General features: G+C 36.2%; 1 protein-coding gene across 2 annotated transcripts; it reads left to right on the forward strand.

Annotated features, from left to right (window-relative positions):
- The first annotated feature begins 631 nt into the window (after positions 1-631).
- On the forward strand, positions 632-49,661 carry AGTPBP1 (ATP/GTP binding protein 1). 2 transcript variants are annotated; one of them, XM_005420843.2, is made up of 24 exons: positions 632-788; positions 1,306-1,373; positions 1,793-1,856; positions 2,216-2,362; positions 2,619-2,750; positions 4,600-4,693; positions 6,318-6,355; positions 7,881-8,089; positions 8,501-8,678; positions 10,098-10,195; positions 11,206-11,322; positions 11,918-12,630; positions 16,073-16,156; positions 16,415-16,501; positions 16,589-16,737; positions 18,169-18,256; positions 18,973-19,117; positions 21,830-21,983; positions 22,736-22,916; positions 24,273-24,402; positions 24,763-24,894; positions 26,535-26,711; positions 31,813-31,973; positions 46,134-49,661. In XM_005420843.2, exons 1-24 carry the CDS (start codon positions 632-634, stop codon positions 46,306-46,308), a joined length of 3,678 nt encoding a protein of 1,225 aa, XP_005420900.1. In that variant the 3' UTR covers positions 46,309-49,661. The 2 variants fall into 2 exon arrangements, 1 of the variants encoding a protein (XP_005420900.1); XR_004081700.1 differs by lacking the exon at positions 46,134-49,661 and adding an exon at positions 30,232-30,373 and having other exon boundaries at positions 662-788; positions 31,813-31,939.
- Positions 49,662-54,394: the final 4,733 nt, after the last annotated feature.

Here is a 54,394-nt window from a genome sequence, read left to right on the forward strand (position 1 = left end):
CCATGACCCTTCATTAAATTTTCTCTCTTCAGCTGCAGAGGGGAGTAAGTGGCTTTGCTGGATGCCTGGCTTATGGCCAGCATAAACCCACAATAGCAGGCCAAAATGCCCTTGTAGTCAAAATTAACCCAAACTTGGATGATAATTTTAGAAACCTTCCTAAGTTTTTTTTCTTCAAAACGGTATTCTTGTTATTCAGCTGGTGTGTGCTAATTTGCTTACTTCACAAATGAGATTATTTTCTTCCTGTTCTGAAATGCCATCCTGTGAGACAAGCTGTCTTTTGGTCTGTTTGTAGCCAGTTTTCCTTGAATGGCAGGTTTGATAGGATATCCTGTCACTTAACATAAATTACTAAATATAAGTCACTCTAGATGGCATAGATGAAGAACATTTGTACCTATAGCTGCATTTTTCTTGCTGCAATTGATTTCCCTGTTCACAGTTTCTCTTGGAGATGCTGTTACATAAAATTAGTCTGTTACAGTGCAGGCTTTGCAAAATCTGTAAATTTGCCAGAATTGAGAATCAAGACTGTTTTCCAATCCAGATAAAATATGGAAGTGAATCAGCCACAGCCTTTACTCTAGCATCAAGTTTCTGTTGTTAGGAGCTTTTTTCTCTGATTTAGATGGAAAAATCATATCTTTTTTGTAGTGTTTCAGCCAATTCTCGGACTATATCCCTGCTGTCACAGCTGGAGAAGATAAATTCAGACTCTGTGTTAGGAGAATCAGACAGTGCCAGACATGTTACCTCCAAGATCCTTCATCTGGTCCAGAGTCAAGGTAATTATCTAAGCTCTGTGGTTTTAGTAGTTTCTCTTTTGCTTCTTGTATCTCCCTTGCTGGACTTAAGTTTTGACTTAGTGAACTTGATTATACATGTGCTTTTGTCACTGATTGTTGAAAACGTCTGTTTAAGATCATGTTTAATATATCTACTATAGTATTGGTAGTGCCGAGTCCATTTTGTGTTGTCAAATAGCTGTAATTTAAGTAATAATTTGCTTCATATGTATATATGTCTGTGTGTTATATATGTGTAAAGAGTAGAAGTATCTGGAAGGCAGCTTTCTTACTAATGTTTTTCTTCACTTTTTTACTAGGCCATCACAAGATTGTTGAACAATTGAAAACAAAAATTAGTTTTAAAATTGATTAAGTCTTTTACTTAGTTCTTAGTAGATACATATATGCATTTTTTAATAAGTTTTATTATTTGCAGTGTAAAGATTCTTGTCAATTTGTAGATGATAACATATATTTTTTACTACAAGCCAGTATTGGTCTTTTTCTCTGACAGAAAAAACCAGGAAGGAGATGACTTCTAAGGGCTCCACTGGAATAGAAATTATTCTGTCAACCCTAGAGGTAAAATGTTTTCATTTTTTTGGTTATGCGTTCATAGCAGTTTTGCATTTTATCATCATGAAATGTATGTATTTCTTATATTTGTGTTATGAAATATGTTGTTATCCTATGGAGTCTTCAAACTTGTGTTGGTTTGTTATGAATAGATATTGCCTTTAAGTAACCGACTTGTGACTTTCTCTCTCTTATATTTAGATATTTTAAGAAATTGCTTGTCACCTATCAGTTCTAATTGATGTATCACATTACAAAGTGTGTTTTAATTGGTTTTGTGGTTAATTTGGGCTGCATAGTGGGACGGTTGCTACGTGGGTACATCCAAAGTTCTATTTAATTTTGTGCTGGCAATTCCTCCTATCTTTAAGTATCCAAACCATTATTAGACTGCATGCTAAACATGGATCTTTTTTTTATTGCAGAATACAAGAGATCCGCAAACTATTCTAAATATATTGAATATTCTCATTGAGATAGTCTCAGTTGGTAAGTTTTCATTAAGGACTAATATATGATTATATTTATGCTTGCTTTTTCAGATAGCTTTTGTTTTTTTTCTCTGGTTACTTTTTATTGCTGTTGGGTTTTTTCATAAAGTATTATTATTTTGGTTTTTGTTGTTGATTGCTGAAGCATATGCAGAATTAAAAGAATGTAAAGACTGAAGTTACTTTTCAAATAATCCTACACAATAGTTTGTTGCTGTAAGTCTAGCATGTTCTTGCATAGTGCAGTCATATATAAAAAAAATACTGCTGTTCTAAAGACTAACTTCATTATATCTGTATCTTAGATATTTAATTGTTCTTTGGCTTTAGATGCATCAGTTCAGTTTTAATTTCTAGGTGGTGGTCGGAGAGCAAGTGTCTTAGTCACCAAAGGAGGGACACAGATCTTGTTACAGCTGCTTTTGACTGCCAGCAAAGACTTTCCACCAAATGAAGAACTAATGGTGCTTCTTCATACTCTCCTTGCAAAAATTGGTCCAAAAGGTGATATTATGGCTTAATAATTACAGTTTTATAATTGAAACCTAATTTTTTTTTTCTGTAATTGTGTAAGCATCCACATACTCAGAACTGGTAGAGAAGAAAAAAATTAAAGTGAAGTAAATTAGAGGGGAGGAAAGAATGGTGGAAAGTAGATAAGCAGAGTTGACATCGGTAGAAAGAGTTCAGTAATTTAACTTCTATTTTTTTTAACAATTTCAAAATCAGTGTGATTGGTCTTGTATTTCTCTGATGTCAGACAAGAAGATTGGAGTGAAAGCAAGAATAAATGGTGTCCTAAACATATCATTGAATTTAGTGAAGCATAATTTGCAGAACTACAGGCTAGTATTGCCATGTCTTCAAGTATTAAGAGTTTATTCAACCAACTGTAAGTATTGCAGAAAGTTATTTTCATTCCTATATGAATAAAGCTTTTTATCTAGATAAGGTTAAAATATCAACTCTGAGTGCTTGTTTAATGTTTGTTATTTAAACTGTTTTTTTTTCTGAGAATTTTCTCCTTATATCCTCAAAATGCTTAAATTCTAGAAAGAAATATTTTTTTGATCAGTGCTATTGGGTGTGTGGAATTTTGAGCCATCTAATTTGCATAAATGCTGATGTTTAAAGCTCTAAACCAGAAATGCTAACAGTTTGCTGGCAGAAGCACTTAGAGATAAATAATTACTCTCTTTATTATTCATTCTCATGTTTTTTATTTCTGATGTTATATTTATTTCTTTATTACCAATTTAAAACTTGGTTAACACAGAAAATATTTCAATTTAACCTAATTATTTCTTAATTTAACCTTTTCTTACTCCTTTTGTTCAAGAGCTTCACTCTCCACTATTGGACTAATATTCTTCCACAAGAGCCTAGTTGTTTTGGCAGGCTGTAGGAAATTGATGAAAATAGTGAGGTTCTTTCTGTATCTCTACTGTCAGTTAGATGCTCTTAATTTTTTTCATTTAAGCTTGAAATGGTTGTTAATCTTTTTATTTATGTGCAAGAAATTTAAAACATGGCCATGTTCCCCCACAGAGAACTGATTTAATAATCTGTAAGATTATCAAATCAGGTCATTCACATGAGCAGCAATAATTCATAAAGCCTTAGTATTTTCAAAACATGGAAGCTTTATTTCTGTTGAGATGTCTGATAATGAGGTGAAACACTCCTAAAATGAAAAGTCTAATACAGATAGTTACATTAGTTACATTGCTTATTTGAAAACTTGCTTCATCCTGAAAATGGGAGTGAGTCTCTAATTTGAATTCTAAGATCAGTTCTGTTTTTCTGTATTTCTCACCCTTTATGAAAAGAAAAAACTACTGTAGCTTTTTGTAATTTGTAATTTTCTGGTGAGTAGTGATTCTTCAAGTTACTATCAGAGAAAGTCCTAACTTGACTTAGGTTCTGGTATGATGTTGCTGCTAATGATGATAAAATTGCCACTTGGGTTCACATAGTAAGTTCTACAGTGATAACAGGGTTTATTATATTGAAGTAAATTCTTAGCTGCTCTCTTCTAGTTTGTTAGGAGAACATATTGCTAAACTCAGTCAGGAATGGAGTGTCTGTGTCAGCAGTTTGTATTTTTAGTTGGCTGTTGTACTTCAGACATATACTTTAAGCACATATTTCTCTAACATGGGTTTTAGCATTATTTCTTTTCATTTGTTCCCATTCAAATAGATTACTTTTATATTTTTTTTCTGAGAACATGTATTCAGAGCATGTAGTTCAGGAAAGCTATACTAATTGGCATTTTAAAATTTTGCAGCAGACTCTTGGATTTCAAATCCTGGTGAATATACCTGTTTATCCAAATACTAAAGGGTCATAGTCATGTCTTATGACAGCAAATCATAGAACCTGAAATTTTAGAATACCTGCTGTTTCAGTAAACTGTGAATTTCTATAAAGAAAATTGCTTTTGTGTTGTATCTTAGTAACAAAGAAAGCAGAAGCCTGCATTGGAAGTAGTATGTGGTTTTATTTGTAAAGTAATAATTAAGTTTTCTTCTTTTCCGAGTTTTATCAGGATTGCGTCTTCATGCTAATTATGTGTAGAGTACCATCTGCTTGTCACTGTATGTCTTAAAGGACTAAAATGTCTAGCATTTTTTGTACTTCAAAATTAACTTTTGTGAATTTTAGTTTTGAGTATATGGATCTTTTTCTTTTGCCTTTCTTACTACATGATGTTAAAATGGATTGTTTTTAACTTCCAGCTGTAAATGCAGTATCTCTGGGAAAGAATGGAGTAGTAGAACTGATGTTTAAGATTATTGGCCCTTTTAGTAAAAGGAACACTAGCCTTATGAAGTAAGTAAGATTTCTTTAATATACTATATGATAAAACCTTGTGTGTTTTTTCAAAACTTACTTGTAAATGGAAAACAATATTGCAGAAATCAAATGCAATTAATATTTGAAGATTAAAGATTTGAAGGGTGATGGGAAGGACTATCACAAATATGAGAAATTTTAATTTTTCCCAGTAGAGTAACACAAAATACTTGAATGTCTAGTTGCAGTACTGGTAAAATAATATACATTATTTTTTATCTCTAATATTCCTGCATGGAAACTGTACAGTGGTTAACCCTAATTTATAACAAGTAGATCAAGACAATCCCATCATTTTTTAGTTTGTTTCTACAGCACTAAGCCTAACAGAGTTCAAGAGCATTTAGACAATGCTCTCAGGCACAGGATGTGACTCTTGGGAGTGGTGCTGTGCAGGGCCAGGAGTTGGACTTGATGATCCTTGTGTCCCTCTTTCAATTCAGCTTATTCTATCATCTGCTTTGTGATTTTAGTGTGACACTGTCCCTTTTGTTTGATAATAGATTTTTTTTTAAATTTTTCTGCAAAGCAAATAGACATCTGGAGCAACAAGATAAAACATAGATTAGGAAGCCCCACCAATTACTGTCTTGTGGGCTGTTATGTTAAAAATTTGAAATTCACTGTGTAGGTGAAAGTGGTGACTTCAGATTCTCACTCAGGTGGTGGTTGTAGATTTTGGGCTTTTTTGCTTTGTTGGGTTTTTTTAATTTGGATTGTTTTTTTGGGTGAACATAGGGTTAAAAAGTAGCCAAGTGCATGTGACTGAAGATAATCCTTTCTTTATATACCTCCACATTTTCAAAGTACATACCAGTGGAAAACGAAATTTTTCATCTGATTAGCAAAGTATTAATCTCATATTGTGCATATTCTAATTTTGTTACAAAAAGAAATAGAGTTATGGGATCAAAATCTGGTGTTTGTGTCACAGGAGTAGGGTTCAAAAAACATGTCCTGTTCCTTTAAGGCTCAGCTAAAATTCCTTATATGAACGTACTATTTTATGATCTGACTAATCATGATATCCTTGTTTGTGGTCTAAGATCAGATGCATCAAGTCTATCTTCACAAAGAGGAGAAAAATAATTATATATGTTTTGTAGTTCCATGGTTGATTTGAGGGAACATTTTTGGGTACAAGAAAAATCTCATGCTGACCATCTTGTGTTGTAGTACAGGTTGATGGGCATTGCTTCGCAGTATATTCATATACTGCCTGCGGGTATTGACCTACAGTTTTCCAAAATAATGTCCAATATTTGTGGAAGCACTTGTTCTTCTGCTAACAAAGACATGAATTTCAGAGTATCACAGCCAGTGAGTGTTGGTCATAAACATTACGTTTTCACAATGTTTTTGCAAAAGCTGGAAGTTTGTATAGCTGTTGCATTGATATTTTTAAGTTTCATCATCAGACTTCAAATACATGATCTTGTAGTAATATAAAAGTGAAGTCTGTGCTACAGTGCAACCAGGAAAACATGAAGTTAGACTCTTTATAAGTCTGTAAGCAGTAAATATTTTATATAGTTTTACAGTGTTATAGATTAAGCTTACTGGTTGGTTGCTGTTTTGACTTTTCTTGTTATGTTGACAGGGTTGCTTTAGACACACTTGCTGCATTGCTAAAATCAAGTAAGTGTTTGACTACAAGAAAATGTCTACTTGAGCTATAATGTGTGTGTGTGTGTACATGGACACAGTAAAACTAAGCATTAAGTTGGTAGCCAAAACAAGAATAAGGCTAAGAAACCTATAAATAAGTTTCATCTGCAGTTTCTGATGCTTTATTTATGTTGTATATACATGAATGTTTAATACTTGGTTAGTGTTTTGTCAGTTATGCAGCAGAAAGGCTGCACTGCTTCTGCAGAACTGATCTAGGTCCAAGGTGGACAGATATCTTTTTACATTCACTCCCCTCAGCCATTCGGTAATAGATGTCTATAGCTTAACTCCTGTGCCTCTTTTTTACACATACATCTGAAAATATCTGTTGGATGCCTAGGGAAAATACAGGTATTCTTCAGTACCTTCCTGAATAATTAGGACTTGGGTCCCAATAACAAATCTGTCAGTGATGCTTATGAAGTGGAATTAAAGGTAACAAAACCAATGGTGTGTTTCCAGACATGGACTGTCTCAGCCAGCAGCAACTGATCCTCACAATGTCATCTTTGCAGATTTTGAACCAGCATTGTAACTAGCAAGGAATTAAAACCTCATTTTCTCCAAATAGTTGTGTTAAAGAGACAGCATTCATAGTAGTTTTAGTGGAGTTGAATAATAATTGAGATGTGATGAGATTTGCAGAAAAACATTTCACACAAATGGTGAGAAGTTTCTGTACTGACTATCACAGAGTTTATTAATGTTTATTCAGTGTGATACCTTTGTCTTACAGGTTTGTGTATTTATGAATTTTGCAATTTCTCCTTGGGAAACTTAGGAAAAGAAATATTTCCAAATTGTTGTCAGTATTCCATTCTGTAAATTGGCAGTTAAACTTTAATATTGAGGAGGAAAATGAGGTGTTCAAAAGGTGTGTCTTTAAAACAGGAGGTCTTGTTAATTTATTTAGGGGTATCTTTTCCTTAGTGGTTGTAACTTGTAACTTCATATACTTTATATAATTAAATATTTTCATAACAACATTAGTCTACTATACACATATATTCCAGCTGTCATACTGATTAGCCAGTATTTGGGGTAGAATTATTTTCAGCTTATGAAATTTGAGTGATATATGTAAAACTATATGGATTGCAAGCAAAAAAAGGTTTGTTTCAGATCTTATATCTGGACAGTGTCTGTAGATAGTGATAGATATGCTTTGTAGAAATATTTTTGGTTTTTAATTTACTGGGTGATAGCACCTTACAATTGTCTTTTAAGTGTAATGCATGCTGTTCTTCTAGTGAGCCATGAAAATTATGTGAAATGTTCCAAGAATGAGTTTTGGGCTACTGGTCTTATTTTTCCAGTCATTTCTGTTTAGGTTGATGTAAAACTCTGCTAAGGGTGGCTAAAATACTACTCAAACTGAAACAATTCAGTTACTTGCATAAAAAGAATAACTTAAACATTGAAAGTAAAATTTGAAAGTAATATCAAAGTCACTGGGCAATTTTAATTTTCTTTCCTAACTTTTTGTGCAAAGAAACAAATGCCAGGAGAGCAGTAGACAGAGGATATGTGCAGGCGCTTATAACGATTTATGTTGATTGGCACCGTCACGACAGTCGACACAGATACATGCTGATACGTAAAGGAGTGTTACAGTGCATTAAAAGCGTTACAAACATCAAACTGGGAAGAAAAGCATTTCTTGATGCCAATGGGATGAAAATTCTTTACAACACTTCACAGGTAAGTTTATCCTGATAGGGATATTTTTTGTTGTTGTTTTTTTGCCTTCTTGGCTATGACCTCAAGTTTGTCATATCTCTTTTATGGGATTGATGGTCATTCCTGATCATGGGAATAAGGATTATATTCTGTATGGCACTGAAACATTGAAAGAGTATAGAATTAAATTTGTATTTGCTGTCATTTTGCTGTGGCTACCTCTGGGAGGGGTGGTAGAACTTAGTTTTAAAAAAACAGGAGTGAAAATGCCTTTCTGTGGCGAAGTTTAGATTTTTAAAGAAGGTGAATTTGAGTTGTTAGAAGTTTTTCTGTCCTTTGAAGAAGACATGAACCAATCTTTTTGTAAATAGTATATAAATGCAGTTTGACTTTCAATTTGACAAATACTTTTCTTTATTGTCCTGTTAACAGGAGTGCCTTGCCGTAAGAACTCTTGATCCTCTCGTCAATACATCCAGCCTAATAATGAGAAAATGTTTTCCCAAAAATCGTCTTCCTTTACCAACTATTAAAAGTGCTTTCCATTTCCAACTCCCAGTTATTCCTGCCAGTGGTCCTGTGGCTCAGCTGTACAATTTGCCTCCTGATGGTATGGTGATTTTGTAGTACTTTGTCTTTGGGTATGTCTAATTTTCTCTGTGGAAAATGGAATCAATTGCACTTATTTGTGTTCTCTGCTAAAAGGACTTTGAGACACTTCTCAACGAGCAAAGGGTTTGTGACTGTTGGTGTGGAACACCAATTTCTAATGTTAAGTTTAAAGTGGTAGAAATTTTGTCCAGACGCATGTGGTTATAAAATAAAAGAGGAAACAAGGACTAAAAGGTGTTCACCAAACTCTGAAGTGTAAAGAACAGGCTGTATTCAAACTTAAATGGTCTTTTCTTTCAACTCATGCAGCGTATACATTCTTCTATGTGTAATGTGTTGTAGTGTACATCCTGTCTAACAGGAGCTTGTATCCCATCCTTTCTTTTTGTTACTTTGATAAGTTAGGATGTGATGAATTTAGATTAACGTTTGCTATTTGAAGCACTGGCTTTTATATGTTATTGTTTATTCCTTCAATTGTGTGATAAGAAAGTAGAGCTGCTTTCTTGGACTGTTGCAGTCTCTTGGAAAACACTATACTGCAAAGCGTTTATACAGTTCTTTGTAGAAAATCGATTCATCCCATTGTGAACACCTTTCATTATTTTCAGGTAATTAATACATATTCCAATAAGGTATAGCATCCGACTCAGTAAGCAACTAATGAAGTTGCTGTCAGAAAGTTAATCTGAAACAAAGGGTCAAAGTCAGCTTATTAATATATTTTATTCATGATATCTCCTGAAACAAAATGTAATCATAGTCTGAAAGTAAGCTATCCTATTGGGGTTCATGTGGATCAGACTCCAGTAGTTCAAAGATTGTTTATGTTTTGTCTTCGAAGTAGAAAATAGATTTAGAAGTGTGTTTCAAAACCCACAGAAATTAAATCTCTGCTTAATACAGTAGATTGGTACTGTATAATACCTGTTTAGAAATGTCCTAGTTTACTAAAGTGAGGTAATGATATGATTTTTAATAGGTTTTTTACCTTTTATAAAAAGAAGTGAAAAACCTAAAGGAAATAAGATACATAGTGCTTTAAAAGGAAGAAGTTCTATATTAAAAGGCATGTGGAATGTTGCAGGGTGGGTAGAGGTCTGGGTTTGTTAAAAGTATAATCTTATATAGCCAGTATTGTAAAAGAAGTACATGCAGTCATTCTGAGTACACTAAAAAATCAGCATAATTTGTAAACCTATGAACGAGCTTTTTAATGATAACCAGCAAATTTTCTACATGGAAAACACTATGTGAAAACTTAACCGCCCCAGCACTAGTTTACTGGTTGGTTTTCACATTTTTTTCAAGGAGTATATTAAAAAGAAAATAAACCCGGAACATCAAAAATCTTCTTTGAGCATGTATAGTTGGATTAAATGTATAATCTGCCTTTCACAACCTTTTTGTATTGTAGTGGATGATGTAGTAGATGAAAGTGATGATAACGATGATGCTGAAACAGAATCAGAAATTGAAACTGAAATTGATGATGACAAGGACCAACATTTTAAGGTTGGTAGAGACAAAATTAATAGGCAAAAGTCAGGTATAGCGATTTTTTATTTATGTTGCTTGAATCTGATGAATAAGTGCATTTTAAGTGTTAGAAGCAGTTTGAGGAGGTTTTCAGGGCAATTTCTAAAATTAAAAAAGCTTCAGAAACTTAAAGAAGGTGGGTGCTGATTAAAAATATCAACCATTCTTGTTCAGCTTGCTTCAGGATTTTTGTCAAAATTTGTTTGCTTCACCCTTGATGTATCTGGAGTGCAGTGGAACAGAACCACAGACTCCTTTGGCAGTGTTCTCTTCCCAACTTAAACTTCTCTCAGCCTGCTTTTCTCACATAAGCTGGTCCACATGTCGGAGCTGCTTTAACCTTTTCCAGAATTCTGGACTGGGATTGACTGGATCAGTGTTTCAGCAAGGTAGCTGAAGTTCAACCAGCTGTAGAGGTAGACATCATACCTCTAACTGTTGTACCACTTAGGGAAGATATTCTCGTGGTCTCTAGCTGCCATCTGGGACATGGATGAGTATTTAGTCTGAACTGCCTTATTCTGTATTTTATGTTATGAGTAGTTAGGAGTTATTAGAATTGTCAGTCCATGAACTGGAAAAATATATATTCAAGGATCTCATGAGCCCTGATGGAGGGAGTATCTTCCATAGAAGCAGTATTGTTTTGTCGCTGCAATCAGATGAAATCTTCACATTCCAAGTTCTGTACTGGGAATATACACAGATTTCATATAAAATCTGGTATCTGTGTATAATAAGTTTGGATGAAAGCAAGAAAATTGAGATGTTTGTAATATTGCTGTTGAAATGGAGGCTTAGGCATACTAATAATACTGAGCAGTCTAAATCTTCATGGTGAAGGCTGCAGTTCAGCTGCTTTTAAAATAGTGGTATTTTATCTTTTAAAGCATGGCTGTCAAGAGTAAAGGTGAATGTTTCAGATTAATGTTGTAGAACATTATTAATTTTGAATGCAAGATTAATTTGTTCTGGTGATCTTTCAGAATGATGATATTGAGACGGATATTAATAAACTGAAACCCAGACAGGAACTGGGAAGATCCATAGAAGAATTGAAAATGTATGAGCAATTTTTCCCAGAACTTTCAGAAAACTTTCAGGTAAAGTATATTTTTCCCAGGACATTTCTGGCCATGTCAGGTTGACTCTGGAATATGCTTTGATGTTCTTTTTTGGGTGGATAGTTCCTCTAGCCAAGAATCAGGGGTCTGCAGTTCTGGACCTACATATGGGAGTACTTTATCATAGGTTATTTAGTTAGGTGTTATGGTTGCTTCAGTCTTACTGAGAAGGAGGTACTGTGGGTAGCTGTAAAGGAAACCTGTTTTCTTTCTGATGTCTGATTATTGTATACCGCAGAAAGTAAAATAGAGAAGAAGGATGTGAGATTTCTGAGAGCGCTTAATTGTATTAGACATCTCCTCAAATGCTGTACACCTACTTAAAATAAGTAGTTAAAATATCCAGGCAATTGCATTGACTTTATATTTTGTTTTTAATGAACTGCTTGTTATTGCTTTAAGGCCTTTTTGTGAAAGACAAACTTCATTACTCTGATGCCTTATAACAGCTGTCACCTTTTAATTACATTTAAAACAAGGAAAGACAAGTGTTTCTAATATACATGAAACTTGGGAACTGTTTACTTTTTTGTTAATAATTTTTAAAATTATTTTTTTACCTTTATTTTTTAAGGAATGGGACTTAGTTTCCAAGGAACCAAAGCCTTTTGTACTTGATGCAAATTTGAGTGGACCTATTGTTGTTCCTACAGCCAGTGAGGAGCACTCTGCCGAAGCAAACCAATCAACAAAAGGAGTTGCTTTAAAGGAATGCAGTCCTTTATTGACAGAGGAATACAATAGAAGGCCAGGGTCTCTGGAACTACCAAAGAAAGATAACATGAAAGGTGGTAGTTTACATCAGCAAAATGATCAAAGAAACATGCTTCCATCATGCCAGTGTCTAAGCCAAGAAATTGTGAAAGGCTTGGACAGAATCAGTCTCCAGAACAGTGCAAAAAATGATCAACATTATGGTACAGGGTGTGTAGTAGAGAAGGAAAGCAAAGCTGGCATTACCACACTTGCTTCTAGTAAACCCTGTGAGCATGTTTCACCCTGTGGAGGTAGTATCTTTGAAGGATCGTCTGTCCAGCTGGGAAAACTCTGCTGCACTGGAGTGGATTCAGAGGAGGAGGAGGATTCCAGATCTAGTTCATCAGGAGAACATGCCACACTTCAAGTTTGTGACGTATCACCAGTTCATGACTGTGATCTTTATCTTGAAATGGTGAAGAACACAAAATCTATTCCTGAATACTCAGAAGTGGCCTATCCAGATTATTTTGGCCATATTCCACCCCCATTTAAGGAGCCTATTCTGGAAAGGCGATATGGAGTGCAGAGGTGAGTTACCATACTCCTTTTTTTGTTGTTGTTTTCATTCCTTTGAGAAAACAGTGTTTAGGATGAGATTAACTGGATGATCTCCAGAGGTCCCACCTAGCCCTAGCTATGGCTGTGATTAACAATCAATATTACACTGTTTACTTGGGCGTCTAAGACTGTTTCCAGTGAAAAGCAGTTTCAAGGTAGGTGAGTATGCGTTGATCAGCGCAGAGCCATAAAGAGGAACAGAGTCTGGTTCTGTAATTGCTAATTCTAGAATTCAATTTCTAGATATGAAATTCAGTTCATATTTTCCCTTTCTGCCTTCCCCTCATTTCCCATGTGAATCTTGTAGTTTGCAAAATAACAAACCAACCTACAAAACCCACCAGAAACCAAACTAAAAAATCCTCACCTGAGTGATCCTTTCAGGTCTTAGCAAAGATAAGGCAGTTAATAACTAAAAAGATTCTTCACCTCTTTTCTCTGCTGAACTAAAAATCTGTCTTTCAGGGAAACATAGTGGAAATAGTTAAAAAATTAATACATCAAAGTGTTTTGCTTTAGTGTTCACAGTATAAGATAGTTTAGACTTAACAAATGCAGAAGATCCACTTTGTGTTAGGTCCTGCAGAATGACATACAACAAAAACATATCACCACACCCTTTTATTTCTTCACTGAGAGATAATAGAAGATGATGAAGAGTGATGAAATTTTTCAGAATGATTTGCAAAACTGCTATGAAAAGCTGGCTAATATTACATAGTGAGTTACTGTAAAGACGTGAGTACACTAGCAGAACACATAGCACTATGAGACCTTGCCACTTGCCTAAAAAATTATGGGACTGAGTGCCTTCACCTTTATACTCATAACTATAACCAACTTAATGAGTTTCTTTGTATTTATATTTAGATATTAAAATGATTAAGAGATTAAGTGTCTTTAGCTGGTGGAATGAAAATCCTTCAGCTGTTTCACACAAGTAATGAAAAAGTGATCTTTGTTGTGAAATGACAAGTGCTGGAACACTAATGACAAAATGAACATATTATTCAGTGTTGAAGGAGGAGAATCTTCCCTAGCAAGTTATTAGCTAGATTCAGCTGATTTAGAAGGGAGATAGTCTTGAGTCAGGAATCACCTAAGAACTACATTGAAGCAAGTCTTGCAAATCCTTATGTATGTTTTTGTAGTAATTAATAATTCTGAATTTCCCTGAATAAAAAAATTGAGTGAAGTCAGATACAATTTGTCTCATTGTTAGATATATAACTCTAGAAAAATAAGCCTTGTACGATTATACACAAGGGTGATTTCTAGATCATTAAGATAATTTGAGGGTATATTTTAAATTGAAATGTTATATTTTTGTTGTACTTTTTATGTTGAAAGTAACTTTTTGAGTTCTTGTGGGAACAAGAATTAAATACCAGGTAATATGGCTAAACTTGAATCAAAAATCATGCAACACATTTTTAAGGAAAACTGTTTTAAGAATTCCATTTTCTACAAACAACTCAATGTTGTTACTGCAACATAAAAATCTTCTGATAACTTGTTTAAAAAGTGCATAATCTTTTCATGCTTTCATAGTTTATAGCAGATTGTAAAAATTGCTTGGTAAGACACATGGAAAAGCTTTAAAGTCTTTTACAAAGCTGTGTCCTAACTCTTGATATTGTGTGATTTATGTTCTCTGTCATGTAAGTACTTAGTTACTGCTCATTGGGTATGTCTTATGTAGAAAATAAATAGTTGTTTTAATCCATCCATGTAGTTTGAGAAAATATTGTATGGGGTCTAAGGTGTGACCTAATGGATTTTCTTCTTATTTTTATTAGAACAATGTAAGATTTAGGTTTTTTTTTTAGTCTTGCAATGTGCCAAGAGATTAAATGTTTTTTGAATTTCTGCTTTGGAGTGCTTTTTCTTTCTCTTTTAAATTTAGTAGCATGTAATTATCACCAAATATCTCACCAATGTATTACTGTTAGGATAAATGATATTGATTATAGTTGAAGTGTTTTATACTACTCTATCTTTTTAGGAAGAAAATTATTATATAGTAAAATATCCTATAAATTTGGGTATTTCTATTCTTTAAAAATTTAGTTGGATTGGGGTTTTTTCCATACACTTTAGTGTTTTCTAGTCATCAGGATCCACAAAGGAGTAGTCTCTAAGCACAGGGCTTGCATCAACAATGTTGGTTCTAGATTTCTTTTTCCTTGAATTTTCTTTAAATAGTTTATCTTCATCTTTTGGAATGTAAAATGTCTGCTACTACTTCTCATTCCCATGAGCATCTTGAATACTATTTCTTCTTTGCTTTCATCTACACTGGTAATTATAATGGTATTTAAATGATGTTATTATTTATAAAATAGTTACAATGGATTTTCATTGATGAATTTTGTCTTGGTAAAACTCCTGTGATATTAGGAGGTGTTAGGGCATTTTAGAGCTGAGGCATGCCGAGATCTAAACTCTGAGAATGAGTTTTCTAAGATCAAGTGTAAGGTCAAAAATCTGTAATTCTGTCCTGAGCTGAACCTATTCAGATGGATTCTGGTGAGTCAGCCTTGTCACAATGTTGTCAGTTGAACTTGAACTTGTGACTTCTTTTCTTTTTCAGTTAATTTCAATTTAATACAATGTGCTAGAGTTGTGCACTTACCTTCTGTTTCTCATTTGTTAAGAGCATTTATTTTAATTAAATTGAGAATTTCCAGCCTGAATGTACTTTAGCATTCTGTTTCTGTATTCTTCATTGTTAATCTACCTCCTTTTCTTCTTATTGCAGGTGCTGTGCAAGCTTTTCCACACAGCTCTGCCACTATTTTTCATGCTTGAACTGCAGCACATTCTTACTTTTCCAAGCCAGGACCTAGATACTGCCAGTTGTGCAATGGTTTTATGATCTGGATAAGCACACACCTGACATTTGGCTGGCATCACCAAATTCTTTCTTATTTGTTACGTAGTCGATAAATGAACCTAGATCTCCAGAGGTGAAAAGCTAGTTGACTAACACACTCACTGTACGAGCTACTCCCTAAAACTCTTAATTTTGGTTATGGTAGGATTCATTTAAGTTACTAATGTTATCAAGTGTTGTCATGTGTTAAAGCATTAACATAAGTAATGTTTGAGTAATTTCTGCTTCTATTATAAAGTATGGAACTGCAATTTTTCCTTCAGATAAAACCCAGTGAGTTGTGTGAATGAAAATTCAGGTCCCTCAGATACAAATACTGGATTCAGGCAGCTCTGAATGCAGGTGTTTAACCTGCCTTGACTATGCACACATAAGTGGGGGTGAAGCTGAGGTCTGTCTGAACTGTACCCTGTCTTCATGTCAATTCCATTAGTTTTCCTGTATGAGGCAATTCCTCTTTTGTGATTGGAAACAGTAAATGACAGTTTAAGTGAGAACTCTGCTTTTCTTTTTTAGGACAAAAATCTGTCAAGATATTGAAAGGCTGATTTATCAAAATGACATTATAGATAGAGTTGTGTATGACCTTGATAATTCGAGGTAAGTTTTTACCTTTCTGTAATCAATATTCAAGTAATACTCTAATACTCCAGTTCTACTTTCTCTGTGATGTGACTCATAACATTTACAGCAGATTTCATACACAGTGTGATCTGACATAACAGTGCTTTTGCTAACTGGGCTGTATTTGGAGGAAGGATCAAAATAATTTCTGAATTGACAAGTAAGGACTAAAATAAAGCTTTTTGGTTTAGCTAAGTTTGTTTTATTCATTTTGGTCCCTTTTTCTACTCATAGTTTTTCTGTACCAGAGGAGGCAGATGTTCTGAAGTTTAATTCCAAATTTGAATCTGGAAACCTGCGCAAAGTTATTCAGATCAGAAAGTAAGATCTTTCAACTCTACTTTTGATGGTTTAGGCCTTTTATTTCTTCTTTTTATGATCATTGATCTGTTTTCTGCTAATTTTCAGAAATGAGTATGATCTAATTCTGAACTCAGATATAAATAGCAATCATTATCATCAGTGGTTCTACTTTGAAGTCAGTGGAATGAAAACTGGCATTGGTTACCGGTTTAACATCATCAACTGTGAAAAGTCAAACAGTCAGTTCAACTATGGTAAGATGTTTCCCATTCTTTGAGAAGAAGTATCCAAAAAAATACCTGTGGCAGCTACCTCAGCTGTTTCCTTCCCTCCTCCACAGGATTAGCAGTATTCATGTTGTCAGTTTAAATTCTTTATTTTAATAGTATTGCTAGAAAATGTTTTGATAGCTGTGGTTAAAAAGAAGAAATGTATCTTAAGCCAGGGGCTGTCAGTTTTTTAAATGAAGTTTTGTTATAAGTGAGGCAAAAGCAGAAGAAATCTACTGGTAGCTGCAACTACAATTGTCTTAGGGCCATTGGGCAGTGGAGGACAGCAACAAAGCCTGTTGATTCACTCAGATCAAGAATGACGGTTGTCATCATTAATCCATTTCTGCATAGGGGTAGATGTGAATGTAAGTGGAGACATTCCAAAATAGTTTTGTCTTATTGATGGTAAGGAAAAATAAGTCTACATTGAAATACTAGGGTTCTTATGTGAACATCACTGTCTCTAGTAAGTAGTGTTAGCAGTGTGTGCCTCATTCAAACGTTTACAAATGGCTGAAAATACTTTTTTTCCTCTTGTCTGGGAGTGTGTATGTCACTGCTCAGCTTAAAACTGTTTGTTTTTTTCCTGATATATGTTCTGAAATTTGTCTTTTAAGAAGGAAGAAATTCCTCCTCCCACCTTGAGCTTCAAAATTTTGTTACCGAGTAATATTGTATTCTCCTTTATTGTACACTTTCCTCCACACTGATAAGTCACAGAATACCAGGTAGTTTGACCAGTAATATGATGCTTTTAAGGTACTTACTAATCCTTATCAGTCAGTTTAGGTTTTTTTTTTTATGTTGTGCATACTTAATAATTTCTTTTGATTTTTTGATACACTGATAGATTCAGTCAGTGTGGTTGGCTAACAATCCAGATTATAAATAAATTATACTCAATTAGTATGTATTTTTTCTCCTCTAACTTCATATTAAGTATTCAATGTAAGTATACTATCAAAAAATAGACTTTAAAGAGTTACTTGTTAAGAAAATTGTCCTGAAATATCAGTTATTTTTCAGTTATTTACATGAATGGATGATAGCATCAATTTTTTGTGTGCTCTGTGAAGCCTTTTCATAGTGTGAGTTGGATGGAGTGGAACTGAGCACTGCTTGTAATCTACCATTCATGCAAACCTCAGCTTTCATTTAAACATTCCATTTTGGTCTTCCACAAGTCTTGCTCTTTTCTTTAGTTGTTATTTTCTGAAAATCAGCAATCTTTTGTCATCTGGTTTAAAAAGCACACAGTACAATACCCAGACATTAATGAAAATACACTCAGATAGTGAGTGAATAAGTAGAGGTAATTTGTAGACTTGTGTGTAAGTGGTGATGTGGTCCATTACTGCTAATAAGTTTCTGTTTAATGGAAAGGATTAAAGTGAGATGCATTTCTTCTTTCAGGTATGCAGCCCCTCATGTATTCTGTTCAGGAAGCACTACGTTGTCGACCATGTTGGACTCGTGTTGGGACAGATATTTGTTACTACAAGTAAGTACACACACAGACCAAACATACAGCAAGTCTTCCACTGAAGATTAACATGAGGTATAGTTTTTGAGCAGAAGTTCTTTTTTCTGCATTTGATAGTTCTGATCCTCTGTTGTGAAAAGGGTTTTTTTTTCCTGAAGCACTACAGAGAGTAATATATGTGATAGAAATATACAAGGACTCATTTTGTAAGCACACCACTTATATTTAAGCTGTTAATATTTTATACTTTTCTTAGAAATTGGACACTGTTTCTGGGAAGCTTTTAAGGGAATGTATATATGTATGCTTACTTGAAATCCTATTAGTAACTTCCAGTAATGCTGGTCTCATGGTCCTTATGATAAGCTTTCTGTAATCTGTGGTGGAATTATTGTAGAGGAGTTCTAAAACACAGGATCAGATGGTGCAGCATATCAATATGTAATGCTTCTTGGTTGGTAGCTCTTTACTTGCTTACTTTTTCTGGTTTTTTTGTTTTGTTTTGTTGCTTGTTTTTGTTTGCTCATCTTTTATCAATGTAAATGGATGTGTGTATCACTGTTATAATAAAGTATCTTGAAAGCTGGTGGGAACCTGTATTTAACCTGTATGTACATAGGAGAGAAATACAGTCACTAAAAGTCCTTCTGATTCTTAGAATGTGTGTTCAGAAATAATAAATAGTATGAAAAAAATTGCTCTAATGTGTATATTACCTTCATTTTTTGATTCAGGAATCACTTTTCAAGAAGTTCAATTGCTGCTGGGGGCCAGAAAGGAAAATCCTATTACACAATTACATTCACAGTGACTTTCCAACACAAAGAAGATGTGTGCTACTTTGCTTACCATTATCCATATACATACTCAACTTTAAAGGTGAGAAGCTGTATCTGTTACATAAATGAATACTTGTAATATTAGTATAATATATCACATTAGTGACTGAATTAATTTTGTTGCTTTTTTTTTTGAAATTCAAAATGCTCCTTTCAAGGGAGAATTTTCATAATATTAGTATGTAGATTGACAAAATATATAGGTTGTTCTAATGAACAGTTCCAGGAAAAATAAAATTGATGTTTACAGGCTTAATGGGTTTCCTGGGTATCACAAAGATGATTATGTGACTGGAGCATCTCTCTTATGAGGAAAGACCTTGAGCAGAGATGACTGAGAGGGGACCTCATCAATGTCTGGAAGTATCTGAAGCGGGGTGGTCAAGAGGATGGAGCCAGGCTCTCCTTGGTGGTGCTAAGAACTGGGACCAGAGGGAACTGGCACACACTGATGCACAGGAAGTTCCACCTGAACATGGGAAGGAATTTCACTACTGTGCAAGTGACCAAGCCCTGGAACAGATTGCAAGAAGAGTTTGGGGAATCTCCATCCCTGGGGAGTTCGAGGGATTGTCTGGACACAATCCTGTGCAATGTGCTATAAGATAGCCCTGCTTGAAACAGGGAGGTTAGACCAGATGGCCCACTCTCATCTCTTTCAACCTTATGCATTCTTTGATTCTGTAATAATTGACTGGAAGCCATGCTAATTTGATGGCATATTTGTGTTAAATGACTTATATCCTGCTGTTCTACATATACTTTTTGATAACTAAAGCTGCTGTAACTAAGATAATTAGAGGTCTTTTTAGATTTATGAATTGCCTAAATAAGTCTTCTGAGCTTTTTAATACTAAGCAAAATTCATTTGGCTAGAATGTCTCTTGTTTTCCTCTGTCACAGCAATAAAAGCAAAGCAGAGGATTCAGTGGGCAGTATGTAGCAACTTTAAATGCAGCTTTAAATGCAGCTTTTCGCTTTTCACTTTTAAACTATGCCAGCTTTTGAAAGAGGTACCTGTTAAGAGCTGTTATAAGCAACTGCTGCTTCCAGCAGCTCCTGGTCCTGGAGGTTCCTCCTGCCCAGCTAGTGGAGGCCAACCAAGGTACCTGGGGCTCTCTGTCCCAGGCTGATGGACATGGCTCCTGCTTTCCTGTTTGCTTATATATTCACTAGGAAGTCTGAGTATGTATCCCAGGGGGAGAAAGAGACTTATCCACACATGCTTGTGCATGCCTACTCCTGCTGGGCAGGGCGGCTGCATGGACTGGCATGGACAAGGCACACGCCTGTGTAACATTGCTGTGACTTGCACAGCAGGTACAGACACCCCATCCTTCTCTGCAATTGGTGTGGATTGCTGTTCACTAGAAAAAGTACAAGCTGGCCTACTCTGTAGAATTAGAAATATGTTTGTGGAGCACTGGCATGGCCCATCTGTACCATAGCTCTGCCTCAGTGCCAGGTGTCTCTTACCTGCTCTGCAGGCCTCAGACAGCCTGATGCTTACTAGCAAACAGATGCTTGCACTTGCACACTCATGTCAGAGGCATTCTGCATTTGTGGCCCTGCCCAGATGCCAGCATGGACTGTCTGCCTGCTAGATACCCCTCCCTTGACCTGGGGCCCATACTGTCTGGGTAGTTTACCCTGAAGTTTACTAGCAAGTTTCATGTGGGCTGCCACACACACCGGCTACAGGGAAAATGTATATGCTTCCCCCCACCCAATCGCTAGCAGCTGTTGCCAGGCACATGGTCGTGTAACCCATGTTCCTGCTTCAGGTGTTGTCACTGAGAAACTCAACCCTTATTGTCCCACGAAATGTATTTTGATGGACATACTGTCCTTGCCTCAGTGGTTGGATACCAACACTTTTACCCATTGCAGTCACTGGTAGTGAGACATCCCCTTGCTTCTTTGCTGACACCACTGAGTGAAGAGTGCTTATAGCTCCAGCTGCTGGAGTCTGCTTTGATTCCAGCAGTAACGGGGACCTGGGACACATAGCCTGTGGTACCCACAGAGATGCTCCCAAGAGGTTGGCCTCTCCAGCTACTGCTGCTGAGACCCTTGTGCATTCCAGCTGTTGACCCCAAACTGACTTACACCTGTCCTTTTAGTTGCACTAGTCCACACAGCACTTGGATGCACAGGGTAGAGAGTAAGGCTGCGCAGAGATGGCTGTGGGCATACTGTAGGAATCAGGTGTTTGAGTTTTCTATGGGACCACACCCCCCTCTTGAATGTCCCAAATTATCCTATTCCACTTGTTTATCAGGCAACTCTCTCCAAGTCTTTGTCTGTAGGTTCTTGATGACCTGTTCAAAGAGAGACTGGTGACTTTGGTCTTTGCTATGGTTTCCATTACATCTCAGCTCTTTGTTCCCATGTATTGATTCTTCCTTTACTGATTATCTCTTTTTGCAGCGAAAAGGTCCCTGATCAGATAACCTTAATGAAGCAGAGGTTCTTACCTTCCATATACCCTTATAGTACCATCTGTGTACAATAATTTACCCTCTTTTCCTTCCTCTTTCTCAAAGCAGTTGGAAAACCAGACTCTGTAAAGAGAAGTATTCAATCAGTCAGAGATGTAGAAAATGGTATTTCATGGTCAAAATTATCCTGGAAACTTGAATATTGTTTAGAACATCTAAAAGAAAGATCTGTTAAATAGTACCTTTGAAATACGCTGTCATATGTGACTGCAAAGAATTTGAAGTATTTTTTCATTATTTTTGGTATGAAGATGCATCTTAGGAAGCTGGAATCTATGCACAACCCTCAACAGATATATTTTCGGCATGATGTTCTCTGTAAGACCCTGGCTGGCAACAGCTGTCCATTAGTCACTATTACAGCCATGCCAGAGTCCAATTACTATGAACATATCTATCAGTTCAGTAAGTATAACTCTTCTTTCTTATCAACTGAAAATAATGTAAAAGTAGGTATTTGTAGAAAAAAATTTAGTCTTAACCACTATGCAGTGTAAAAATAGCAATGTAAAATAAGGTTAATGAATTTCGTGAAGCTGAAAGGCATCAGTATTCAGGATTTGTTTTGTATTTAATAATACTTATTTGTGGTAGTGAAACAAAGATATAAATATCTGTAAGAGTATATATAGTATATATATATGTAAGAGTATATATTAATGTATTTTGAATTTTTGCTGCTAGATTTGTACATTACATTTTGCAGACAGCACTTCTTGGAAAAGAATACTGGACAAGTAACTTTTTTCTTAAAATGCTGAGGTTATTAGCTTGTCAAAAAATCTTTCATAAAGCTAATATCTAGCTACTGTGATTTGAAGTGAGCTTTTGCCATTTCCTGATTTGTTTGTCCACCTCAGTATTTTTCTTGGCTATTGGGAAAAAAGTAATGAAAGTTGAATCATAGCTGCCAGCTCAAATTAGTTGTGTAATTGTCTCATCAAACTTAAAGCTCCATTATGATAGTTTTGTAATTAGCAGTCCTTTCAAAAATGTTGTGGCAAGCTCTATCAATAATACCCATACTCAGTAACACTCAACTTACAAATTTTTTTTTATTGTTATAAATGCAGTGGGCTATTGGCTCTTTTTCTAATCAATGAACTGTTTACTTAGCTTAAATCATATTTTGCAATTTCTGTGGATATCTCTTTTAGGGAATCGTCCTTATATATTCCTGTCTGCTCGTGTGCATCCTGGAGAGACTAATGCAAGCTGGGTTATGAAGGGAACACTGGAATACCTTATGAGCAATAGTCCAAATGCACAGTCTTTACGGGAATCTTATATTTTCAAAATTATTCCCATGCTCAATCCAGATGGTGTCATCAATGGAAAGTAAGCATATATTTAATCACAAATATTTAACCTGTACTCTAATTCTTTGCATCAATATTTAAAAATAAATAAACTAATGCTGCAAAGCTGCAATTGCAATATGTAATGTGATAAAAAAGCAACAGACACTTGCAATATTGCTAGCATTTTTTGGCTTCTTAAAAGGCAGTTACATTCCTTCACAAATTTCAGTTTTACAAAAATATTTCCAGTTGTTCATGGATGATAATCCTTCCTATGTGATTTGACATGAAATTTTAATTGTCTCTCTGTTTTGGATTTGTGTAAGAGTGTTATATGAGACCACACCTGCATTTAGAAAAAGCTAAACAAGTTCATGGTGTACATGAAAAGAGAAAGTGCCTTATATTTAAGAAAGCCTTTCACATAATTTTTTAAAAGCTGGGAAGTTAATAGGTGTGCAAGAGGAAGGGTAATAGAGTATCCTGGTTTGATTGAAGTTATTAATAGTAGTTATTTCAGCACTTTTCTCAATAAATTTAAGGGATATTTCAAAACTTGTTGAAACTGCTATGAGTAAACATAGCAGTTTACATTTACTTGGTTGCAGGGAATTCATGTGAAATGGAAATTTTGCTATGGTGAAGCAGTTTCTATTCATCTACTATAGGTACTATTTTAAAAGGTTTTGTGAACAAAATAATAAAAGTAAAACTAATTATAGATTTCAGTAGAACCTTGTCTTTATTTATGTAAAAAGAATGCATATACTAGAATACCTGTAATTAAATAATTCAGGATACAGGGACAATTAAGAAGGCTGTCCCAGCAGACACAGTCTAAAGGCAAATATAGTGAAGATGACTGCATGATCATGAAATCCTGCAAGTTTAAAAGTTGTTGCAGATAGCTGACTGAATACAGAGATGATCTTTTTGTTTCCTGGGTTGTTTCAGGTTTTTTTGTCCTTGTTTTTCTCACAGTTCCTTGCCTCCTAACAACTTCACATTTCAAGTATTAGATTTCTAGTTGACATTAGTCTCTAAATTACGAAAGACACCAAAATTGTAAAGATACCATATGTATGAAATTATTGATTTTGAACTAGAATTTGGATAGAATTGTAAGCCTTCAGTTTCAATAGCAAATAAGTAATATTATCTTTGGATTCAACTAAGAGGCTACTTCTAATTTATTTTTAGATTTTCTGTATCATAGCTTAAAACACCCCAAACTTTTCTATTATTTGGCATGTTAGAAAATTGAAGTTTGTTTCTTGCCAGACTCCTTCCAAAGAAGCAGTGTTGATGAGGAAAACTTGAGGTGGGGGGGAGGCTTATTTAAAAGTATGATAATACAGACTACATCATGCGTTTTTCCACCCCCCCACAATAGCCACCGTTGCTCTTTAAGTGGAGAAGATTTAAACAGACAGTGGCAAAATCCAAATCCAGATCTGCATCCCACTATTTACCATGCTAAAGGGTTACTGCAATATCTGGCTGCTATAAAACGTTTGCCTTTGGTAAGTATGTGTGTGTAAGCAATTCTGAATCTTTTTAACTTTGTGTATGTAGCTAGTCTATAAATTAAACATTTTGATATGGTCTTGTAAACCATGTCACACTTAAATTTGACTTGGAGAACTGGTCTTCTGCAAACCTCTAGATGTAAATCTGTTACATTGGCTAGGCTAGAAGGTTAAACCTTCCTTAGATGAATCACACACTTTTTTGTCTTAATGAGAGTTAATTATATAAGGGATTTTGTTGCCTAATTCTTTGGAACGTTCAACAGTACTAATAAAAGAATTGTCTTTCTATTACTTTCTTAAAATTTTGATTCCTTATGCCTTGAATTTATTTTGCCAAATTATTTATTATAGGTCTACTGTGATTATCATGGTCATTCTCGTAAAAAGAATGTATTTATGTATGGCTGCAGCATCAAAGAGACAATGTGGCATACAAGTGTTAATGCTGCCTCTTGTGACCTAATGGAAGACCCTGCTTACAGGGTGAGTTTGATCTTTTTTGTACCTTTTATTTGGCATGGGTTTGGAACATCCTTTTCAAATAATATCCTGATCCTATCCTATGCAAATAATGACTCTGTAGCATAGGCAGACTTATTTAAAATCAGTTCTTTTTAGTTTGTGAGTGTACTTCAAAGCACACTTCATGAAGCCTTAAACATTATACTTAGAGTGCTTGATTTGTTTCTGTTTCTTTACACCAATATTCACTTTTTTTGTGTTTAATATTACTTTTATAGAAAATAGATGGAAAATTTGCTTCTGTGCATTTATAATTGCTAGATTAAAAAACAAGTCATTGAGGCATGGCAAACAATATTCTAGCAACAAGGCAAAAAAACTGGATTGTTCTGAGAGATACTTATTTTTGTATATGGAAATATGCAAGATGCCTTTTTATTTATTCCTTTATATAAAGATGTGTAGTTAAGACGTGTGCCCCTAATTAGGTATATATAATAAACTTGCACAAACACATCCTCTGCATTGTATAAGCTTTCAAAAAGGCAAAAAATTTAGAGAATTACATGGTTCTTGGAGTGTTACCTATTTCTTCTGTGTGTCTCCCTCCATTGCTGCCTCATGGGAACTGCAAACCTGTGTTACCTATAGGTGTGCAGGCTCTGTTTTTTTTTTAAAGATTCAGAGTTAAACTTCAAAAGCATGTGAATGCATGTTAAAACACTTGTTATGCAGCCTTGAGTACAGACGCTTTCTGGTTATTTTTTCTCTTTAAATCTCCTTCACAAAAAAACCAATCTGTGGCTTCTTGATTTTCTTGTGTGATTTCCTGGATGTTGAGCCAGATGCCAATCATGTCTGCTACTCTAACACATGTATGTGGGGCTTTGTCACTTCAGCGTGCACTACTGTAGTGCACAAAAGACAGTAGTAATAAGGGCTGTTGGAAAAAGCATTTCATTTTCGAAAAGGTGGACCAAAATATTTGGGCAAGCTTGCACTAATGGGTTATATATTACTACTGAAATAATAAATTTGAAGCAGTCGTGTGTTTTATCTTAACTGACACAAATAAAAACTGGAAGGAACAGTCATTTAGCAATAGTCAAATGTGTATATTTGTGTGACCTTTTCACTGAAACTGTCATGTAAACAGAACTGAACTTTGATTCACATGCTTGAAGTGAAATATTCACCTAGTGCTTTGCTAATACAAATGAATTTTATGCGTTAATAAAATAATGCTTTTGTTAGGTCTGTAAATGGGATTTCTGAAACAATGTGCAGTTGAATTAAATACTTATGTGGAGTATGTGGTACGCTTAATTTGAGTAAACTTAGCTAAGTGAGTTAGGAGGGATGGTGATCAGCTGGAGAATTCTGTATTTGATGTATCCTGATCCTTATTCACATGACTAACAATTTTAGTGACTGAACCTGAAAAAAGGGATTTTAAAAACTAGGAAAAGGCCTGAAGACACTATTACTTGAACACAATGAGTTTTGAAAACTCAAGATGGAGAATTGTTTCTTTCTTATTTTTTTAATGCAAACTGCACCAAATTTTCTGGTAATGGTTTGTGGTTACATGGTCTCTTTTCACCTCCATCCATATGGAAAATAAAAGAATCACTGTTTATTTTCAAATTGCTGTCCTGCAGGCACTCCCCAAAATCCTGAGTCACACTGCCCCCGCATTCTGCATGGGCAGCTGCAGCTTTGTAGTGGAAAAGTCCAAGGAATCTACAGCACGAGTTGTTGTCTGGAGAGAGATAGGAGTACAAAGGAGCTACACAATGGAAAGCACATTATGTGGATGTGACCAGGGCAAGTATAAAGTAAGAGGATACATCAGTTAATATTTCTTACTTTTTAATTTCTTCCCTTTGCATTGGTATCTTCTTCTGTAACTCTGCTTGCTCAATTCTTGCGTGCTTTAAGCTTTTGAAACCTTTCAAGGTCTGGGTAGGCTAATGTTAGGATGAAATGATACAGTTTTCAGCTTTGTAGGTTGCATAGCAGTTATGCTTATGGGCTGTTTTAACAACATTAATATTAATCATTGCTTGTAGCACATGTGTATGCATGCAGTTAAAAAAAGCCAGAACTGTTCTGCTCAACAGATTATTAGGATTGGGTAGTAGTATATGCCAATACTATGATAAAAATTTCCTTTACGTAAGGCAATTTCAGACTTCACCATGGCAGATCATGGTTCTTCAACAGATATTTAGCAGTGTCCCTTACAGAATTTTCCCATATAGCTGGGGAAACAGGCTTACAAATCAAAACACTTTCAATACAGGCTTACCAGCACTAGAAATTACACATCATCTGTGAACTCACATAGTTGTGTGGCTTCTTGATGTAAAATTTGTTTTCATTTCCTATCCTTGAAAAGTGTTAACAGGGCTGCATGCCTGAAAACAAAACATGATTCTGTTGGCAGTGTCTCACTACAAGACACCATGCATGGAAGGAGTGGATTTCCTCTGCTTGAAAGCTGAGTTTAGGCATGCTAATCAAGAAAATGACCACAAGCCCCAAATAAGGTGCTTGACAGAAAGAGGATGAGAAGGTTGGGTGGGACAGAAACAAAAAAAAGAGTTGAACAAGATATATTTAGCATATTAATGTATGCTCCAACGTCTGTGCTTATATCCCTATAGAGTAGGAAGACAGATGTTTTGTTGAGAATTTCAGTAGGCCTAAAGATAACTCATCCAATTTGCTTATTTTGAAATTTTGAAAATATTCTTAGACATGTACCCACATAGCTTTAGCAGTGTTGCTACAGGAAGTACTTAAGAAAAGTGAATTGGAGATGCTTTGTGGACAAACTTTGAAGATGCTTAAACCTCCAAAGCTATTCTTCAGTAATGAAAGAAAAAATGGCTGAATTTTGTGGAAGAATCATTTACTCAAGGGAAGAGCATTCTTTTATGTCATATAAACTAACTGATGAGACTAAATTACTCTTCTGCCATTCATTTTATGGAGTAAAGCAATTTGTGAGCTCTTAGTCATCCTCTGGATATACAGGAAGATTCTTAATTTTTTCTTTACTATGATAATGCTCAGACTTATTAAGAAAACATATCTAAAAAGTCAAGGTGACTGGACTTATCGAAGAGCTGCATTTCTCCAGTGAGAAGATGAAAAAGATGAAAAGGCTTAAGCCCAGGGTCTTTGTGGGGGCTTTTGTTGTGTTTGGTTTATTTTAGATTTATTTGGTTTATTTGAGATTTATTTTGTGAGATTTATACTTACAGTATATAAATTAGGTTACATATCTCAAAATATGTTATTTCAAAACAGAGAGAAGTTGAACTATAGAAATTCCCTTCCCTCCTACTTCCCATCCTAAAGGACATGAGAGTTCAGATCTCAGGAATGGAAACATAAAGATCTGAAACACTTTGCTAGTCTTATTCTGGTTTGGCATCCTTGCTGAATTTTGTTCAAAGCATGAAAAGGATTACTTAACAATTTGGTTCTTTGTGGAAGAAACACTGAATCTTTGCCAAGATGAACATAATTTTTCTTTTTATTCTAATTTATTTTATTTGGACAATGATGAATCTAGACTATTTCCAGCCAGGAAGCTGTTGAGCTGAAGTTAGCTAGTCTTACCTCTATTTAGGGTCTCTGGTGTTAGAGTTGTCTCTGGAAGCAAATTTTTTGGAGCTGATCATATGGAATCTTTGTAGTCTGTTGACAGTAAGTGCTGCAAATATAGGCCAGTCATCTGTGATTCAGGACGTGGAAAAACAAACTTTCAGGTGAAAGAATTCTCCAGAATCTACTATGAAGCATAATTTAGATGCCAGACAAAAGAACAATGTCTTCAATGATTCAAGCCACCTGAAAACAGAAATCAATGACTTTGCTGATTGAAGATTAATACATTTGAAAGTATGCTTGACTTTTAAGTTAATTGAAAAGATTTTGTTATCTGGCAATCTTACAACACTCATAAAGAGAAGACTTGAGGAAATAAGGATTTGGTTAACAAATTTCTCAGTAACTAAGATTTTTCAGTCTTTAGAATTCGAGTTTTCAGAAATGGTTATGTCTTTGTAACCTCTGCTCTATAAGAAATCAGAAGATCTACATGATATTTTACTGACCAATTGACTTCTACGAATATTTATATGGCTGTTTTCCTTTTATTAAGTACGTATGATAGGAATATTCTTCTCCACTTGAGGTCATCATCTGCTGTGTGTTTTTATCTTTGCTTTCAAAGGGCAAATCACTGAGATACTCTATTGATATGAAGGTACCTTCATGACATGCTTAGTAAGGAAGACTTCAACCCTCCATCTAAAATTTTACTGTCTAGAAGAAAGATAGTTGTATAAGATGTAGAGAAAAAAGAAATTACATTTAGTTTAAAAAAAGAAGCTACATCAAGATGGCTTGAGCTTAAAAGCAATGCCTGTAGCACATAAGTAGCTTAGCCTCAGTTAAAGGTACTAGAACAACAGTTGAAGATCATTACAAGATAAAGAAAACAGTGCGATCAAGGCTTCAGTGAAAATGAACTTGACCTCAGGTCCCTTAGTAAGGGCAACTGATGGTGGTGATGGTGACTTCCTGAACCAGACTTTGGATCTTGTTTCAGGGAAATGAAGAGGTTTGGCTGATGGAAGAATCAATTAGGAAATTTGGTATTTGGCATTTGTGCGATATTACATTCTCCCTTATGATTAAAAGAAATGAAAGAAGCAAATCAAGATTTGGCATGAGGCTTTTATCACAATTGTGTAGACCCTTCAGTGTAGTAAGTTCAAAATTTATCCTTCAGGTGTTTCCCAGTTATACACCTCCAATCTGCTCCATTTAGGTTTCTGTTTATCTACATGCTCTTTCTGCTGTGCTAAAAATAGCAGCCACAGAACATGCACACGCTATTTATCTTTATAACAATTGTCTTTGCACTTTTCTTCATGCTGTACTCTTGTCCTTTTTCAACTTAGAGACACTCTGTTAGACATACCTTGACTATAAGGAACCTGCCAACTAACGATAAATTCTTCAGCAACAAATGCAGACGATAACTGGAAAAGTTTCTGAACCATCAAGTTGTGCACATTAGTAACCCGTGTAACAGTGAGATTGCTGTTACCTTTCCCCTTCCTCTTCTACATACTTTGTTGCCTCTTGACCTTAATGTTATTTTAATCTCTTTGGGGCAGGGACTGTGTCTTCCTGTGATTAGCGTAGTGGAGCCCCAGCTATGATTGGGGTCTTCGAAAGTTAATGATGTGCAAACAAATACAAAACAAAGCCAAAAAATTGGTCTCTGTGGATAAGGTACTGCACTGAGTGAGGAGAACTGATTTCTGTTCCCAGCGGGGTCAGTGACATGCTGTGAGACACTGTGCAAATCGCTTCAACCCTCTCTGCCTCCATTTCTCCATCAGTACAGTGAGGATAATTCTTCCTTTATTAATAAGTGCTTTGAAACCTACAGCACAAAAGCATTATAAAAGAGGTAAGTAGTATTACTATTAAGAATAATACTCAACTATTCAACTCTTGTTCACTGCTAACAGGTTTCAGTACCATTTGGCCGGAGGATGGCACTGTTCAGAATCATGGATATAGATTTATCTTTCTTGTTACTAAAAAGCACCTTGTTTATGAGTACTATCAAGGCAAAAAAAGAACTCAGAAGAAAAATCAAACTTTTCTTCTATTAAGTATGTTCAAAACAGCACATGGAGACTGTATGTGTACCATTTCTGGAGCAACATACTTTCTTTTAAACCTTGCATTTTAAAATGCAGTGTCAGTGTGGCAACACATACAAAGCTTGTGTGTCTTTTCCCTGGCTTTTGGTAAAAATTCCTGCTTCATTCTTTTTTGCTTCTTTCATACTTGATGACTTAGCTTACCACCAATTCCTGGCTCTTCTGTTTCCCTGTTTGTATTGTCAAAGCGTCTTTTTAACTAATCTGTATGTTAAGGAGTTGAGAAGATCCAAGCTAAAGTCCTTTTAGATTCTCCAGAGATGCAGAAATTGCAAAGCGGGAAATTGAGTCGAGTTGTACCACTGAATTTGCTAGTGTATATACAGTTAGTACTAGCCAATAACATAACTCTTGAGGCTCAGTCTAAATTACACTCCTTTTATAAAGTAGTTGAGGTCAGAGGTTATGTCCCTATATACTGCACTTCTGGCTAAATTAAAAATGTACAATTACCTGATGGGAGGATTTATTAGATATGTAAACTTGGAGAGCATTACATAAGTTCTACCTTCTAAATAGTTTTTGCAGAGGAAAATGCCTGGCCATATAATTCAAGTTAGAAAAGAGCTATAGATTTTGAGAATTCGTTTGTTAGTTTTAATTACTAAATACGTGAATAAATGCTTTCAGAATTAACACATATAGCCTCTAACTTATAGCGGGGAAGAGACATCTGTCTCATGGAGTAACTGCTGCCTTAGGTAGTCTTACCTATGTGTCAAAACATAGCAATGAATTTGATCACATCTATGATATTAATTCTCTCCTTCTTAAAATTCTGTTTGATGAAATTTATATTGAGAAATCTTGTATTTTAAATTCTTATTTTAAAATAATTTATAGTTATGAACCTAGACATTATCTAGGTTCATATCTCTTCCTCTTTTCCGATACTACTGGGAAAAGATTTGTTAATTTTGGGGTGTTAGAAGTGTAGACTAGGAAGCTCCCAAAAATGTGAATGCGTCTGTTCAACCTTGAAGGAATCATGTAGGTATTCCTGAGTCTTCTCTGATACTCTTAAGTGTTTATTCTACAAATTTGATTTGTTCTGTCTTTAAAAGCAAGAGAATGTATTAAATAAAGTAAGAAAATATTAACCTAAAGAGCTATTCTGCAGTATGTGTGCGTTAATCTGCCTGTACCTATTTTGTATTTTTAAATCTTATTTTCAAATTAGGGATTGCAGATAGGTACAAGAGAACTGGAGGAGATGGGAGCAAAGTTCTGTGTTGGCTTGCTGCGTTTAAAAAGAATGTCCTCACCTTTGGAATACAACCTGCCTTCTAGTCTGTTGGATATTGAACATGAGCTGATTGAGTCAAGCTGTAAAGTGACAAGGTAGTACACTTTTATTATATTCTCTTTTTCTTTTGGGAAAAAAATGCTGTTTCTCAAGTGGTGTAAAGATTCTTTCAAAAATGTTCTTTCACTTACCAAAAACAATGCTGATGTGTTGTGACGTTACTGTAACAATAACCTGAATATGTTGGAGACCTATTGTGTTAATTCAGTTGCTTCAGTGTTTGAAAGAAAACAATACAGACAGAGTTAGACTATATTTCACATTTGCAGATGGGATAAAGACTAGCAATTTTAATGTCATTTGGTAGTTATTGCAGGCCATAAAATTCCATAGTAGGTCTTAGGTCTCAATTGTCTCTTTCAAAGTGGGGTTTTTTTTTGTTTTTGTTTTTTGTTTTTTTTTTTTTTTTTTGTTTTGTTTTGTTTTTTTAATTTGCTGTGGTGTTAAAAATGTGTTTAAACAGACTTAAAGTATGTGAGGTAAAGCAGTAAGAACTGTAAGTATTTCTTCCTAACTTTATTTTTCTTATTTCTCCTCTGGTGGAGACATATAATAAGACTTGAAGAATTTAAAATACATGAAATAGTTTGGGTCACTAAAGAAATCTGTATGCTCAGTAACCAGGTTACTAAGTTGCCAGTTCTTAAAGCTGTAGATGGGCTTGCAAATGTATGCATATGTTGCATTTTACCATTCATGTAATTCATCACTGAAGTATCCACATATACATGTTAAATAAGGATGGACAGCAAATAAGTGATTCTGAATGTACAAATATATTTTTCTGAAAATGTCATTGACAGACTAATAAAGCTGAATTCCAGACTTGGAAAAAATATCATTGGAAAGGAGTAAGATTTACATGGTATAATATTTCTATGAATTGTTGTCTGTAGCTCCAGTTTACCTAAGGCAATGGAGTGGAAATTTGGGGAAAAAATGAAATTTGTTTTTGGACAGCTGAAACAAGGAAGTACTTGACAGTAAGACTTACATTGGATGTAAGATTAATAAGCAATTTGTTTGTAGTACATGGAAACCTACCAGAGCTATGGGAGGGCATCTGTGACACCCTATGACAGGGAAATAATTTGTTTTCATCATTCAGACCCATCTGTGTTCCTGGAGTGTTGAGTATTGAGAGAAGTTGGAGCTTGTTCATGCTTACCATTTACAGATAATAATGAAAAGCAAAGCATAAGCTAAAAGGTGGTAAAAACAATAGGAGTAACAGGAGGATGTCTTAGGAAAGTGGTTAAAAGTGTATGAATAGTAGGGGTGATATGCTGGCTCCAGGGATAGTTGGATCTCCGCAGTATCATTTGCTCACTAGCTGAATGTCAGATGTTTGTAATGACTAAAATTTTACTATCAGAACAAGTTTCATGCTGGGTTAAACTGAGTTAGTGATTCCTGGAAAAGATAGTGTCAGAAGGTGGGTTTGGGGTAATCAAAGAACTTCTGTAAGTGTGTAAGTAGTAAAAGAAATTTTAGGGGAAATATGGGCCTACAGGTGAATGGGACAGGAGCCCTGGTGACACAGGACATGTGAAAGGCTGAGGTACTGACTTCATCTTAGTGTTTACTAGAAAGATCAGCTCTTGGTGTGCTAAGGACCCAGACACTGGGGAAGAATTAGAGCAAGGAAGGCCTGCCTGTGGTGGGAGAGGAATGGGTTGGAGAATACCTGAGTGAGCTATTCTTACCTGGGTCCAGAGGTCCTCATAAGATGCACCCACAAGTACTAAGAGAGCTCACTGATATCACTGTGAAGCCACTCAATAATTTTTGAAGGATCATAGTGATTGGGACAGGTGTTTTCAAAGGAAATCATATGTCCTGCCTGTCTTCAGGAAGAACAAGGAGGAGGATCCAGGGAATTACAGGCTGGTCAGTCTCACTGTGATCCCTGATAATGTGATCAAACAACTAGTCCTGGAAAGTATTTGCAGCTATTTGAAGAGGGGGTGTTCACGAGTAGTCAACATAGGATCCTTCCCCTCTCCTCGGCACTGGCAAGGCCTGCACACCTGGAAGACTGTGTTGTTCAGTACAGGAGTGTCATGGACCTTCCAGAGATAGTCCAGTGAGGAGCTCCTAAGATGTTGAAGGGTCTGATGTTCCTCTCACAGGAGATAATGATGAGAGAGCAAGGACTGTGAGTCTGGAGTAGAGGAGGCTCAAAAGGCCTGCATTATCAATGTATACAAATACCTGAAGGGAGGTTGTAAAGACGGTAGAACCAGGCTCTTCCAGTGGTATCTGCTGACAGGCTAAGAGCACAAACTATAGAGGAAATTGCATTAACCATTAAATACATAGAAAGGTGCCCTAGGTTTGGCCAGAACAGGGTTAATTTTTTACCGTAAACAGAAGGGGGCCTGGCCAGACCCTACTGTTATTTGATACCATCTCATCAATTGTCAGGGGCTGGAGTAAGAGACTCCCTCATTTCTGGTCAGGCTGGGGGGGAGAGAAACTGTGGCAGGTGAAGAGTCTGGTATTGCACTTTCTATGTAAATTATTCCATTGTGTTTTACCTTTTGTTATTAGTGTCGTTGTTGCTTCCTTCCTTCTTTCATTGATGCTTCCAGTAAATTGTTGTTATCTCATCTTGTAATTTTTACCTTTGCTCCTTTAGTTCTTAACACCATTCCCAGAGAGGGGAAGGAGAAGGGGGTGGAGGAGGCAAGCAGCATCTGGTTCGGGAAAATCTTGGTGGGGGCACTGAGCCACAACAAATTTATATATATATGGTCATTGTGAGGATGCTCAAATAGTGGAACAAGCTTCCTGTGGAGGATAGTCTTGTCCCAGGGGATATTTGAAAGCTGTCTTGATGTGATCCTCAGCAAACTGGGTGGCCCACTAGAGCAAGGATGCTGGACATACGGCCTCCTGAGTTTTCTTCCAAAAAAGAAAATATTTTCCCCTGCTTTGTGAAAAGGGGGAAAAGTCTACAAGTCTTTTATCAAAAGGTACTGAATGCTGGTGATTTGGGAACTTCAAATTTAAGTGCTAGTGTAGGTAATTAGAATACAGGGTTCTAAAAAATCACAGATTAGTTGCATTTGTCTCTCTCAGAATTTAAGCAGCCAAGATCTTGTTCCCGTGGCATTTCTGTCGTAAATGCCATCCTGGTTCCATCCAGGACAAGTTTAATTTTTGCAGTACCTAGGAGGGATGTTATTCTATACCACCTCACATCATTGTCAGGCACAGAGGGAGGGGACTCTCTTCAGGGAATAAAGGGTCCTCACAGTGGAGAAAACAGAGTCGATGGAGCAGTCTGGTATTCTGTGGATCATTTCTTTTCTTATATATTTTTATTATTAATATTGTTGCTGTTACCCTTCACTTTCTTATCCCATTGCTGTTTCCAGTAAATTGTTCTGATCTCAACCTTTGTGATCCTGTATTTTGTCCCTCCAGCTGGCAGGAAGGGGAAGTGGCACATGGTTTTGCAGGAGTACTGAATTGGAGAATACTGTTCTTAGACCGTAACATATGCTTTAATAATTTTTTAATAGTAATTCTTCCACAAATACAGGCTGGCTGTTAAGCAGTTTCACTTGACAGCTATTGTGGATGGCATCTAAATGATAGCCTTTCAGCCAGCACATGTGTTTCTTGAGTTCCTCATGTGCAGCATGTTTAACTTGGAAATTGTGCCTACATGTTACACCTATTTATCATACTTTTTTTTTCATTTGCAGCTACAATTATATGTTAATAAGACTGTAATATTTTTCCCATTCATGTTATATCACTGTCAATTTTATTAGAACTAAAGCTGCAGCATAAATATGTCTCTTTGAAATATTAAATTTCAGTTACAGCATTTTGAATCAAGATGTGGTTGTGAGCTATTAATCCATGAGAGTGGCATTGAAAAACAGCTCCAGATTCCCATGTAACTTTATATTACTGGCTGCCTCAGGCATGGGATCTCAATTTTCTATTGCGTCTTGGGTTTAAGTGAGCATGCTAGTTCACAGGTAATGGCTATTGTCTGGAAAAAAGTTTTCTGGAAAAACTAGCCATTATCTGTGAACTAGTCATTATCTGCTGGATTTCTGTTTGTTAAGGTTACTTACGGTGGATTTTCCATACCGAGAGCATCTGTTGAATTGAGGAAAGCCATATCATACACAAGTCACCCCCCCTTAGTATCTGCTAGGAAGCTAAAGACACATCAAAACCATTTTAGTATCAGAATGGAATAAAAAAGGGTGAGATGGCATGTTTGCTTTCTCTTTGATAGCAAACTTCAGTAATGCTAGATGAGAAGAGGAACAAATGGAAACGCATAGCTTGTTTTAATGTTATGAAATACAGCAAATCATGGTCTATTAATAAATGCACATAGTTTGAACTTCCTTTACCAGCTAAAATAGTTCATTGATACAGCTATGTCTAAAAAATTATGTATGAAAACTAATTGCATGTGAAGTACAGCCATGCTGGGAACAGGGGAGAACTGAGCTGCCTCTGACTTGGTTTACATTTCATTGCTGGGAAATGAGTGGCCCAGGGACTGTTCTAGCCTGGATTTTCAGAAAGTACTGATAAAAGACTTAGTCCTACATAAACATAATGTTGTTGACTACATATGAGCACAGGTAAAATGTAACATTAGGCTCATAATAAGCTTACTATTACTGAGACTCTATGTGGAAATATTTATAATGCAGGTCTGTGAAGAAAGTAACCAGTACTCTGGAACTTAAAAAAACTCAGCAAGTTCAGTTCCATCCAAAAGACGAGATCATGAAAATCACAAAAATAATTCTACTGCAAGATGAAATATTCAATTGGGGAGAGAGATGATTAAATAACTTCATTCAGTGTATTAAAAGTGAATTTATACCTAGAAATTCTTTTTTAAAAATGGTTTCCCCTAACATGACCTTTGGATGTTACACAGCTAACGATGGTGAAAGGTGATAACCAAGTGCTTCTGCGCTAAAGAAATTAGGAGTGTGGGAAAAAAATCAGATTCTGTACATGTAAGAGTTAATATTTTTAACCTATATGGAACACTGACATAAGAAACGTTGAAGTTTATTGGAGGAATCTGTTAACAACTGTTTAATTTTTAAGTCCTGATGGCTTTGTTTCTTAAAGTCATTAAATGTAAATCTAAGAACACTCAAACATAAAACAGAAAAATATGCAGCATTAAGTGAGAAAATAGGTACACTGCTCTCAGTGTTCACCTAGCAATACTGTATAACTTGGTGAGAATCTGTGATGGAAAAACTGAATGTGTGGATTCAAACTATTTAATTTAAAATATGGCATTAAGACTGAAATGTGTTGTGTGTTTGTACCTGGGTTTCTGAGCCATCTGATGTCCCTGACCACATCAGGGGAGTTGGAACTAGATGATTGTTAAGGTCCATTCCAACCCAAGCCATTCTATGACAAATAAGAAATGACAACTTTGTTCACAGAACCTCCAATATTAGCAATAAAAGTGCCGCATATTATTCAAGTTTGCACATTATCTTCTTTTATTCTTTGCCAAAGGGATCAATACTGGCATAGGTGAAGTTAAGAGGTGGTCTCATTCTTTTGTTGCCAGAGGCTGAGAAGCAGAGTTCTGCTGTATACCTTAGGCCATATTTAAAAAAGTCTTTTCAGCCAAGGTGTGCATTTATTGTTCACTTCAGTGGTAGAAATATACAAAGAACATCTGTCAAGCCAAGTTTATAAAGCTTTTTTCTCTTCCTCTTCAGAGACAGTCATAGGTCAGAATACAGTCAGACAGTTTCTTGTTTTATATGCCCAAAGTTCAATTCTCACTTTTCTAGTTCAACAAAGAACTGCTTATACTTTCTTTATGATTTGCTACTTTTTACTTGCGATTAGAGACAAATGAGAAGCTACTTACAGGAAAAGCAGGTAAAAAGTTCATCCATAGGAAGTATAAAACAAAATATTTTTACTCAGCTGTAGCATTCCTGTAGGGTTACAGTAGAGCAATTACTAAGATTGTAGTTACTTCCTTTATTTTTGGATATTACTAGTATTACTTTTTACCAAAGCACAGTTTTAATGGTTTCAAGACTAAGCAGGCAAGTTTAAACACAGAAGCACTGATTACATTTTTTTGCAAATGATTTTGAGTGTTTCTCAAATTCTTTTTGGTTTTCCAGGTTGCAATTATGATGACCAAGTACACATTAATGTTTTAGAACATATTGCCAGTATTTCATTACACATAGGCTGAGTTTGCATGAGTTTCTTTTGAACCACGTCTGAAACAAGAAAAATAAAGCGATAAGTAGATTTATTTCCCTCTGGCAGAGAACTTTAACCTTTTATGTGATGAATAAAACACTTCATTTTTCTTTAATTATTTCCAACCCATTTGACAGTGTTTTCATCTGAGTTCCAAATGGAAAAGATTAGACTAAATGTAATACTGGTCTTGTGTTGAGAATTGTAGTTGTTGTGCTGACAGGTTTGATAGAGTCTATATGCAATGAAAAAAAACATATGACCACATTCATAACTGTTATGACTTACTAGTCTTATCCTCTGCTCAAAAATTTGACCACTTTTTGGAAATTCTTATCACTTCAATGATTCTTTTGAGGCTCATTGGTGTGTTCTAGAACATGGTGTAGTTGTGTTTGTTTTGATTTTATTATAGCAGAGAAGCAGACTGAGCTTTGGGACCCTGCATGTCTAGAAAGTGGTAGAAAAAGCAGACAGCCAAAAGGAGCTGTGGGAAGGGAAAAACTTGATGAAAAAATCCATTTCATGCACTTAGTTTTACACTTGAGAAAAAACATCAGACTGGTTAGGCAAGGAGTGACTGGTATATGCAGTGGGAGTGTGTACAGAGTCTTACAAGGCATTTCTCTATAGGCTGTCAGATAAAATCTGGTTTTGCCCTATTTTTTCCCTCCCTCTTAATAACTCTTAAACTTTGCCCAGACATTTGGATATTCCTAATCTTCTTCACGTGGGACTAAAGGTTTTTTCCTTCTTACTCTCCTGCAGCGTTGAAGGTTTTCTTGGCCTTTCTTCCAGTACCTAAGGAGTACGGCTTTGTCAAAAAGAAGGCATCTTATACTGCAGCTTTTGTCCAGTCTGTCCCATTCTGAATGTTGGAAGAAAAACCTATTAAAAATCAGATTCAGAATTCCACTTGTGGGCTTGGTAGCAGTGCCCATGCACCAGATCCCTGCTCTGGCCTCAGTGAAAGTGATTGCTTTTAATTCTGTGTAGACTGTAGTATTCAGAGTACTGTTTGTCTTCCCTAGTGCAAAATGAGGAAACTAGTAATCAAGGGGAAAACACCTGAACAAACAAAAAACCAGTAAGTGCGATAAACTGCTTATATGTTCTTCATACCATTCTTTAAAGTTTTCTTCTACTCTTGATGGTATGGCCCAAATACTACTATGGCCTACAGTAAATGATTGGTGAATCCCAGCTGATTTGATTCAGTTTTGAATTTCATAAAATATATTTCAGGGTGAGAACACATAGAATATGTCGATGTTACTTGTGATTAAGCTGTGGAGTAAAATTTTGTAACTCTAAATGTGAAGATACTTAAAAAAATAATTAAAGAGGATTTGGATGTCCAGCTTCTTATGGCTTGGAAAAGCATTGGATACATCTTGTTGAACCTTGGAAATTCCCTTGAGAAAATTTCCTTATTACTTACAAAAACTACATAGGTTAAAAGCAGCTGAACTGGACAGCACTTGTAGTTGTTTGTGTGATGTTGCCTCCTGCAGCAGGATTGCTAATCTCCAGAAGAGAATATAGACACTAAAGAGAAATTAGAGGGGAAAATATGGAGAAACAATTCCTCCGTAATACTTTGTAACTGTCTTTCTCATTGAAGATTTTTTTTCCCCCCCATGACAAAGCAGTTTTAAAAGAAATCATTAGTACTTCAGAATTCTGTCTGCTTCCTTTCCCAACTCCCCACGTAGCTGCAACTCTCCATACTTTGACAGGGAGTATTTCTTAATTTTTTGTTCCAAAGTTGTAAAATGTATACACATCTCCTGGAGTGTCAAAAAACTGCAGATCTCTATGGGGTTCAAATTGGTAATGGTTGCGTCTACCTTGTGGATTAATTTTTCTATAATTGAGTCTTGTGGATAATGAAAAATCCCAAGTAGATCTTTTATGGGACAATAAAAATATTATTTTGAAAAAAATATACCATGTTTGTGAAAAGGTTTATTAGGTTTTAATATGTTTTGAGCATTAATGTAAATGAAAAATACATGGTAAGGTACTATCGTTTTTAAAAATAATAGAGTCATAGCATGGCTTGGATGGGAAGGGACATTAAAGATTATCTAGTTCCAACTCTCCCCCGGCATGGACAAGGATGCAACCCACTAGATTAGATTTCTTGCAGCCCCATCCAACCTGGTCTTGAACACTTCCAGGGATGGGGCATCCACAGGTTCTTTGGTCATCTGTTTCAGTGCCTCACCACCCTCACAGTAAATAATTTCTTCCTAGTATCTAATCTAAATCTCTTCTCTTTTAGTTTAATAACATTACTTCTTGTCATATCCCTTTCTGACTGTGTAAAAAGTCATCCTTCCTCTGTCTTGTAAGTCCTGTTCAGGTACTGGAAAACCAGAGTGAGATATCACTGGAGCCTTCTGTTCTTAAGTCTGAAGAACTTTAGCTCTCTCAGCCTGTCTTCATAGGAGAGATGCTCTAGCCCTTTGAGCAGCTTAGTGGCCTCCTCAAAACTCACTCCAAGTTGTCCATATCTTTCTTGTGCTGGGGACCTCAGAGCTGGATGCAGCACTCCTGTTGGGATCTCCCCAGAGCAGAGCAGAGGGGCAGAATCCCCTCCCTCACTTTGTGGACCATGCTGCTTTGGATGCAGCTGAGGACATGGTTGGCTTTCTGGGCTGCAAGCTCACACCAGTGGCTCATGTCCAGCTTTTCATCCACAGGGCTTTGCAGGGCTGGTCTCAATGACTTCTTTTCCCAGTCTGTGCTTTTGTCTGGGATTGCCCTGATCCAGTTACAGAACCTTGCACTTGAACTTGTTGGACTTCATGAGGTTCTCTTGGGCCCAGTTCTTAAGCTTGTCCATTTGGATGGCATCCTGTCCTTCTGTTGTGTCAGCTGCACTGCTCACCTTTGTGTCATCTGCAAAGTTGCTGCAGGAGCACTTGATTTCACTGTCAGTGTCATTGAGGAAGGTCTTAAAGGGCACTGGTCCCATGACAGAGTCCTGAGGAGCCCCACTTGTCACCAGCCCCCTTTGGACATGGAGCCTTTGACCAAAACTCTCTGGCTGCATCCATTCAGGCAATTCCTTGCCTATCAAACAGGCCACTCATCAAATCCGTGTCTCTCAGATTTGGAGATAAGGATGTCACATGGGACACTGAAGCCCTTAGAGAAGGCTAGGTTGGTGATGTACGCTGATCTTCCTGTGCTAACTTTTGTAGTCATCCCATCATAGAAGGCCATCAGATGGATAAGACATGATTTGCTCTTAGTCTCCAGGTGTGGAGAGAACACTGTGTTTCTGATCCCTTCAACGTCTTTCCAAGAGACATGAAATCCCTTTTGATATTTCACAGTCTCATAGTTGCAGCCTTATTCAACCCTGCATGAAAGCATAGGAGTGGTTGATAATCCTCTGGTTTTACCAGTCTTGGTAACCTCTTTGTGACATGATGAAAGTGGCCCTGATAGGCAGGAAATCTTGCTAGAGAGGCTGAAGGGTAAATGGCTGCTTCCCTGTGTCTCAGTGAGAATTCTCCAGTAATTGCCATGCTTCACGCACTTTTGGTGGCACTCATTCTCATATGAATGGTTGATTGTACCAGTTTTGTGGCATTGTCCTTTTCTTGTGCTTGACTACATATTGTGGAGTTTTCTCCTCTGAGCCTCATACTGTCATATTTGTTATGTAGGGGGCAGTTTGGTAGCAAGGGGGAGACTCTTTTGCTCCAAGCAGAGATGAGGTCCAGTCTCCCTTGCCTTACAAATCAATCAATCAAGCCTATCTCAGGGTTGGATGCTAATGTACCTTCTGTTTCCAAGGTCTTCCAAGGCAGCAGCTGCCTCTCTGCCTTTTTCAGTGCATAATCCCATACCTCAGTCTCCTGCTTTGATTCCCAGATTGTATGCTGCCTGATGAATTTCTCACACAACATGGCAACCTGCAGGAGGCAGGTTATCCATCTGGGCACGGTTGCACACATGACAACTACCTCTGCCTTCAGGGCCCAGGGGGGCTTTCAGATTATGGAGTTTCCTGCAGCTGAGGGTCCAGATGGTTCTTTTAGTCTTCAGCAATTCTATTTGGGTCTAGACATATACCCAAGGTGACTGTGGTCTCTCTTGGTTTTAGTCTGACAGCTGTGATGTGTAGATGCCATTTTTGTTACAGAAGGAGACTCCCCACTAGAATTAAGTGGCCTTTTCTGCATGCCTTTCCTGGAGAACTGCTGTGCCACGTCCTGGCCATGGCACCATGCCCTGGCCACTCGCACTTTCCGGAGCCGCCTAAATCTGCTGGCAACACTCACCATGTCAGCCTCACTCATGAGAGTTGATGGTTGCTGGTGGGTTTCTCAGGTCTTACTCATGTTTCTCTGACTGTGGAGGCCCTGCCCAGCTTGTTCTAGTGCTCAGCCCCCAGAACTTGCCCTGGCTGCCACTGCTGTTGCTGCTATCACTGTTGTGTGTGCCTGGCTGACCTTAATAATTAAAGTATGTTTTAATTAATAATTAAAATACATTTTAGAAAAATATCGTATTAATTCCTAAATTCAGTGTATTCAGTGGCAGGTAATGAAGAAAATACTCTTTTAAATGAAAGAGATATTCTTAAAGTTCTTAATAAACTTGAAGACCATAGTATTATATCAGGTGTATTAATCAGGCATTGAGGAATTCATCTTTTTACCCATAAAATGTTTAGGTAAGATATGCAAAACTTCAGAATTTCATATAGTATTCTCTTTCAACATCCATAACTTCAAAGAAAATACACAAATTGTGGCATCCTTTGCATTACAGTATTGTAGGTGTGGGATAAACAACCTCTGCTAACCTGAGCAAAATAATAGTTTCCTTTAAAAAAAAAAGCAGGAGGTGTAGAGTAGAGGAAGAAGGAGCAAGTTAATTAGAAAGAGCCCAAGGGAAAAGTTAGGAAATTAAAACCCATAGAATCAGCATGACAGCAGCTAAAAATATATCGCTACAAGATACACTGAGGGTGGGGAGCAGCAGGGAGGAAAATAAAGAATTTGATTAAACAGTAAGACATTTTTTCAGGTGTTTGATTTCTATATTTCTTCTGATCCAGCCTCAGTAAAACAGTGGAATAATAATTACACTTCTCAGATTCATACTAACCTTTAGAACAGAGATTACTGAAAAGTTAAATATTCAAGGCTAACATTTGCTACATCAAAAGACAACATCTCATGGGAAAGCAAATATACAAGCAGTATGTGACACAGTTTGGATACAGTTTTATGAGGAATGAAAACTTAGGAAAGTGGAAAAAATAACCTTAGTAAATATTATAGTATTATTTGAGTAATAGAGAATTGAGAAGTCGTGATGTGCTGCTCTGGATGGTATTAGAAAGCAAACTCTATTATGCAGTAGATTTCAGAGACAGTTTTTATTTTAAAGTTTTATGTATCTTTCTAAGTAGCATCTGTTCTAATCTTTGATCTATTCTAATGGTACTTCTCTTGAATAGAGAAAATAACATATAATGTTGATTTTTGCTTTATTAAATGTGAGACATATCCCTCAGTTCTGGATGTACATGTGCCAGAGCAAATGTCTAAAATGTGTTAGGACAAACAGGTTGGCTTTTAATGACTGCTAACAGTGCCTGAATTTTCACAAGTTAGGGGCATGCCTACATGTTTACACATACATGAGTAGGTAAAATAAATGGGTACAACTGTTAAAAAAGTATACTGAATAAGTATACTTGTGTGTTTTTCAAGACGATATAACACAGGACATATTATATGAAATGACAAGACACTTTGAAGAGCTGAACTATGTGATTTCCTTGTGTGCCCAGTTCTGTGGTTGTTTTCCATAAGGTGGGCTTTGTTGGTTGCTTTCTCTAAACAGGATGAACTATGTTAGTTTAGTATCCAAATAATGACATTAACTAAAAGAGTGGATAGAATTTTTCAGAGCTTTACTGTTCTATATACCTCACTAAGATGAATTTTTATAAGTGATTACTCCAATGCCTTAAACATCCCATTGTCACTGGTTGAATATTTCTCCTTGACATAGCTCATTGTAGTTTTCTGTCAGTGTTCAGAATTATGACATAATATTGGGTCAATGTTCAGATTTAATGGCTCAATTTCCTATGAATTACACAGTCTATTCTGTGTGGATTTAACTGAAGCATGGATTCCTTGCATATGAAAATTAATTAATCGGTACCTGTGTTAAGTGATGAGAAGCACAAATTGAAAAAAATCTGTGGACTTGTCAGAACGTGATACATCCGAAGTCCCTTTGATTTGTTTCTTTAAATAAATGAAGCATTTAAACTTTTTCTTTCCTCAACTTCTTCTTTCCTTAAAGGCATTGTTGGTATGTGGTGACTTCCTAGGGCAGAAAGCATCACAGGATGAAAGAACAAAAAATTTGTATTCCTTTGCTGGTTCTCCTACAGGTGCTTCATGCAAAATATATATCCTTATTGTATGTTGGGTTCACCATATGTGAAATGAAAGAGACTTCTTAGCAAAGATCCTGGTTATTTTCTTCACTCTTTGTCTCTCCTAAAATGGAAACAATTTTGTTATAAACACCCAGTTCATTAACCATCAGTGAGTTATTGCCCTAATTACAGCTTAAATAACTCATAAAGTATTTTGATTTGTGGAGCTGTCTGTTTCGCATAGCTAATAGACAGGCTTGTTTAGTGAACAATGATACAGATAGTTTTGAATGCAAATATTTTTTCCCCCCCCTATGCTAGGGAACAGTTTTTCTCCCGGTATTTGAATTAACTGTCAACAGTACAAAATGCTACAATATGGCATGTCATTGAGGTTACAGGTAGAGGAAGAATACAGTGAAATTGATTTATATTGAATAGAGATAGCATTTCAGATTTGAAGTGGTGCAGCTGAGCTCCTAAAAGGTCTTCAGAAAGAAGCAGTGATTAGTCCTTTTAATTATAAAGCCACAGACAAGCTAGGTTTTGTGTATCTTCAGAGAAAATTAATTAAAATTATTATGCAAATATTTCTACAAGTTCTTTATGATGTTTCTCAATAAGAACATTCTCACTGTTTTGTATGAGTTATGTGTGATTTGATTATTAGGTAAAATGCATTACAAAACGTTTTTCGGGCTTAAAATGAATGTAAAAATACTTATCAAATATTTAGGAGTACTTAGTGCTTATAAGCAGATAGCTTTTTATCTCCCAAGTAAAAGTGGGTCTGCAAAACACTTTTCTGCCTCCCCTGTCATCCCTTTCTCTGTTCTAGGGAGGTGAGAGGATCCAAAAGTTGTATTTTAACCTTTTTTTAGTTAACACTAAAGTTCTTCGATGCTATTAGTTAAGGGCATAAGCTGTTCTGTAGGCAGAGCATCAGTTCACTAAGTGCATTGCCACAGAGTTGCAATGCTTGACAAATCTTAACTTTTACCAGGATACAAATGTGTGAGAATCTGATGGGAGTTAAGTGATTTGTGTGGGAACTTAATTGTAGGTGTAACCATGATCCCTTGTTCTGTCGTCTCTGATATGTATAAAGTAATTGGTTACAGTGCTTTTCAGTAAAGTGTGTGTTTCAATAAAATACAGGGGTTTGTTTATACCCTACCACAATGGCTGTGTCCTTAGGTAGTTGGATTCTTCTTCAGCAGTTTCTGGTACTGTTGTATTTACATTAAATTCTTATGGGCCATTAGTGTAGCAGGTTTGTCATGGGACATTTGGATAATGAGTTGTATATGACTAAGTATATAGTTCAAGGCATTACAAGCATGAATTTGTCTCTCAGTTTTTTACATGCATCTAAAAAGCCAGACCCATTTCAGGTAATCTGCCCCTTTCCTGAGGTAATTTTTGGATTACTGTATGTTGGGAAATGGACAGGCACATGGTCTGAATGTGTTAATCCAAATAATACTTTTAACGTGATTCATGGAGCTTCTTGTTGTTATAGCCCCACTACATATGTTTTGGACGAAGATGAGCCTCGCTTCCTTGAAGAAGTTGATTACAGCGCAGAGAGTAATGATGAAGACGTTGAATTAGCTGATAATGGGGGTGATTATGAGGCAACTAATCAAGATGATGGACTTTCAGACCCAGATTCAACAAGGATACACCTTTCTTGAACCAGCTTTGCTGCCAATAACAGAAAATAAAGTATCCTGAATTTCCAGTCATATACTTCCTTGCTGTTTTCTACAAAGGGGATAAGCTTCAGTTAACACAAATGACTGGGGCCTGCATAGCTCAAGGACAGTAAATATTTCTGATAAATTTGCATTTGGTTTATTTAAGGAGTTCTGTGTATTCTTTAAGCCCTAAATAGATAAATTTATTTACCAGTTCATTTTCTACTAAATAGTACTGCATGGCATTTTGTGTCCTTAAACCCCATCTTCCAGGGGAGACAGGGTTATAATCCAGAGAAATGGATTATAATTTTTAGTGTGTCAGAGTACAGAAAATAATTTTTTGTGGTACAGTTCTTTGAGTTGCTTCCTGAAAAATGCATATGTACAGTTTTTCTAAATTAATTTGTGTATGTCTGTGTATATGCGCGTGTGTATACTGAGGTGAAGAGGTTATTTTTTGACATTATTTCAATGATACTTGATTGTGTTTGAAGCAATGCAGTGCCTGCTCTGAAACAATTCAGTAATTACTAAATTAAAAATGAGAACATGATGTATGAATTTTTGCACTTGTTTCTTGCTTCTTATGATTATGTGGTTTTGCCACAGTATGAAGTGAAAATTCTTACTAATATCTGTTCAGAGTTCAGGAATTTTGCACAGTGACCAATGCAGCCTGTGCTTAGAAGAACTAGACTCTTGTATAAAACTCACCCACAAGATAGGCATGGTTTAATTTGAAGAAGTTTTCTTGTTAAGTGTACTTGTCTCCAGGAAGAGGTCGGGTATGTACACTCTATGTATATTCAGCTACACGGCTGCTCCATTTTTCTTGTTGAATATGACGTAGTTAAAAACTGTTCACTTTACCGGAGGCACATTGACCATATACCCAATCCAACTGCTCTAAGGGGGATAGTGCATTTCGGTTTAAACCTTTTTGCCTGATTGCAACCTTGTGCTAAGTCTGCTCTGATAAGAAGATTGGACTGTAACTTCCTGAGGTCGATTCCAGGCTGAATAATTATTCTGTGGTTCTGTATTCTTCATGTTTAAAGTCAAGCTGTCAGGTATGGGATTTGCACTTCTTCATCTTCTCCTGTCATCTTCTAATTCTTATTGCCTCTTGCCTCTGCTTAAAATAAGATCTAATAGAGAAATGAGGAGGGCTGTAGTCCATGGTTTACAGAATTGACATGTTTTGCAATGAAAAATACTTTTCAAAAATTATTTTTACTTGATGTGACCCAGTTGTGGCATTCATTTTCTTCTCTATGTGCAAGGGCTTTAAGAACATGAAGAATAACATTTCTAACTTATACTAGGTTTTTAACTGATGAGGCTTTTCTCTGTTTGTTGTTCCAAATAAAACTGTATTTCAGAGGGGAAGGGCATCTTCAGTAGAGGGATTAAAAAAGAATAAATTTTATGAGAATTAACTGTTTCAGTTAACTGTTTTTCAGCCAGGGGTTGGATTTGCACCAGGATCTGTTCTTTCAAATTCAGCATTGTTTGGTAATGCCTGTCCATGCTATCCTGATTCTGAAACTGGGGAAGGGGTTTTGATTCCTTGTTACATGCAACTGTATTTTTGTTTGATGACTTAAATTTATATTAATAAAGATATGGAGAGAGGTAGGGATGGAAAACATGGAAAAGTTGGAAACATTTAGAGTCTTGTTCCTTTATAAGTTTTTCTCTGTGGAAGTTCTTTCCTTGTGTTCTGTGAACTACATACTGTAAATAAGAAAATTTATTTATTACCCTGTTGAAGAGGAGTCCTCTGCATTGAAAGTAGAGGAATTTGGGAACCTGTCAAATGGAAGAATTAACTTTGCCACAGAATTTGAATTATTTCTGTCCAATGACAGCAGTTCAAAATGCTCATGTTGCCCTGTCAGTCTTATACTAGTTATCTGCATAAATAGATTTTCATCCTTAAGGGCTCTTAATTCAGTGGGAGTAGTATTAATAAATAAATTAATCATAAACAATTTCACTTAAATTTCAGAGAATGCAGGATGCCACATGTTTGTTAACTGCATTGTGCATGTCTTCTTAGGTTTCATTTGAATTTGTATTAATCTTGGAAAACTATTTTTATACTACTGGCAAGACTAGAAATATACTTCATCCATTTAGAAAGAATTGTGGCTTAGTAGTACAAAATTGTCCTTTTCTCCTGAGTATGTATATATATTTGTTCTTCTCATGACTCCTACTGCTTTTAATCTGTGCAAAAGAAGAGTTATCAGCTATATAATGTCTCAGAAGAACATGTTTATACATTAGATTGTAATGCAGCTATGCATTAGATGTCACTTAGGCGTTAGATGTCACTCTGGCAGCTGTTGGTCTGACCTTCTGCCAGTGTAATTCCAATGCAAGAGATGAAATTTTGTCCCTATCTTACACATTGTTGAAAATGCAAAAAACAAAGATAGTTACCTCAAACATTTTCCAGTACTTGCCTTTTGAAAGGTAAAGTCTCCATTCATGCTCACGGGGATGCCAGTTCATGGGAAGAACTGCTGCAGTGAGAACTGCTCCATACTGTTTATTCCTTGTCCAGTACCTGTTGCCATTGTTGCAGTGGTGTTGACAGACATGCTGGTGCCCCCATTTATGTGTTTTGGTGGGAAGTCTGGTGTTTGGCTGAAAAAGAAACAGCTAACACTTTGAGCATACATTCCATTCTATTACTGTGGCATTTGCCCTGAAGAAATGGGCAGAATGATAGCAAAGAATGGCAGCATCTTGGACTGTCACAAATCATGCAAATCGAGCATGGTCTGTCCCAGACAATTCTATGCATTGGCATTTCATTGTGGCTTTGGTTTTAAATGATGGCATGTGCTATAAGCATGACTGGTTCTGTATAGGCAAAGAAGATATCCCTAGATCTTCCTCCAGTAATAACAACAAATAAGACTATAAAAAATAATTACATCTGGGTTATTTACTGTCTTGCTTCTAAGTAATTGCTGGACGATGAATCACTCTATTCCCTTTCCAGAAATAATTCAAATTGCATCACAAATTTTGGTACTTTGTCTTCACTGGTGACATCCCCTGGTGTAATATAACTTAAAGCAATTTGTGCCAAAATCTTGCCTGGTCATTTTTTGAGGTGGATATTTTTATCAGCCTGATTTACCAGGGAGCTTGGTTTGAATCTCAAATAAGACTGCAGAAGCAGTAAACACTGTTCACAAAATGCAAAAGTACAAGGTTTCAGATAATTTCTGTTGTAATGCTGTGATATATATAATTGTTGCAGTGTTAGTGTGCATGCCCCAAATACCAATACTTACAAATAAAAATGCGTAATAAAGGATTACTTACAATCTTTTGCTTTCCTATTATTGGTTAGTGATAATTAAGGATTCCTCATCCTGGCACTTGCAGGAATGTTCTTACCTGCAAGGACAGCAGTGTGCGTAGCATTTTAAAAAACATATTTTGTTTTCTGTGAAATTAAACTGGGTGTGCTACAGGCTTAGAGTAGCATTTGCATATTAACTGACAGAATCTAAAAATTTTTGAGATTCAGCAATGTTTGTAAAACTTATGAAGACTGGATGAAGTCTACTGGATGTAGACTTCACTACAATGAACTTGTTTAATCTGATCTAGGAAAGGCACAAGATTATTCCTGAATAAGTCATCCCTTTACAATTCAAGTCAGACTGCAGTAGAGTTATTTTTACTATATATGTTTTTGTAGCAGCAATTTTAAAATTTCAGCAATTTTTTGAGGGAAAGCTCAAGATAAAATGAGATAATTAGTTTCATGCAGCTGTCTGAAAAGAGCAAGTGATTACTAGGAGTCATCAATGTAACTTTTGTAAATATATTTGCAGTTTATTTAACTACACCTGTCAAGTTACTTTAAGTTGAACAGCTTCACAAACTATGTTGTCTAAATAATTTTAAGGATCTACAATAGTCACAGTGTCAAATTAGTCTTAGGATATTTTTCTTTTATCAGTGTTTCTAAGGGCATCAGGGTGCAAGTCGTTTGAGATGTGAGCTCACATCTTGTTTGCTTAAGTAAACTAAATCTAGGTTGCTTTTAAGATAGGCTTTAAATACAAAATGCCAAACAGCTGTGACACCTAGTAAAGAATATATTGCCTTGGCTGTTTTTAACAATATCATATAAAGAACTCATCTAGTCCCTAAACAATACTTCATAACTATGAAAGACCCTCCCTGATTTCTTGTTATTAGAAAAAGCTAGATGCTGTATTTCTTTTTGCCTTTTTTTAAAACAAACAAACAAACAAACAAATCCCGAAAAAACAAAGAAACAAAAAACCCCACCAAAATACAGTAGTGTTAGTACTCTCAGTACAGCTCTTACTAGAGCTCTTGTACAGATTCTAAAGCAGTTCAGAAAGAGTCGTTGGTACAAAATATGGGTTTATCATCAAAGGAAATGATGCACTGTAGGATTTGCTGATCCAAATTATGTGGTTATGAAATGTCAACCAGATTCTGCCTCTTGTTGTCCTTGCAACATTCTTTCCACAAGATGTTTGTGCTTAGAGCATGCCCTTCTTTCTGGCATGGGGTTATTTCTCATGCAGCTTTTTCCATGGTAGATTGGAAGAATATATACTAGCAGCACCTCATTATTGCAGAACTACTGTCAATTTTCACTGGGCTGAATGCTAACAAATAAAAGAATCTGACTAACAAAATTCCACAATAGTACTTCCTGCTAATACATGAAATGCTGCTGTTAACACAGAGAGGGGATATTCACTTTAAATGACCTGAAATAGGACTTTTTCTTTACACTGTCCCTCCAGACATATAAAGATAATAAATTACTGTGATAGCATAAAATGCTCTTAGCTGATAGTATTGCATTCATGCTCATTTTGTTCCCAAATAAAATGGACATGAAAACATTTCAGTACAAACAAGACATGAAGCACAGAGTAAGGAAGACAAATGATCCTTAATACTTTGTATAGTATTTGCTTTATGGTACCGTATTTACATAAACCTTAATGATAGTTCAGCTGACCCCTCAGATTAAAATGGTTTGGTTGTACATTTTATGAAGTCAAACTGAGATGTGCTGCGCAAGCCTTCAGCCAACAGGCTGCCTTACTACTTGGCCTTGATCATCATCCCACACAATTTAGTACTTTATACTGCCAAATGAAAAGTCCTAAACTGGGTCAGACAGTATTCCAAAATAATAAGTTATTTCGGTTTTTGTCTTGTGAAGATTGTTGCAAAATTTTCAGATTCTCTGCAGCAATCATCCTCCTGTTCTGGCTTTTGTGTAATCACAAAAGACACAAGTCAAATTTAAAAGTGCATTGTGCTTGTGTACACTTTTACACCCTCTCAGTTTAATCCATGTCTGCTTTAGGTTACTTTCCTCTTCCAAAGCACCCAGTCTAGTCAAGTCAGTCCTTTACCTTTAGTGACGTCATCCTCTTCTTTTGGGTATGATCTCGCTGTTGACAAAAGCTTTTTGTTATGAATTCCATCAGTCAGTATCGCTTTAAAATGTTGCTGTTATCAAATGTACACCTGATTGTGTTCCAGAATGAAAGGAGACTCCCCAAATCATCTATTTAAGTACAGTAGCTCATTTGTCAGTATGTCAGGTACTTGTTCCTTTTGTCCAAAGACAAAATGTTTAGAACATAAGTAGATGGTATTTTGGAAGAATAATTTTTCAGATCTATGAGTGAATTCAGAGGCATATTAACTCTAAAAATCCCTTCATGCTAAGCACCTGACCCCAAAATCTAATAGGGAGATGGATCAAATCTGATGTACTCATGCAAGGGGCCTCCTGGTCAGCTAATTCTTTCAGGAAGCCAAGTCACTTGGCATTCCTTCTCACGCAGCTTCCTGTATTGAGGAGAAAATGCTGTCAGTCACAGCAGAGGAAGAGGTCTTCATCATTCACTTCGCTGTGTCTGCCTCACAAACTCTAGAGATTGGTGGATACATTTGCGTTTGCCTCTCAGCTGTGCTCTATGGTAGAGTGAGAGGGACAGAAAGATAAACTACAATTAGTGATTGTTAAGGGTCACATCGACAAGTGCTTAAGATCCACGTTCCTCCATGACTTGCCCACCAGGGCAAGGTGGCAATGGGGTGAAGTACCCCTGTCAATGGAAAAAAATGTAATCAGCTGAGCACAGTACCTTTTGGTTTATAGATGTGAATAGCAAAGGCATATGGGTCCTGAGTAATGACTTGGCCACCTGTGAAACTCCCTTTCCACAATCTTTGGATGAGCTTCCCACCATGCCATAGTAGGAAGCCCTGATGGGACACTGCTTGCTGACCTGGGGCCTGGCTGCTCGCACAGCTGTGGGAACATCCCCAAAGTGGTATGAAAGGTAATGCTGGAGGTGTGAGTAGGATTGTCAAAGATGGGATCATTCACCAAGCAAGGATTCAAGAAAGAAAATACCAGCATAGAAATCTTAGAGAAGACCAGGGAGCAGCTGGATAGGAATCACTGGCTGAGCCATTGGTGCAAATGTGTGCCAGTGGGTGGGAGGTGTCACTCTGTCAGGCTGAACATTGCATGGAAGCCCACCCTGCATGTGGGACCAGAGCCTCTGTGGAGTGATCAGCAGACTTGGACTTTGAATAGCAGATTGCAACATCCCAGCTGCCTTTTATCCACCTGGCTACAACTTCCTTTCAGGTATTTGAAGCCAGGATCTAACTACAATGTCATCCTTGTGAAATTTAGTGATTTATGTCCCAAGGATTTATGTTCACCCTTAGCAGATGCTCATACAAATGGAATAACATAATTGGAGTCCAACAACAAAATTTTAGAAGTATTTTCCAATTTGAAGGTGGAAAGAATGTGTCTGAGATCCCAGCTTTTTGTGTGGGAAGCCTTATGTGTTGATGGATCTCTGGGGTTTGCAGAAAGAGACATTTAAGCCAAATGTGTCTGCTGGAGACTGATTAACTCTCAGGAAATTTGAAAACATTGGACACATTGAGACATTTTCTCATTCCCAGCTGAAAGGTTTGATATGTCTCTGAGTTCTAAGGATTTAAATTATTCCAAAGGAGGAAGAGAAGAAGTTATGGTATGGCAAAGTAAGGATATGGAAATGGGGTTTCAGAAGCTTAGATGTACTTATTTTTAGTGCATAAAAACAAGAGGGAGATGGAGACATGACACAGTTCAGGTAAAACAAATTCAGTATGCGTATTTATGCGATTGCTAAAACTCTGTTTCTAAAATTCAGTTACTCAGAATTTTTAAGCTAACTAAATTTTGGTATTGTCTTGATTGGAATAAAGAAATTTCCTGGTATGCAGGGAGAAGAAGCAGTACAATAGTTTCCTGCAAGACCATTTAGTGCTTCAAGGTTACAGCCATGTACAGCATGAAACCTAGCCTGTTCTGTTTTCTTCTTTTTAGTGACATCCTTGAAAGCTTCTTTCACAATGTAGGTCAATGCACTTTCCAGATCTAGGTTTGTAAGATGGGATGGCCATTTATATTACATCATTTAAGGATACAAAGTATTGATTGCTATAAGAAAAGCTATGATGACTGGTAGTACACTTAGAATACGTTGTCTGATAGTATTATATATGTAAAATAGTCACATGCCCACAAGATGCCAGTTATTAAAACAATCCCATTAGGAATTATAAAATTGAAAAAGCAGCCTACATGGCTTTCTGTGGAGTGTAGCATGTTTCTAAGCTGCAAGACTGTTCTGAGGAGAATCTGTGTCTTATTTTTATACAGAGTTCCTGTTTATGCATCTGAAATTTCATTATTTTCACCATACACCTGGCTGCCAGTAAATATGTTATAACAAAATAAACAGCAGAAGGATGCACACCAGTGCTGTGGAAGTGCTGGAGGAGAAAACCATTTTTGCGGACAGGAGACTTTTCAAGCAGTACTGAGTGGAAACTAAAGATCATATTTACATTGTGTTTCCCTGGTGGGTCTCCTTTTCAAAGGGTGTCTTTAATGATGAGGCAAATCTTGGCCTAATGGAGTGGTGAAGGAGGCATCTTTCAACAAGTATTGACCATGAAATGCCAGCAGGAA

The sequence above is a fragment of the Geospiza fortis genome, unplaced genomic scaffold, assembly GCF_000277835.1.
Source record: "Geospiza fortis unplaced genomic scaffold, GeoFor_1.0 scaffold12, whole genome shotgun sequence".
NCBI classification, from domain to species: Eukaryota; Metazoa; Chordata; class Aves; order Passeriformes; family Thraupidae; genus Geospiza; species Geospiza fortis.

Excerpts from the sequence above, each read along its gene's own strand:
- AGTPBP1 (XM_005420843.2), top strand. The coding sequence starts at position 632 with ATGGAAAAATCATATCTTTTTTGTAGTGTTTCAGCCAATTCTCGGACT. Across the intron at positions 1,857-2,215 it reads CATTGAGATAGTCTCAGTTG|GTGGTGGTCGGAGAGCAAGT; the intron begins GTAAGTTTTCAT and ends TTTAATTTCTAG. Across the intron at positions 6,356-7,880 it reads TGCTGCATTGCTAAAATCAA|AAACAAATGCCAGGAGAGCA; the intron begins GTAAGTGTTTGA and ends TTTTGTGCAAAG.